The sequence below is a fragment of the Canis lupus genome, chromosome 14 (assembly GCF_048164855.1).
Source record: "Canis lupus baileyi chromosome 14, mCanLup2.hap1, whole genome shotgun sequence".
Lineage (NCBI taxonomy): Eukaryota > Metazoa > Chordata > Mammalia > Carnivora > Canidae > Canis > Canis lupus.
The window spans coordinates 17,803,469-17,875,557 of record NC_132851.1 but is presented as its reverse complement, the minus strand read 5'-3'; the positions used below and the strand labels follow the sequence as shown (position 1 = coordinate 17,875,557).

At 39.5% G+C, this 72,089-nt stretch overlaps 1 long non-coding RNA gene across 3 annotated transcripts; it reads left to right on the top strand.

The window, feature by feature from the left end:
- The first annotated feature begins 19,230 nt into the window (after positions 1-19,230).
- LOC140603382 (uncharacterized) lies at positions 19,231-43,726 on the top strand. Of its 3 annotated transcripts, none has more exons than XR_012006359.1 (6): positions 19,231-19,431; positions 28,200-28,353; positions 29,114-29,299; positions 30,487-30,581; positions 41,624-41,816; positions 43,284-43,726. It is a non-coding gene; the product is annotated as an uncharacterized lncRNA (long non-coding RNA). The 3 variants fall into 3 exon arrangements; XR_012006358.1 differs by having other exon boundaries at positions 28,195-28,445; XR_012006357.1 differs by having other exon boundaries at positions 28,195-28,353; positions 43,284-43,725.
- The last annotated feature ends 28,363 nt before the right edge of the window (positions 43,727-72,089 follow it).

The following is a 72,089-nucleotide window of genomic DNA, read 5'->3' as shown; positions in this document are numbered from 1 at the left end:
AGCTTTCATGGAACCAGAGACTTTGGAATTTATTTGTGGCCACAGATATAATCCTTTTCATAGATAGAATGAAATAGCAAATAATTCCCAGCCTTGAGCATGCTTATCTCTTGCTGAATCCCCCCCACCTCCCTTTTTCTTTTTTTTCTTCTTCTTCAAGTTATATAGTGTTTATTGAGAAATGCACTGGCTTTTCCAGTGACTCTTTTCTTTGTTTTCTTCTTCTTTTTTTTTTTTTTTTTTTTAATTTTGAGGTTTCAAGGTTCTTGTCTGGATGAGGCTTGGGTTATTTCCAAACTCATTCAAGGTATGGAGGGAAGATCGCAGTCCAGGTTAAACTGCATTTGCTTGCCCGCAAATTCACATTTGCATTTGCATCTTAGCCAGTCCTTGTTTCTTGGAAAGCAATTTTCACACATGCTGAGCCTTGGTGGGAAAATATAAACTCCTGGCTTTGAAGGGTGCCATGTATGCAAATGTAAAAATGTGGTAGGATAAAATATATCTTCCTACTGGGCCAAGGTTGGCTTTATAATTTCTCATTTCAGTTGGCATCCATGGCCTTCACTCTTCTAAAAAATGTTAAGCACAGTGCTGGGTGGGGTATATGTGGCTAATCTTACCAGTGTAGATATACAGTCTGCATCATCCAGACCTCTGAACTTCCATTTTAATTCAAAGAGGCTTTGAGCTTCAGCTTTCCTTTCATTTTGCCTGTCAGGGAGCAGCTTGACGGTTACCGATGGGCTACTCTTACCTTGCTACAGGGGTATAAAGGTGCTTTCAAGACGAAAGGAATAGAATCTAGAAGTGAGGTGCAAAGCAGTGGCAATGGTTTTGGGAACCTTCTTTTCTTGTTCGATTTAACTGAACTACTAAATGTGCGGAAAAATGAAAATAGCTATTACTAAATGATATAATCTAGTCAGGTATTTTCAAAAGACAAAAATGACCACTCAGAAACTTTGAGTTCTAGCGAGTGCTCTCAGGAAGTTCTAATAAATGCCTAAAACTCACGAGCATAGCCGTAGAAAATCATGGTGAAATAATGAAGTGTCACCAAAGTTCATTTAAGTAACACAAAGTAAACCAATGAAACCGTTGAGGTAGTTTTGAGGTGAGAGAATATTTTCATTCTGTCGGAATAATTTTTCTGGCTGTTGACTGTGACCCTCTAAAATGTCTATGGATTTCAGGCTTTCTGTATTGCATTTGAATTATTCTCAAAATCAGGCATTACATGTTGATGTAGGCACTGGAGCTCAGAGAATTGTCGTAGCTGTTCATCTTACCAGCACTGTGTGGGCAAAGCAAATGTGTTTTCATGGAATTTATATTCTAGAGTTAGTGACATAACTAAGGGAACACTGTGCCTGGCATATAGCATATGCTCAATGAAGTAGTTATTGGTACATTTTAGAAAAAAAACCCTGGTCGTCCAGGAGTATCTAGTGAGGTAAAGAAGGAAAGAGACATGAAACTCTTACTAGTGGTATGAGGCAGCATTTCATAATGTATCTATACAAACAGTATAGGTGGTCAAAGTGAGTCTTAGTGGCCCAGAGAAGGCAGACAGCAATATGGACTTTGGCAGTAGAAGAGGGCTCGTTCAGCAGAAGGACCTGAAATAAGACTGTGTTTAGGGAGGGGGAGGCGAAGAGAAGAAAAAAGAGAGATCAAGAGTAAGAAATCAATATGGCGATGTTGAGGGGCAAGGAGGCCAAAAGTCTGTTAAGGTAGTGGGCCAGATTTGCTCTAAAAGGAACAATATTTTCCTCCCTTCGTTAGTCATCTTACCTTTTTTTTTTTTTGTAGGAAAATGGGCTTGGGTTTATCGCTGTAGCAGAGGGTGAGGTACCAACTTGCCTGCCAACAACGCTTTAGACGGAGCAGCTTTTCTGGCCACACAAACTACGAAGTAGACTCAGAAGGAGATTCTTTTGTGTAGATTTCCCAGAATATCTGGCCATTGTCTGGGTCATAGAATTGACATTCCAAGAGCAAGTTAGATCATTTCCATTCATGGACATAAGTTAAATGCTACTCCTTTAGGTAATTTATTTGAAAAAATGCTGGTTCCTGAGCATAGATCCTTTCTTTTATAGGGCAAATGTTATGTACCCACAGCATAAGATAGCATAAAAGATATTTGCTCGGAGTGTAATTATTGTACACAAGACTCCAGCAGAGGGATTTCAAAGCCTTTTTGAATGACTGAATATTCAGTTTGCTGTGCCCACAGCTGTCTATTCTTATGCTTTATGGAGGCCTTCCATTCTTCCATTTGTTGAAGATATAAAACCACATCTCAAAACCCATGTAAAAATACTATAAAAAGCATACATGATTAATAGAACATTTTCTACATTAACTGTCTTAACCAATTCTATTAAAAGAAAATTTAAAGAGTATCTCCCCCTCTTTTTTCTCCTTCCAAGTTTTAGGGGGTGTTCCAAATATGGAAGCCTTCTGTCAGAATTCCCTCAGATTGACAGGGTAGCTTTATGATCATGATATAAAAAGACAGAGGTTTCTCCTTTTTTCCTCCCAAATTGTTGTTTTAAGCATTTTTGCAACTAAAAATATGCTTAAAGCTTGGTACACTTATGAAAATAGAAGTAATATACTTTATCTAAGACCATATCCATTTTTAAAAAACTACCGGAAATGATCCTGGTGCCTTTGTTGCTACACTGACTCACTGTTTGGGGTTCTCCCCTTTTAGCCGCTGCACCGTGTCTGAAGATCACCTCCCCTCGTGTAATTTTATCCTCCACTGTCCCTGTGGCTGACCCTTCTGGAGACTTCATTTCGTTTACGATAAATTGAAATGACAACATAACCAAGATAGTGATGGTCAGGTTTCAAGACACAATACAGCACGTTGAGAAGAAATAATCACCAGAATGCAAGTACTTGTAAGAAGCCCAAGATTAAAGAATCTGATTTTTTTTTGGCAAACCCCATAGATGTTCTGCAATGACGAATGATATGACTGTTATCTTGACACCATACTCTCCCATGTTGAAACTGTTTATGAGAAACAAACATCATATGAAAAACAGATTGCCAGACACTAAGTAAATCACTATAAAGAGTGGTGAGTCAAGTATTGCCAGTTTTACCCACATTGTCATTGTTATGATGTAACACATTCCTTGAGACTGATATTGTATCCAAATTTGGGCACAAAATCCTCCTCTTGATCAGTTGGCTGAGATTCTCTGCCCTATAATATGTCACACACACTGTGACACACACACACACACACACACACACACACACACACACACAGATTTGGACACACACCCAACCTGAATTAGGCACAAGGAACAATCCAGAAAGGATGGACTATTAAAAAGGTGTGCAGAGATTATACAAACTGTAAATTTCAGCCCTGGCCCAGGCACTAAACCCAGTAATCCTCTAAGCTTTGCTAGCAATGATTAATAAACAGTGGGTGTGCTAAACATATGGAAAAATCATCCCATCTGGACCATTTAAAACTAGGACATAGACTTTATCTTTGTTTATTTCATCCTTAGCTAAAAGGCTTATTATGAATTGCAATAATCCAAGAAGCCAACCATGGAAGACAGACAAACTCTTTAGATAAAACCAAAAAAGCAAGTTCTGTAACCGAGGACCAGATGTATTTTTGGGTTTAGCCCTTGTACATATTTAGCCGAGCTTTTCAAGTGGTGAAGATTTGCATGTTTGTTTTGCAATACTAATGAATATGTTTTTGATTTACATTTTAGAAAATGGAAACTTTTATCTTCTTGGGGCTTTGTAACTTAATGACTTCCAGAGGGTGGTTTGGTGTCCTCTTTTAACCCTTCACCACGAGAAACGTATCTCTTTCAGAAGCCCAGCACTCTATCTTGCTGAATAAAACCCCTAAGATAATGTGGTTCTGTCTTTTGTTGCCGGAATGGCAAGGGTTGAAGAGCTTTTGACTTTCAATCTAGTGAAAACATATGTAAATGGCAAATTATTTTTAAACTAGCTTTAATGTGAATCTTGGGGGTATAAAGAATGACTCCACAGATGATATTTATATTAGATGAATAAGGACAACTCTTTTGGAAAAAATTGAGAGGTAGGATCTTGAGTATTGGTTCAATTTCCTTGGAGATAAAGATTGTTTTAGGAGGATAAGGAAAATGTCTTACTGAATTTTTTACTTTTGGAAGATATCCTTAGGAGTTCTTTCTTCCTTAAAGTTTCTTTGAAGATGTTACGTGGAAAAATAAGTAAACACATTTCTCCCCCAAGACTTCCTCTGCTTATAATTTGGATTGGACAAGGACCTTATCAGAAATGGAACAATTTATCCTTGAGGGATAACAGAGTATTTTAGAATAAGAGATAACTAGAGCTTTGAACTCTCATTATTTGACAAATTGGTCCAAAGAGATAGCATTTCTTTCAAATTCTTCAGTAGTTTTAAAAAACCGAATGTGATAGAATAATAAGTATGCCCTTAAAATCCTGTGTTGGGGCCATGAAATATTTTAAATGCTTGTTTCTGGGACAAACTGGTAAAGGTGTAATATCACACTGAGCATGAAATGGGGGATGTTTAACATCATTTCTACAGTGGTTAGCTGTGCTGAGGTTCAGTGAAAATGTGCTAGTGAGGACCGAGAAACTGTTTGATAAGGAACCAATGGCATTTTTATTATGTAATATGGCTTATGATCAAGAGTCCCTAAGCCCGAGTCTTCGCATGGGAAATCATGTCACCCCTAGAGAATACTTTTTCCCACCCAGACTCTGTTAATAAGTAGTTTTAACTTTCCAGAACAGTTTTATAGTGTTGTATTAAAATTGGATACATATTTGCTGTGAATTCTTAGTTAGCAGGCATTTTCTAACACAATTTCCTTAAACCAAAAAAGGTTGAAATGTGGCATAAGAATTCCTTATTTTCCCTTAAAAATTCCTCCCAAATTTTTAGTTCTAGTTATTTTAGGCCCTAGAGAAAAACTACCTAAATGCATTTTAGAAATAGATATTTTGTCTTACCATTCAGAATCCAAGTCTAGATATTGGATATTAACTTATTAGATCTTAGTTTTAAATTGTTTATTAATAATTTAGTTCTTAATTTATCTTTATTCTTCATCTATAATAAAGTTGGGGGGGAGCAGGTAACTAATTAATTGTATGAGGACTATGTGCCAGGAAGTTTGTCCTTATTATTTTATCTTCACAAAAGGCCTACAAGTACATCTTATTACAGGGGAGAGCATCAAAGCTTAGAGAAACTAACTAATTTGTGTAAGGTCATAGAATCAGGTAGTTATTGAGCTAGGATTGAAATTGAGGTCTTTCTGCTTCCCCAAATGTTTTTCTTTGCTCAACATTATGCTGCTTTAACCCCCTTTGTCTCTGGGTCATTAATCTTGAATCTGCTTTTGTTGTTGTTGTTGTTGTTCCTTAAAATCAACGTGACCAGCGTAATAGGTACCTTGAGTAATGTAAATCTATTTGGGCATAGAAAAACCAGTTACTGGTGGGATTGCCAGATGAATACTTCAAGAGCACCTAGAGACAGTTGGAGAACAAAAGGAGACATGAGATAGCTAGGAGTTGAACAGTGGTAGCTTTGGCCAGTTGTTCCTAACTTTTGTGCAGGGACCTTTGAGAATCTCTTGGGAATTCTAGATCCTCTCCCTGGAAAATTCCATACATATAAAAATTTTAGTAATTTGCAGACTGGCTAAAGCTGCTCAGATTGATAGATCCTATGCTGAGTCTTTGGCATCTGTCCTTGCTATTCTAGACCATTGTTCATAGACTAGCAGCATCAGTAATCTCTGAAAGCACATCTCAGAACCACCAAATTAGAATCTACATTTCATAAAATCTCCTGATGATTCCTAAACACGTTAAGGTTTGAGAAACATTGGTCAAGGTAAGCAACAGTCAAGTAAGAATGAGGGTAGGATCTTTTTTATGACATGTATTGAAGAGGTAGAGAGTAAGTGTAGGGAATACTGTGGTTGAGTAGGAAGACAGATTTATCAGAAAATGGGGTGATGGCTGGAGACTGGCCATAGGATTGTTAACTGTAGACATGTCTCATTTTCGGTCATGATGTGGGGAATAACTGGCATGGGTTGTCTGATTCTTCTGATCGATAACCTATACTTACTGGGTTTCAAAGGATTTTTTTTTAAATTTTATTTATTCTTGAGAGACAGAGAGAGAGAGAGAGAGAGAGAGAGAAAGAGAGAGAGACAGAGACATAGGCAGAGAGAGAAGCAGGCTCCATGCAGGGAGCCCAATGCGGAACTTGATCCCAGGACCCCAGGATCATGCTCTGGGCTGAAGGCAGATGCTCAACCGCTGAGCCACCCAGGTGTCCCTGGGTTTCAAAGGATTAAAGCAGTTGCACACAGCAGTTGTTACAGAAGTCGTAGTTCAAAAAACGACAGTAGATGGGAAATGATGAAATTATAGATTTGACTGTTACTTAGTCACTTAAACTATTCAATATTCAGTTTGTTTTTTCCCTCTTAAATTATTAAGGTTAATGGATAGGTTTCACATCATGTGGAAAAGTGGTTTGAACTATCTTCTTTTAATTAGGCGTCTTCGATTGATGTCCAAACACTCATCACAGTTTCTGATTTATGCCCATTAGCCCTGGTAGGCAGTTGTAGGAAGTAGCTGAGCAAGATGTCTTGTACATCACAGTCATTCAGTGTTCTCTCACTGGATTGGAACATTCGTAGATTTACTTGTGGGGACTGGCCTAGGCAAGATTCTCCCTGGGACTGGCTTCATCAGAATTCTTAATTAGAACTCAGTTTGCCCCACCCAAAATGAGAATGGTGGCCTTACAGTTTTGCTGTAAGTGGATTTATTCACTTTTTTTAGTAGCTTTTAAACTATTAATCAACTGCTGTATTAATTAACGTATTAATTAACTGCTGTAGCCTGAAGACCGTTTGTGATATGATAGCATATAAGTATCATAAGTTCTCTTAAGATCACTCCTTGGGTAGGAAAAAGATTTGAGACCCATAAAATAGTATAACTAAGCAAGGTAAAGTATCTCTGGTTCAATTATTTCTAGGTGCAATGGATTTCTGGAGGACACAGCATGCTTTTTAATAGCAATGTAATTTAGTCATTTCACATACATTCATTGAAAACTGGCTCTGCTGCAGGTCTTGTGTGGTAAGAGACCTGCAATTATGACAAAGACATGTTCCCTACCCTTAAAGAAATACAGTTGGGTAGAACAAGTGTGATGAGAGGGGAGGTATCGAGTACCCTAAAAGAAAAATACACTGACCCAAATTTGTTGGGACAGCAAAGCCTTCCTAGGAGTAAGTAAAGGAAGAAGGAAGTGACTCAGAGACTCATATTTGAGCTTGGAAGGGTAGAAGGGTGCCCAGGCAGAGGGAATGGGAGGTACAAAGGCTCAGAGGTGAGAAGAAGAATAGCATTTTCAGACAACAGGAACCATACCAACCCCAGTATAGTGCCTTGCCTAGGGGTCTGGAATAAAATATTGGAGCTTGGATAAATCTTTCAGGTCATCTAATCTAAGCCACCCAAGATGCCCTACAACTCATTGTCTCCGGAGCACCTCCTGTGATGGAAAGCTTCCCAAGAAAGCCTATTCTTCTTTTAGCACCTCTAATGTAGTCCTTCCATAGGAGGCAAAGGAATCCACATTCTGCTTCTCATCACTGGTCCTTGTTCTGGCCCTTTTGGTCACCAGGACAATTCAAAGCTTCTCCAGTGGTTAACGGTCACTGGCCAGTGACCCAGCCCCATCCTTTTGGGGACAAAATTCTGAAAGAGACAAGATAGAGTCAAATTGGACAAGCCATACATGCCGCAAATACTTGTACTTCATACATTTAAAAACTTACAATATCCCTAAACTGCAGTTTTATATAAGCTCTCATTCAGTCATATTTCATGGGGGAGGTGTGGAGACCAAATATTTGGCTTAAGGAGCTCACGTTATTAAGATCATATTAAGGATTCAATTTTGTGCAAGCCTTCCTGTAAATTTCCCCTTCTCATCCACTCAGTCTCATACCATGCCACTGTTGAGTTGGCTTGAATTGTCAGCACACCTGTACGTTTTTAATGATTATGGCTAACCCTCAGTGCCAGCTGGAGAGAAAGGTCACATTTCATGGTGGTGTAATTGGAGAACTGTTTCTTAGGAATAGACGAAGCAAAGCCTTGCTGGAAAGTTTGAGAACATAGATGTATTCAGAAGCCACTACCTTTGGTAGTGAATCATTTCTTAAATAACTGATTGGACCTCATTTTTTTTTTTTTATTGTGGCTGCTCCCTTATATAGCTAGAGGATTAAGTTAACAGTCAGAATTAGATATGTATAGAAACCTAAGAAGAACGTGGCTTGTAAGAGAGGAAAGAGTTGAAGGTAATTGGGTCCGGTGTGAAATATGGGATCCATAATACACTTTCACACCTCCACATATGATTGAAAGGATGATTTTCCTCAGCAAGTGGCCCTGAATCATCTCTGTTAGTTAAAGCCATGTTTACTGGTCTAATAATAAAAAGGTAACTTTTATTTATTTCTATAGTCAGTCTGTTCCCTAACATGGTCTGTTGATGGAATGCAGACACGGGTAAGCATTGTTCCAGTGCCTTTTAGACTTAAAGTCCCTAAAAGATTCTATATATTCACATTATAATATTCACATTGCTTAAGTTATAGAAATGAACTTGGTTTGAGAAGAGATGAAATGACATCTACAAGATGAAAAATGAACAGCGTCCGAGTTTAGAAAATTCTGGTTTCATTTGCGGCAACACAGTGAAAAAATCCGAGATCTAATCTTAAAATAAAACTTGGCTCTAAGAGACACGAGTAATAAATCAGCAGATTAAAGTTGTTTACACCTTTGGCGTTTTTAATCTCATATTTCTGCTTTAAATAGCTTTCCTGGCAATTATATACTAGTTTTTTTCACCATGTAATTCTAAAAGTTGCATATTGGACACATTTTTGATATTTATTTTACCATTTCTTTCTCAGTCTCTGACTCTAAGATGATTATTGGTTAATGAAAATTAATAAAATACTGTTTGATTTACTCTTTATATGAATATAGTAGGTGTTTCTTTGATACTTTGAAGTAATAAATATTTAAATTAATTCAACACATTTAAAGAAATATTATTTGGGTCTCCAGTGTGTTAGACATGGTGCTACATCATATAGAGGGTATCAAACCGAAGGGAACATTCTCCAGGCTCTTAGGGGCCTTCCAGTCTTGTAGACAATTTAGGACAGATACTCAGAGGCATGTGATGGAGAAGCCATGAAGGAAATTCAAAGAGAGCACTGTGAATTCAAAGGAGGGAAGGGTAATATCATTATTGCTAAAAATATATTTTTTTCATATTGTGACATCCCCATCAGATACTTTCTTAAAGAGACTTTTTTTTGACCTCTCTTAAAATGGATCTGATTTCCCTGCTGTTAAAGATCCCAATATGCTTCCTTTAAGAGGAAGCTATATTTCACACACCATAACATCCGCCCATGTAAGCGTACACCCATCTCTGTGTTTCCTTGTATGTGTGTATTTGTGTGTGTGCAAGAGGTGTATGTACAGGTATGTGTGCATGTGTGCACCGGACTACCCTACACCTGGACTTCCCTGAGCACCCTGCTCTCCCTGCAGCCCCCTCTGGTGGGAGCTCTACTCCTCCCACACCTCCTGTGCCTGGGGCTAGAGACACAGCTGGTGTCTTCCTAGGTCACCACTTCCATTTCTAGGCCATTCATTCTCCCTTCCTCTTCCCTAAAATCCTGCACCTTTTGCTCTCTTGTCATCAGACAATCCCACCCACCGCTATCTTTGTTGTAGTCTTCTGTAGATGCCCTGGATCATCCCTGTCCACTTGTTGAAGACTTTCACTCTGCCTCACTGTTATTCTCTCTTTTCTTAATCCTCCCTTGTTTTAATATCCAGATGGTACTTCCTGTTTCCTGGCCCCTCAGCTCCCTGAACTCCTTTCCTCCAGGGATCTCATTCCAGCACAATTCCCCTGACCCACTCCCTCAGTCACTCCCTCCCAGGGTTATGGTCTGGAGTCTAGACATGTAACACACCCATAATTTCAGTTTCAAGCATCCCACCATCTGATTCCTACTTCTAATCTTTCTAGTTTTCCTCCTCTAACAGCCTGACACCATCACTCCGAACTCTCTTGGACCTGCAACCTATTGATCCTACTACTTTTTCTCTCCTCCTCCCTTCTATTCCTGACTCATCCTAAAACCCATCCATCCTATCACCTTATTCTTCACCCTTCCTTTTAATCACACACCTCCCTTCCCAACTCAAATACCGCACCCAGTCGTTATAATCATTATCTTCCACATACTCTCAATTCTCTTGCCCTTCTTACTTCCATGTACTGATGGGGCAAAACCCTAATCTTGGTTAAACAGAACTCTCTGCCTATTCTATGCGTGTACCTGTCTGTGCATTGATGTGGCTGGAAAACACACATGCAGACATAATGGCCATGAACCTTATGTGAGTATCTAATACTTTCCAGAATTCATGCTACATTTCTTCATTTATTCATCCTGCTTTTCTGGACAGCTGTATTCTATCTTTCCTTTTCTTTTCAAACCTCTAGCTTGTCTGTATCACCAGAGATGGCTTTGATTCCTTTTTACTGAAAACATAGAAACAGAAGGTAACTTCGCACAGATCACCAGCACATTTACCTGCCTCCCCGCACCTGTAGCGACATTTCTCCCTTTGCTCCTGTTACTGTACAGAGAAAATGCCCATTCTCCCATCTAAGGACAGCTGCTCCATGTGTATGCTGAATTCTGTTTCCTCTCATACTGCTCAAGGACATGCTTCAGCAATGCTATTTCTCATATCAATCATTTCTCTGCTCTCTTGGGTTATTCTCTCCAGCATATAAATATACTGTCAAAGAAACTGTTTTCCTCAAGGATGCCAATGACCTCACATCACGAAATTCATTGGTCAACTTTCAGTGGCTACGCTTGACCCATCAGAAACGTTAGAGCGATCACTTTCTTCTTGAAATTTTTTTTTTCCACTTGGCTTCCAGGATCTTCATATTCTGGGTCTTTTCTTGTCATTACTTTCACCTCCTCCTGTTTCCTTTGCAGATTCCTCTGCATCTTCCCAACATCTAATGGGCTTAGCTCTTGGTTCTCTTATCTCTGTCACCTGCACCCATTCTCTTGGTGCTCTCACCTAGTTTCATGACTCTACATATTGCCAGTATGTTGACATATTGAGATACCCCTACGTCTCTGGACATGCAGTGCTTAAATTTATACTTGCAACTTGAACCCGTTTACAGACTCCAAATTTGTCTATCCACATGCCTCTTGGGCATCTCTCCTTGGATGTCTAATAGGCATCTCAAAGGGAACATCCCTACAAGTGTACTTCTGATCCTTCCTCACCAAAGTGCTGCATGTCCAGTTTCTCTCATCTTGGTTAATGACATTTCTATCCTCCCAGTTGCTCAGGCCAAGATGCTGGGAGTTCTCTTCAACTATCTCATGCCCCACACCCATTTTGTCAGCAAATATCATTGGCTCTTTCTGCAAAATATATTGAGACTCCTGATACCTTTTCCAGCTTCCTCTCTGAAAGTTATGGGCCAGGCCATGACCATCTTTTACAAAGATTGTTGGAATAAACTTCTAAGTGAACTCTCCACTGCCACTTTGGCCTCCCATTAGTCTATGCTTGAAGACATCGTTCAGATCCCTTTAAATTTTAAGTTGATGTTACTCCTGTTCTAAAAGCTTCCAGTGTCTCTGCCTCTGTTGCAGAAGGAAAGCCAAGGTCTTATAGTGGTCACAAGACCCTACACAACCTGTCTGCTCCTGTTACACATTGACCTCTGACTGCTATTTTTCTGCCCTTCAGAAAAAATCTCTCTCTCTTCTTCAACTACACCTCAATGCTCTAGATATCCTTCTGGCTCAAGACCTTTATTCTTGTATTCCATCTGCCTAGGAATATTACTTTCCTTCACTTGCTTCCTCACTTCTTTCAGATTGTTTGAACATAATCTTCTAAATGAAGTCTTCTTTGACTGCTAAGACAAAGCCTACAGGGTCCCTTGGAAGACTTATTATCTTGCAGATGCCCTCTCCAAAGACCTGATTGTCAAAGCTGGCCTCTCCTGTGAAACTTCTCCTTCCCCATCATGTCGCAGGGGATTATTCAAAGGAAACCAGATAGAACTGAAAGACTGACTTGAATTGCGGGAAAGCAGATATGGGGTTCCACGGGAGGAGGACAAAAGGTTAAAGTGACTGAGGTGGGCATAGGGTGAGAGGGGAAGGCAGGTCCAGAAGGAGAGACTCTACTTCCCTAGAGATTGGATAACATATGTGAGTGGGCTCCTGTTCCAAAGATCAACCCAAGTCCTCCTTTCAACTCATAGCATACCCCTACATCTCTGGGCATGCAAGATTTGTCATGCTTTCATGAGCCTTCCCTTGCAGTTATAAAATAAAGCTTCTTCAGGGATGGTGGGGGAAGGGAAGGCAGTGTAATTCATTTTACAAAACACTCTGAAATTCTTGCATGAAAGGTGCTAAGCATGCAAACTGTTAGATTTTATTTTTAAATTGTGCAAGCTATATATTCTCCCCATTAAATGTTCACTTGCCGGTTTTTCCCTTTCTGCCTGAAAATAATTAAACTAAATCTTGCATTATCCAATTACTAAGATAAATTTGAAATGTAAAAATAATTATTTCTTGTTTATATGAAATATTTCCAATCATTTAGAGGATAATATTATTCCTAACGGCTTCCATATCTTTGTTTCTAATGTAAGTATCACTCAGTTATAGACTGCTATTTCTGAATCAATAACAGAACAAAGTTGTAGGGTGCGATGGTGTCCTCTCTCTCCCCCAACCTGTCCTGCTTAGTTGCTCAACATTTATCTAAAGTTAGAATGTCTCTGCCTTTACGTTCTTTGTATCATCTTAATATATTTGAATTAAAAAGGATACTCTTCCATTGGTGGGAAAATTATCTCCCCTTTCCAATACTTCTGATACTTTTTCCCTATTAAGAAGTCCCCATGGAATCCACCCTGTCACTTCTTGACAATTGTCTCTTGCTTAGTCATACATTGGACTATAACCAAAGTGTGATCACTCTTTAAGACCAGGATGAAATTGGGGCATTTATGAACCTGGGCTTTGCAGTGTGGACAAACCTGATTTCAAGCCTATTTTTTTTTCATTTGTTATGTGGAGGATCTTGGGCATGCCATCTAATTGTTTTGAACCTCAGTTTCCTTTGCTGTTGAATAGAGATACAGGCCTTAGAGGGTTGTTTAAGGATTAATGCCCTTCAGCTGAAGATCCTGGGAAAACACCCGTAGTTAAACAGGTTGAATTTATTATTCGTTGCAGTAGAGGAGAACATATAGCAACTGTAGGAATGTCTCATAAGAGGGCATTAGAAAGAACCTGCTAGAGAATTTGGACTTTGGGTGGGTGACTTGGGGAAAGGTTTGCTCTAGATTAGATACTGTCAGAAAGCAGAGGCAGTTCTATGGTTGTGTATCTCAAGAAAACTTATCTATAGAGAGTATAAAGCTGTAACTGGTAAACGCGTAGCAGTCATTCATGTGGGGAGGGAGGAGGTGTGGGGGTTTTAGCGCGGCACAGTGGCTTTGCTTGTGTCTGTGCTTGGACAGGGTTATAAAGTGACTTTGCTTTGTGTCGTTTTATCATGGTCTCAGAGCAAACTTGTCTGAGGTCAGTATTTTGTGAGATGGTTTATGCCTAACAGGAGACTAACAAGGCCTAGCTGGGAGTGCTAGGCTAGCTTCTGAATGTCGGGGGCTGTGTTTTTTGCTTTTTTAAAAACATAAACCCTTGGCATGGCCTCTAGCCCTTGAGGATTCAATACATTGTGGCAATTTTCATCGTAAAAATCTAAATTACACACTCAGCCTTCTCAATTCCAGAATAAATAATTCCAATTCCTTCACCTGCGCCCCAGGGTACTGGAGGGTAGTAAAGATAACTGATATTTCTTTAAACCTTATGCAAACATCATGCTAAACAGTTTAATAGATGATCCTATGTACTTTTTACTGTAGCCTGATGAGAGAGGTATTATTATTTTTCATATTCCACAGATGAAGAGATTGGCGTTTAGGGAAATGAAGAGATTCCCCCAAGGTCGTGCACACATGAGAACACAGAGGGAAGGACAGACCCACTCCCAGAAGTTATTCTTTAGAACTTCGATACTTAAGTATTATGTGACGATACCTTCTATTTTCTGATTCATTGTCAATGCCCTAATCCAGGGCTTCACCAGCACCACTTACACTTCTTATCCCTCATCTGAATGACAATTAATATGTATTCTTTGCACTTATTTTACAACAAACCCTTTCTAGTATCCATTAGCTGATAGCAGCAAAGCATGCAGCTTTAATTCAAGACAGCCGGATTGTGCCTTCAGCATTAATTGCAAGACAAATCTGGTATAGTTTTAAATTGGAAATTTTTTTAATCTTCTCTTTGGACCGGAGGAGAATGGTGATCCTAGATTGTGAATTCAAAACACATTATGGTCCCTGTGCTACTTTTTTTAAAAAACGAGTTTACAGTGTTCCAGCATAATAGTTTTTGGACTTCTAACAAAATGGCAACACAAGGCAATATGTACCAGGCTTAAATTGGCATTTGCTCGGCCTTATTATAATGTTGCTGTATCAACATTCAGTTGATGAGAATTCAAATCTCTGGCATTCCCAGTTACATGCATTATGTCTGTTTCTTAGAGGTCTTTGTGGAAATAGTCTCTGCTACAGAAAATAGTTGAAAGAAGAGAATGAAAATATTTTTAGTTAACATCTCCTCTGTGCAAGGAATTGTCCCAGGTGCATTTATGTTCTCTCATTTATTCTTTGCAGAAACCTAGAGAAGGAAAGAATTGTTTGTGGTTGAAGCCATCATCATCTCACTCTTGGTTACTGAATTATTAGCTTTCTAATTGTGTTTCTTTGCTTTCACTTTTGCCCTCTTCTGGTTAAGTCTAAAGCTTAAATTATCTTTTAAAATTGTGATTCAAAGCTCATCACTTTCCTGCTTCAACACTCCCAAAAGCTTTCCACCACATTTGGAATAAAACCCAAATTCAGTAGCCTACTCCACTGGTCTTCTTTTCTGCTCCTCTGACTTGATCTCAGTCACTGTTTCTCTTGCTCACTTTTCCTGTAGTCACACTGATATTCCTTCCTGTCTTTAACACTACAAGTTTGTTCCTACTGCAGGATATTTGCATTTGCTGTTCTCTCAGGCTTGAACCCTCTGCTTCCAAGGGTTCTTTGGAAGAACTCCTTCTTAGGCTGAATCCTTCTTGCTGTCCAGTTTTCAGCACAAATGCTTATTTTTCTTTCTTTCTTTCTTTCTTTCTTTCTTTCTTTCTTTCTTTCTTTCTTTCTTCTTTCTCTTTCTTTCTTTTCTTTTTCTTTTTTTGTTGTAGTGAAACTGCCTCTGATTATAGAATTTATAGTAGTTTCCAATTCCCAACCAGTCATTCTACAATTCACTGCCATGTTTTTCTTCATAGCACTTCCCTCTCTTTAAAATTATGTTGCTCGTTTACCTGATTATTGTGTTTCTCTACTGTTGGGAGAGTTTCCAAGACAGCAAGAGCCTCATCTGTCTTGTTCACCATTGTATCCCTGGAGTGTAGTTTGGTGTTGATGGAATGATCAAACGTGCAGTTTTACAGATAAGGAAACTGAACAACTACAGTAATAACCATCATAATAGCAACTACAATCACCATTTATTGAATGCCTTCATAGTGCCAGACATTAAGTGAGGAACTTGAAAAATATCATTTTACTTCTTTATTTAATCTTCAGAGCAAACCTCTGAGGTAGTTCCATTTTTGTATACTTCACAGAGAAAAATGCTGCAATGTGGTCAAGCTCATTCATTCCTAGAGGGAAACTTGCTTGTCTAATTTTTACTGTTCTTTACACTGTAGAGAATGAGAGAGCAAGGCTACATCAGAAGAACATGTAATGTAGGAATGGAAAGAGAGGCAAAATCTACTTTTGGTATGACAGAAATGTTGTAGCACATAGAAATGGTAAGTCTCAGAAAGTGTTTCATGCAAAGAGACCAAATGTGCTCCAAGCCAAGTTGGCAGAGGAGCAGGGCCTTGTGTGTGAAGCCTGGAGTGAACAGGTTCTACATCAATGATAGATGAGTTGGTGCAAGACTATGGTGAAACAAAGCCCTGCTGAGCCATGTGTGTGGGTAGTTGAGAGCAATGGAAACCCATCCACTGCTTCATCAAGGGCTAGCCACTATCTCTTGATTAGCAGAACAACATGCTCAGACTCGCGTAGGAGAACTCTTTCCAAAGTTATTCAGGAGCAATTCCCACATGTTCCAGTTTCCTTTCCTCAGGAAAGTGGGATGATTTCAAGGTTCTCAGAAAAAAAGTCAGCTCTTGACCTGTTGGGTCCTGGTGTGGCCTAGCATTCTCACCATGTTGGCTCTTGCCAGATCTTTAGGCACCGTAAACCTCATCCTCAGCCCCGGAACCCAATCCCATCTCTGCTCTTTGGTCTCAGGCTGACCTGGGCTTGACTCTGTCCAGAGAGTTCTGTGCTCATCCTGGTTGTCTTTAGGGCCACTCTGGTGGATCCTTTAAAGATTCAGATCTCCTTGTGGGAGGTTGTTGGGAAGTTTGACCCCTTGGTCGCATAAAGACATGTTGTGTGGCAATGGGAGGAAGGGAAAAGGTAGGAAGGAGAAGGAGAAAGTGTAGGCTTTCAGTGTGCCCATTACAGCTGTCAGGATGTTGCCCACTTTTTAAATCACTGGGGCTTCATGGGATTGTACAACTTAGGAATTGTGTAGTAGTTTAAATAGAGAAGTTAGTGTCCAAGTCTAAATGGTTGGGTGGCTTATCAATAGTTCTGGAAGCTGGAGAGTCAAAGAGCAGGGGACTGGCACATTCAGTGTCTGGTGAAGACCTGCTTCCTGGCTCACAGAGGGCTGTTCCCTCATCTATTCTCATGCAGTGAGAGGGGTTGAAAGAGTTCTCTAGGGTCTCTTATAAGGGCACCAATCCCATTAAGAAGGGCTCCACCCTCATGGCCTAATCACTTACCCACCTCCAAATGCTATACCATTGAGAATTAGGTTTTAAGAAATGAATCTGGGGGAGGGGCCCACAAGCATCCAGTCTATAGCAATTATTTACCAAGAACATGAAGAAGCCAAAGGCATTGGTGAGAAAGCCAGAATCTTGACTCTTATTCTGGGTTTGTCCAAGAATGTAATGGCTTATGCAATAACCAGCTTGTGAGACTAAGTAGTGACTTGTTATGTTATTGAAATAGTTGAAATAACCACATTATAGTAACCCCAGTCCAACTATTTTAGGCACTTCGATACCTGTAACTTCAAAAAGTAAAACCTTTCAGGATGGTTATCACTTCTTTTAGGGCAGCAGGGACAACTTATGCTTCATTTCAATTGTTATAATATTCCTGTAAAGTCAGTATTTTTATTTCCATTTTAAGATGAGGACATTGCAATTCTGCCTCTTATATGATTTGTTAAGGGCAGATTTGGGATTAAGTACTGGTTTGTCCAATGGAAAGCTTGTATTCTAGACCTTGCACTCCAAAGCTTTTCTCTTTGAACCATTCTCCACAATCTCCAACCTTTTTCTTCCTTTCAGTGCCTTAGCATAATTGTACATTATTGATTTTGATTTTAATTTTCTATGGGTTGTCTTATCTATGTCCATGTTTCTTAACATTAGCACTATTGACATCTTGCAGCAGGTAAATCTTTGTTGTGGAGGGACACCCCCTGTATTGCAGGATGTTTACTAGCATCTTTGGATTCAATCTACCAGATCCAAGTAGCATTTCCTCCTACCCCAATTGTGCAAATAAAAATTGGTTTTAGGCATTGCTGAATGTTCCTTTGGAGGCAAGATCTCCCCATTTGGGAACCACTGCTCTACACAATTAAGCCGAAAGCTTCTTGGAGGACAAAATATCTATCCATATCTCAAAAATAACCACACAAAACCCCACAAAAAACCCAAACAAAGAAAACCCCCAAAACCAAACAAAAACAAACCTTGTGTATGTCTCTGTCAGTGAGGTCACTCAGTAAACTCCAGAAAACCCATTCTGACTCAACGTGTCCCAGCTTCCATTACTACATGGTTATGGGACTTGGAGCAAATTACTTAACTTGGTAAGACTCTGTTTCCTCATCTGTAAGCCAGGGGTAATAACAGTTTCAAGCTCCCTGTTTTGAGACTTAAATGAAACGATGTCTGAAAAGCACTTAGCATAGTACCTGGACCCTGGAAGGCACTCAAGTAAGAAAGATATTTTTATTTAAAAAATTAATATTCAGTTTCTTGCTCAGTGCCTGGCACAGAGGAAGTGCTTACCAGTTCCTAATACATGAATGACCGAAATGTTTAGTTGTCATAGCTGCCTGCGAGAGTTATGAAATACAAAGGGTCAAGGAAACACATTGCCAGCAGTGTTACTCATTCATTCAGGAAAACCCAATATCGCGGTGGTACTCTTGCTTTAAAATCACTTATGCCTGTGCTGGCTCCCATGATCAGTAATGAATTTTAAGTATGGTAGCAAATGCCTATTTTATTGGGGCTCACAGGAAGGGAGCACGCACAGAAATCTACCAGATGACTCCATCTTCAAGACTGCCAGGGCTGTTTACTGCGAATTTGATCACAGAAGTGCTCTCTGCAAGTCGGGGGTGCAGGAGGATATGCTGTTGATTCTTCGAGAGGGAGCTCTTCTGAAATGAAACCAAAATGGCCAGGAGAAAAGTGAAAACTTCGGGCAATCCTCTTGTTGCTTCATTTTCTCCCAAATCAAATTTTTAAACATCATGCTTAACACAGGCTGATCAAGTTGACTCCAAAAGTACTGTTGTGTAGACATAGCTTAAATTCCCTGGCAGGGACGTCAGACTTCTGGAAAATGTGCCTTGAGTCTTTTATGAATCAGAGATGGAGTTTCATATTCTGAAAGGAAAAGAAGGACATCAATTAGGGCCTCTGGAACAATATGAGAGCAGGACTTCAGTTGATGGAATGGGGAATCATGTTGCCTGGGTTACAAATCAGAAGGGTAATAGAGCTAAAGCTTTGAAATCATACAAACCTGGTTAAAATCCACTTGCACTTACTGGCATTAAGACTTTGGCCAATTTATTTAATCTGTGCATGTGTGTATAATGGTAATGATAACAATGCTTAATTCAGGAGGCTATTGAGAAGATTAAGGTAATATAGGTAAACTGCTCAGCATGGTACCTGCTGTATAGTTAGTGCTCAGTAAGTACTGGCTATTCTTTTTGGATATTCCATACACATCAGACAAATACCTTCTTTATTCTGGACCTGTTTATGCTGTTGACATGTGAGAAAATTAGACTTTATAAATCTTTTCCAAAGAGTTTTAGAGTCTTGCTGGGTGATTGTAAGAGAAATTAAGACATAGGGTGCTTGTTGGGCTAGCATAGTGTGTGCATGCATATGTGTGTGCATGCATGCTTGCAGGTGTGGGCACATGCACATGTGTGTGGGTGAGGGAAAATGGGCTTTCTAACCTTTAGATTTAGCCAGAGAACCCATACTTTGGGATTTTCCCATGTATTGGAATAAGGAATTCTGCTGCTAATAAACACGTTAGAATCACAGGATTATATGATTTTTTATATCTTAGTTTAAACATTTTAATAAACATATATGTATACACATATTCATTTAGTGTGTGTATAGTGTATATATTTGATTTTTTTATACTTCAGTTTAAAAATTATATTAAACATATATGTACACATATATCCACTTACTGAGTACATATATAGTATATATGTATATATAGCATGTGTGTATTTATATATGTACACATAAAGTGTGTGTATATGCAGCTAACATTTACTGAATGCTCTCTATGTGCCTCAAATTGTATAGGAACTTTCTATAGAATATCTTATTTTATCTACACAATACCCCATGACACCATAAATACTGTTACTGTCTTCATTTTACAACTGGACTGAGGCTTAGCAAGATTAAGTCAGTTGTCGTCCAATGTTACACAGCTAATAAGGAATTTCAGGCCAAATTTGACAGACTTCAGAGTCTTACTTTCCTCTCTTAACTAATTGTTCATCTGCTGTAACATTGCCTCTCATCTTAAAATTCTGAGTGGACTTGGTCATTTAAAAAAATAAATGAAATCTACTAAATCCTTATCCTTAGCTATCTTATCTATTCTGGTACAATATTTAAATCCAGAGCGGCTTGTACCGGTTCAGTTTGGATGGAGCTGATTTCCTCATTAGCTATGTTTGTGCGCTTACCCCAGTTTTCCGGTGTAATCCAGCTACCTAGCAAATAGTCATGGAGTAAGTACCATGGAGCAGGTATTGAGCTGGATACTGAAAGTATGGGAGTATGGAAACCATGTGCTAGTTATAAAAAAATGGTTTTCAGAGATTTCAAACTTTTTTTTTTAAGCAGTAGGACTTTAAAAAAATAATAAATTCTGACCTGGGTTCCGGCATATAAAAATCAACAAAAGTGGAGGTGCAGAGGTAGTCAGAGCACAGGCAGGATTCTGGAGGACTGCTCTCAGCGCCTGGGCCAGTTAGAGTCCCCAGGCTTCCCTGTGAAACCCTGGGGCAATCTGGAACAGAACTTGAAACCACAGACCTACAGCTAAGCTTTGGCTTGCCATGCTCAGATACCGGCTGTCATCAGACACTTCCTGGGTCTCCTCATACTTGTCTGGTGAGCACTGCTCTGGTGACCAGGGATATGCAGATGATGGCCATATGCAGCCCTTACTGTTGATGGGTTTGCTCCTTTTTTTTTTTTTTTTTTTTTAACTAACGAAAAATAATCACCTCCACGGTTATACCTGTGTCCCAATGCATAGTATTTTTCAACATGCTGATCTGAGGTCAGTTAGGCTTTAAGATGATTATGAAATTGCCTTCAAAACTCTTTTTAAAGAAACTCTGCCTTTTTATTTTATGTTCACACCTTAAATTAAAAACATTTCCATAGTGCTGGATATTTGCCACATGAGATCCATACTCACATCAGTGTTCTTTTAAAGCAATAGGATTGTATGGGTAGCGTTACTGCTTTATTTTTAAGGAATATGTCATCAAGAGTAATGTCTCTTACATTAATTAACACTTGTACATGTACATTACATGTATAAGTGACATAGCAGACTCCCATCTGAGTAGAGACTCATCAGGATTGCTCTCATGTAACCCCCATAGCAGTCCTACGTGGTGAGTGGCCATAATGTCTCTAGCTTAATGGACCAAAAAGTTGTGTAACATGCTGAAAGTTACAAGCTGGTAGCGGAGCCATCAGAACATGACTGTAGAAAGGGTGAGACACAAATTCATGTTTGTCCACTCTGCATTCTCTGCAATGGCCAAGAATTATCCAAACCACAACCCAAGAACCCAAGTTTTTGGTCATTAGATGTGTCATAAGTCACCAGCTAGGGCAAAATTAATATGCAAATAATAGGACAGTTGATGAATACTATCAAGTTGATTCTGACGGTGTATCTCCCAGAAATGAAATGATGTGATTCCTTACAACAATCCTGAAAGGCAAATATCAATGAAATAATCAAACGCAACTGAAATACCAAAGAAATATTTTAAGTTTCCGTCTCAGCGAGGCCTTCTCTGTCCATGCTGCTGAAAATTTGCCCCCCTTCCAACTTGTGGCATTTCATCCCTCTTCCCTAATTCATGTTTTATGTTTTCTCCTTAGTACTTAATGCACACTAACATCTCTACACTTGACTTTTCGCATCTTGTTTGTTGACTGTAACTGACAGTAGATATAAACTCTTCGAGGGCAGGGAATTTTGTTTCTTTTAATCCCAGCTGGATCTTTGGCACCTAAAAGAAGTCCTGGTGCACAGTAGTTTCTCAATTAATATTTGTTGAAAGAATGAGTAAGTGAGTCACGACAGTTCCATATAGGGCTCAGCCATAGCATGTTTCATTTTAGCCTAACCTCTATAGATGTCTGATCAGATTTATGGTGAGATGCTGTGACATAGAATGGGACATCGAGTAGAGAATTGCAGGAGCCAAGTGCAAATTCTGCTTCTGTCCCTTAGGCTGTGTGACCTTCAGGGACCAGTCAGTCCCTCAGGTTCAGTTTCCACCAATGTGAGGTGAAGACGATTAATAGATGATTGCTATGGGAACGAAGTTATTTAAGAGTCTTGCCAAAAGTATGTGTTTAATTAATATAAGCTGGATCTGAAGCAATATTCTTATAAGAGTATTAAAAGCTTCTCTCCTTTAGAAAACATTGATTTTAGCTGAGGGATAAAAGCTAAAGGCAGTGTGACATTTTTATTCTCCTGAGGGGGCCCTAAAACATTTTAGCAATTTCCCTTCTGGCAAATGCCGGAATAAAAACCGGCTGCTTGGCACACCCGCCTGCCCGGTTTACTCAGGCCCACATGAGCCTGGAGAGCCCTGGGGAATCAGGGTAGTTTCGCAGATGCTAGGCAAGTGCAGGTGCCCTGTGGGGGCTTCCATAGCCAGTGGAGGCCAGAAGGACACGGAGCTGAATGTCAGGTAATGCCCTAGATTGAGTCAGCTGTGAGTGGGTTGGGCACTTAGCAAGTGCAGATTAATGCTGCATTTAACGGCAGATTTTTATGCCTCTGGTACATGCAATGCTAGTATTAAAAATGGAAACCCAAGTGAAATCAATCCAGAATGTTGATGATGTTCAAGGTACAGAAATATAATGGTTCATATTATCCGTGTTTTCAAATGAATCTTTATATTTCATTCCTTTGTACAATGCCAGTGATTAGTTACGAGTTGTGGAGAATAATTAAAGAGTACTGTTCTTGGTGAAAGACTCTATGAACCAAGAAACGACAGTGGTAGGGAGCTGGATCAGGGCTGAGGTGAAGTTGAGAGAGTGGTTTTGTTGTCTGTGCTGGGGGGACCCATCATGAGTCTTTCCAGTTGTGATAAGATGAATGAGGGGACTCCATTAACCCCCACAGGCTGGATTAATAGAATAAATTCGATTTCCTTTGGTTCTAGAGGAATAGATGGCTTTAAACTGTCTCTCAGGATTGTTTGTTACATTACTTTGAGGAGGGTCTTTCAAAGGTGACAATGGGAAGGCTGACATAATTATGGATGATGTAAAGAAGTGTTCTATTTTAAAGAAAATGCTTATAAAGACATTTAAGAATAAACTTAGCAGCATGTCTTTAAGATGTCTTTACATAACGTGATGTAAAGGAGCCAGGAGTGAAATTGCAAATGAACTGAGACAGTTTTTCAAAGATTGTTTTGCCCCATAGCATTTCTCTTGTAAATGTTGTAAGAACAATAGCTGAATGAGGAAGGCACAGTTCCAAACCTCCATGAGAGGGCTGTAGGTTGATGACTATCACCGGTTTGTTGATACGGGCCTGGAGCAGGTAGAGAAGAGGGTAGAAAGAAAAAGAATTCTACAGGAGTTGGAAAGTCTAGATCCTACCTACTCTTGTCACCATGTGACCTTGGTCAAATGTCTTCACCGCCCTGAGCTTTGGTTTTGTCTCCTATAAAATGCCTACATTGTTCACATCCATGTGTCACAAAGACCTTTGTGAACCTCAAATAATGTACTGAAAAGTTGTAAAGTGAGATTCAAATACAGAGGAGAACAATATTGTTCATAAGGCTTTTAAAAAAAGATTTTATTTATTTATACATGAGAGACAGAGAGAGAGAGAGGCAGAGACATAGGCAGAGGGAGAAGCAGGCTCCATGCAGGAGCCTGATGTGGGACTTGATCCTGGGACCCTGGGATCATGCCCTGAGTCAAAGGCAGACACTCAACTGATGAGCCACCCATGTGTCCCTGTTCATATGGTTTAAGTTGCTGTCAGCTCTTGCCTCTTGCTACAAGTCTCAGGTACTATTTATCCAAGTAGAACCATAGACAGAAAGAGAGACAAGAGAGGACAGACAGACACCCAAGCCGCTGGAGCCTCAGATGGCCACTGGAGCCTGGCCAGGACTGAGCTGACAGTGTCCAAGAAGAAAAGAACTAGGATGAAGAGTGGTGTGGTATCACTCCATAGTGGATTATTCTTTCTTTAAACATTTGTTTATATCATTTGGAACACTTCTGCTTTTGCAGGTGATCGGTTATTATATTTTTAAATTGTAAGATTCAATACTAGTATGCATGGAGGCACCTTTCTAGAGCAGTAATATAAAAAGGGGGCAGGGAGGAAGTAATATGGACTGAGTATGACACTATAGACCAAGCATTTGCATGGCATATATAAGTTTATTTAGCCCTCATTAACAGTCATCCACCTGAGGGGTGCCTGGCTGGCTCAGTTGGAAGAGGATGTAACTCTTGATCTCAGGGTCATGAGTTTGAGCCTCACATTGGGTGCAGAGATTACTTAAATAAATAAACTTAAAAAAAAGTCATCCACCTAAGAGGACTAGCAATGACAAAACAAAGGGAAGTGTGCTTTTTGCGAGAGATGCAGGCTCCCATCATGCTCCTGGGCATGTGAAGCTGTGGCATCGGGACAAGGGGCCAGCCAAAATGCAGACTGGTTTTATTCTCCCCAGGCTTGAAGCCTTCACCCAGAGATTGCTGAACCATGCCTATGCGCCATGCATACATCGACTAAAGCTCCTATGTATCTCTTTAAAACAAAATCACTGCTATTTTATGACATGGAAACATTAATAGAAGTACTTTTGAGTAGATAACAATGAAGATATTCTTTAGAATGCATAAATTGTGATAAAACTAAAAAAAATAAGAGGTTAATAAATTCTGGGTAATTTCCTCACATGGGAGAGAAGGGAAACAAAATAGGGAGGGAATACTTAGATAGAAGTCATTGTCAATATTCTAGTTCTGTAGTTGGGTGTTAGGATCAAGGGAATTCGTGTATTGTTAGAACAAACCAACAATTAAAGGAGATGAAATAGAGCCTTGCATGAAACACAGGTGATGACGTGTGAACTGAAGATTAGGATTACTGCAATTCTGTGTATCTGATTATTAGAAAAATAAATTAGGAAACAAAGAAAGGAACAAATAAAAGAATAATCAACAGAATGAATGAGTGAGCAGATGGATATGCACCGTACGTTGCACTTTCTTGTAGCATAGTTTTTTATAGGTTGATCTCACGACAAGGCTCTTTCCTGGTGTAATTTACTTAGGTAGGTAAAACTGAATTTATGGAGATAGTAGGATGAGGAAGGATGTTGCAATTAACTAATAGGGGAGTTTCTACTCTTCCAAAAATGTGTTAATCAGTGTTGAAATGATGACCAACCCTCGGTGTGCCTTTCAGTGTCCTAGGACTGCAACTACTAACGGCAATGGCTGATGGCAGTGAACTATGCCATCTGAAGACATAGATGTCAGCTGTATTTCCGGTTTTTTTCCAGTATGAATTTCTGAATGCTCTGGCAAAGGAGGCAGGCACTCTTTTAAGTCTTTTTATAAAGCTGACCTGATTCAGATTTTACCTATACTCTTAGTCCCGTTGGAGTAGCATATGCACAAACAATTTACATCTGTGAAGATGCGCAACATAGTAAACCAGCTGAAAGTGTGTGATGAAAGTCTGGAGAGGAAAGATGAGCAGCAGGGGCCGGGCAAGTTTTCAAGGGATGTTGTGTGGGGATGAATGACTTTTCTGGGGATTTAATTGATCTAGTCTCATTTTCAAGATTTATATTACCAGCTGGGTATTAGTTCCTTCAGATAAGATTTGTGTAAGGAAGTTGGGAGAACTTTAGAGAAACAGAAAAATCTGGTCCCCACTTCTCTGATCAAAGAGGAGAATCATGATTATTTAGGAGTGATTTCCTTCTACTGTAAATTGGCACTGATTAGGGGCGCCTGGGTGGCTTAGTTGGTTAAGTGGCTGCCTTCAGCTCAGGTCATGATCCCTGGGGTCCTGGGATCCAGCCCTGCATTGGCAGGCTCCTTGCTCAGTGGGGAATCTGCTTTTCCCTCATCCTCTGTGCCTTCCCCCACCTCTTGTGTGCTCTCTCTCCCTCTCCCTCTCTATCTGAAATGAATAAAATCTTTTAACAAATTGGCACTGATTAGTTTCTACTTCTTTCTTCTGTGGCTCATTTTCCTCTCCTCCCCACCCGCTTTCTTTTCTTTTTTTTTTTTTTTTAATTTATTTATGATAGAGAGAGAGAGGCAGAGACACAGGCAGAGGGAGAAGCAGGCTCCATGCACCAGGAGCCCGACGTGGGATTCGATCCCGGGTCTCCAGGATCGCGCCCTGGGCCAAAGGCAGGCGCCAAACCGCTGCGCCACCCAGGGATCCCCCCACCCGCTTTCTTTTCCTCCACCTCCAACTCTTCCTCCTCCACCTCTTTTTCTTCTTGTATTCTTGAGGATCAAATAGATTATTTTTGAAACTGAGACTGACCCATAATTCTTCTGAAAGTCTCAAGAAAGTGTATCAACTTTACATGAATTTTAAAAGGTATTTTCAAGCAAAACCATGAAGAACTTGGCTGAATTATCTAATTTTAATATTTTGGCACATTACACAAGCAAATAAAGGTCTCATTTTCATATACACAGAGTCTCTCTATATAAAATTCCACTTGTCTGTATATAGACACACATATGTGTATATCTATAAATGTACATGCAATAACTGAAACTTTATTCTGGCAAGTAGTAGTATGCATAATATACTATGAAAGCTGTATTACCAGCTAATGTTTATTCTTGAACAAATCTGTACAAAAGCAGCTAGTTATCTCTTTGGGTTAAAAAACACTGAAATGCATTCAAGACAACGGAAACAATCATGCCTTAGAGAAGAAAAGAGCCCAAAGAACAAGTACAGAAAAGATAGAAATAGTCACTTTATTTAGTTCCTTAGTTTACAGTTTTGAAATACCCAGTAGGTTATAGTTTATTAACTTTGGGAAAAGTTGGGGAGTATTTGGCAGTTATCTGATAGAGCAGCTTTTGTGACTTCTCTATAAAGTGAAGAAACTTTCATTTGATATATTACTCATTGTTGATTTTACTGAAACTGTTATTTATCTAATTATCTAATCTTCACAGAATAGTTTCCATTTAAATGGTAAAAAAAAAAAATTGGAAGGGTTTTACTCATGATTTAATCTTGCTCTTTCTTGTAAATGTTACCTTATTTAAAAATCACCAACTTCATCGATTCTTTTTGTTCAAAGGGTGACCAGTGAAACAAACATTATTAGAATTAGCAATCATACCAAAAACACTAGCTAGAATAATTCTACCTTAGGTGATAAATGGTAACTTTAATTATGATTTCTTTAGAACATGTCTGTCAGATAACATAGAGTATGATCAACATGATACTTGATAAATCTGAAGTAAAATTTTTCTCCACATGGGGAGAAATCACTCTATTTTGAGGATTAAAGGGTTATGAATTCAGGGGCACTTTATCAATATTTGTGAGAATTGAAGAATGGGGAGGACTGTTCTAGAAACAGGTTTGTGAGGAGTTCCTGACTAAGCAAGATTTAGGAATTAGCCATTCTCAGAGCCCCACTTGAGTTTAGATCAATCCTTGCCCAGTTTTAGAGTCATCTGGTCAGGGGCAATGGTCAGACTGGCAGTGGAGGGGAGTCTCAGAGATGAGCACTTGCCTATTCACTGTACTGACATGACTAGTTCCCCTACGCCATTCCTTCCCTGGCCTATGAACCTATGAGGAGGAGTTTCTTCATATGGATGAGTTCCTCCTCTGCACAGATGTTTTGCATGCTGCACTTTGCCCTGAGAGCTGATTATAAGAAGAAAAATACTTAGCTTGAGTGTTTTCCCACACATGACTAGTGCATCTTTAAAAATCCTCTGAATGATAGGGATCTTGCAGAAGGAAATTACTTTTCTACAGAGTAAAGCCAGTAGGTAATGTGCATCTCCATTATGGGAAACAAATTGGATTGTCCTCAGTTATGGAGTGCGGAGAGAACATGGCAGTTTCACTAACACTCTTGTATTATAATGTGCAAGCCTAGAATTGTGGTGAAGACAGAAGATGATCTGAGTATGAACAAGGCTCACCACAACTTGGAGCTTGCCGATGATAGCTTCATTTAGGTTTCAAAGCCAGAGATGAGTTCCAGCCACAGCTCCCTGGCTCTGCTCCTGAGTCCCACGAAGTGAAACCAGGTCAGCCACTATTTGCACCAGTGAGCAGATGGCTCAGAACTAGGAAGGAGGTTTGACAGTGATGAAATGTGCAAGGAGAAACTAGCAAAAGAGTGAGTTGGTGATCCACACAGATTGGTGAAGGGTGGAAAAAAGATGTGGGTAGCTCATTTACTCATTCAGCAAACATTCATTAAGCTATTTGTAATGTATCAGACACAGGTAAGTGCTAGGGGGTCAGAGACAAAGGACGCGGATCTAGCCCTTTTGGAGATCCATCTGAGAACTGTGATTGTAGAAGCAAGAAGGATGAAGGGAGATGGAGAAATATCAAAGATGACAATGTAATGTGGATAGAAGCTATTCTAGGGCTTTTTAGGGTGGTATAGAAGATTAAAGCTAGAGGGTAGATCAAAACTGGTTTTCAGAGTGGGTGATGTCAAAGCTGACTTCAGCTAAAGTCAGAGGAAGGGTGATGGTGGCAGAGTCCGGGGAAGGAAAAAATGGGAAGAGCATTTCAGAAGGACTATCATGAAAAAACAGGGAGGCGTATGCAGGGGAGAGGTGTGTGGTGGAGAAAAGACATGTTCAAGCTAGGTGACTGGAGAAAGAGACCTTGAGTGGGAGCATTTAGAGGAAGGGATTTCAAAAGAAGAGGGGACTGTACAGGTATAGTTATTAGGGAGTTAGTCTCCTAATTATATAGGAAATAAATAGTTTTGTGAATTGATTCTTAAAAAGAATGACTAGAGCTTTGTTTCTAACCATTGGCGGCATACAGGTGTTACCTGGGGGAGCTCTGAAAGCACAGATGCCTGGGTCCTCTCCTTCCCCCTTGGAAACTGCCCCAGAGATCCTGATGCAAGGAACCTTGGAGGCAGTGAGGGAATCAAGGCTTTTAAAAATTCCCCAAGTGATTCTACTGTATAACCAAGATCAAGAATGAGCTTTGCGCCCGTGTTTTGTCGTGAGTAAAATAGTAAAATATTACCTAACTCACAGCAGAATAACCTTTAGAATAATAAAAGGTTTGGTTGGTGTGGGGCATGGTTATCAACTAGGAGTGATTTTGCCCTCAAGGGGACAGTTGGCAGTGTCTAAAGAGATTTTTGATTGTCCTGACTGAGGAGAGAGTGCTAATGGCATCTAATGGGCAGAAGGTGAGGATCCTACAATGCACAGCACAGCCCCCCTCAAAAATAGTGAATTAATCAGCCCAAATGACAATAATGCTAAGGTTGAGAAAGCCTTTGGTTGCCGGTAAATAAATCTCTGGACCTGGATTGCCTGGGTCCAGATACCAGCTCCACCACAAAGCAGCTATGCAACCTTAAGTAGGGTACTACTCAACTTCCTCGTGTTTGAGTTTTGTCATAAGTTAAATGAAAATATTACTTAACTCGTAGGGATTGAACAGTTAACTCATGTGAAAGCAGAACTGTCCCTGGCAAGTCCCCTACTCTTATTTGGGAAGTAAGGAATTACTACCCTATAAATCTCAAGCTAAAATTTTGGAATTCCCCTTGCTTAGAGCTATGGGCTCAGGGGGCTTTAATGTAGGGAACAAGTAGAAGTAATAGTAGCCACTGTTTATTGAGAGATCACTACGTGTTAAGCACCATGTGGAGTATTTTATATACATGATCTCATTTAGTCTTTAGAATACCTTATATGATGTAAGTACCACAAATCCCATTTTACAGAAACAAAATTGAGGTGTAAAAAGTTGTGGAACTTGCCCAAGTTTACAGAGAACGTAGAAGGGGTCTGTCTGGTTGCAGAGCCTGGTCCCTTAACAGGGTTCTACAGAAAGCAAAAAATATGGTATATGGGAAACACCAAAAAGGAAGCGATCAGCCTGTCAGGTGTTTGGGCTCATTCCTGCCTGGGTTTTCACTTCTGATCTGCTCTAGCTCCACCTGATTTTCCCCAGATCCTGAGTTGCCATGGAAGCTGTCATTACAGTATTAATCTTTGTGGCCAGTGGTCTTCAAACTGACACGTGGGCATTTATTTAAACATTATATACATATTCCACCGGACTTCGTATTACATATGTTTTGTAACTGAAGGAAAAGCTAAGAAAATATTTAAAAAGGATAAGATAAAATAAACATACAAGTTCTAATGTTTTCTTACTGCGTCACTCCGTAGGGTGAATGGATCCATTTTGGAGACCACCACTCTAGACAGTTCCTACTGCTCCTGTTATCTGTACCAAGAGCTCTTTTCTCCTTTATTTCACAAAGGTAAGGTTATATCTATTTTCCAAGTAGTATTGACTTGGAAACTAAGTGAAAACAAACAAACAAACAAAAAAAAACAAAGGAAAACACACAATCTCTTAAACTGACTTGACCAAAGCCCAGCCACAGTTAGCATGGTTGGGGTTGTTTACAAGATTCCAGCACCCTATTTTTTTTCTGCATCTCAAACTCCTTGAGAGATAGAGCGGAGGTGGGGAAAAAATACAGGTGGTGGTAGGGAATCTTATTGGCTGTACCTGTGTATAGCAGACTTACTTTTGGATAACACTCATGGACTCTGCAAATGTTTTGAGGTCTATACTTTTGTATTTGTTTTCTTTATTTTTGGTTTCCTGTTAAGATGCCCTTTTGAAAGATTCCAGTACAGTCTTACTAAAACTAATAGGAAAGGGGATTTCTTCTACCATGATTGGTTGGGGATAAGCAGAGGTTCAGGGATGTCAGCTGTGCTGGTGCTGCAGCCTTTTGACTTAGGGTACCAGGAACCGTAGCTGGGATTGGAGCCAACCCGAACAGGAAAAACCCAAGCGAAGGAGTGAAGCAAGCAGAGGTGGCAACAAGATTTCCTCTTTCAGGCTCCTACTACTTTGTCAGAAATCCTCAATTCACCCTTGCTCATCTATTTTCATTTGAAACTTTCAAATATTAGTCCCCATAATTCCTGGAAAGCAAATACTGGAAAGATAGAAGTTTGGATTTCAGTTCCTCTTAAGAAGGCAGTTTTGTTGTTGTTGATATGGTAATTGAAAAAACTTGATAGTTTTTCATTCTTGGGAAGTTAAGAATATATAAACAAAGCTGAGGATCAGAAAATTCTGAGGCAATAGTTATTAAAATGAACTGTATAAAGATATTTATGAAATCAGACAAGCAATGAGAGGGAGCAAAATGATTAGTTCTCTGCACGTGTAGTCATCTTTTATATCAGGATGAAGAAGCAGATGGTCTTGTTATCAGTTTGCATATTTGTCTGAAAAAAGCAAACACCACAGGTGTAAGACCCACATTCCTTTCCACATGGCACGCAAGTAAGAGTCTGGCTCTGAGTTTGTGATTATGGATGCTTCTTTAGAGCCTGATATCATTTCACAACATTCCAGAGTGCGCTGAGTCTCTGAGCAAGAGACTACCTCCTTTTACTAACCACACACCACATCCATTTGTCCAGGAGCTTGATGTTGCCCTTGGAGGGAGTTCTCTAAGGATTCTTTGACTTTATTCACTTAGAAATAATTATAGAATGATTACCATTGCCAGGCACTGTGCAAGGCACCTGTTTATGAAAAACTTGATCATGAACCCAGATCCAAGGTGAAGAAGACATCATAATTATTGCAATTCCTGCCTTATGGAAATGTTGTCATGGCAGTGTTGACATCCTATAGAGGTACTTGGAATGGATACTGCATAGCTGCCTGGTGTGTGTCTGTTTCTTGAGAGATTCAGCTTGCTTCCTCAATTTTAAAAAATATGGTTACATGTAACTGGGAAAATCCTTGTCTATAATTACAGCTTTTTTTTGTGGAGACAAAAAAGCATATAAACCTTGATTATTATACCTGTATACCTGCAAATTGGCCTGGATTTCTTATATATCATGTGTGAATGCTTTCAGAAGGGAATTTTATCAGAAAACTACTCAAAGTTAAAACTCAAATTCAGGTGTCAGCAGCACCTGAGATTTGGGAACAGTGACTGGCTATCGACCCCTTTGGAAGGCCAGTATACAAAATGGCTGCTGGAGAGCCAAATCCAACATACTGGTGTATTTTGCTTGGCAAATTGTGTGTGTGTGTGTGTGTGTGTGTGTGTGTGTTGTGTTTGAGTGTTTGTAGACAGAACAAACGTTCTCTAGTTTTCTACAATATTTATCACTCACTTTTATCTTATTACTCCTTAATTCACATGTTTATATTGGTTGACTGTCTTATGGATCTTTCACTTAGCTCTGACAGACATAGGAAGGAAAAAAGAGGAATAGGAACAAACAGAGATAGTAAAAGAGAAGGCTGGAACTGCCTACGATGCAAAGAATTGGAACCATTGAGTGGACGGCTTGGCCTGGAGCAGAAGTCCACTAAAAACAACATGGGGTTCCAAGAGGGAGGGAGAGTAAGGAGCCAGAGGAAAAAGTTACTGATTGCTGTTAGATATTCCAGGCATTTTACTCTCCTTATCCCATTTAATAAACATAAAGATCTCCCACAAAGGGGTATTCTTACAATTAGGTTAGAGTTATGAAGGGGAGGTTTGGAGGTTAAATAATTTGCCCAAGATGATAAGTACTAGCTATAGACTGGGGTCTCAAGCCCAGGGCTATGTGACTCCAAAGCCAAACTCTTCCCACTTTCCTACCACACTGATTGTCATCATAATGGTTTCTGTTTTTGTTTTTGTACCAAGTCCAATCCTGGAGAAAATTAAAATACTTCTTGATCACATTCTTTTTAATGTAGATTTAAAATAGTTTTATCATGTACTATAGAATAAATGTGTATTATTGCAACTTAAATTATCCCTTTTATTGAATAAAGGATTTCCAGTGAAGAAGTTGGAATTAGTTTTAGTCACTAAGAATATCAACCCCTCAAATGTAGAAATACAGGCCAAAGAGCAGATCCAGGTGAGTTTGAGCAAGGGCTGCTCAACATATACAACATGAACCTTCTGGGCTAAAACTACAGTTAGAATCGATAGTATATTCCTGATCTTTTAGAGCAAAGCCATAGCTAATGCTGCATAGGAAGAAGAGATATGTCAGTGCTTCAACTGCAGAAATATCTTCTCAGTAAAGCCACTGAAGAGATGTTAAGAGTAGAAAGAAAATGGTCTATGATAGATCTAACATAGGTTGCCAAGGAAAGAGAGAGAATGAGAGAGTTAGTTAATCATAAGAAAAGTATCAGTGTAGGGGAGAGGGTGTCTTATGAACAAAGCAAGAGAGAAATAAAAAAGAAAGGGGGAACAAATAAGTCCCATTAATAAATCCGTAGGATGATGGAATTAATTATGTCTGAAATCACCAAGATAGAGAACTTTCTTTTAATGTGTGATTAACAAGGCACTGTCATAAAGGAAAATGTAAATAATTAGGAAATAATTAAGAGCCTGTAAAAGGAGCTCTTGATAAAAGGTAGTTAAAAGACCACTTAGTGTGTTTGGACATATGTAAAACAGGAATGTGTGTTTCTATTAAGATGTTGGTGACAACAGTAGTTAACAGTATTTGTTAGTCTCTGAGGACTATTATGAAAATCCATAAGAAGTGAGAAGTGGTAACAAATTTGTTTTACTGGTGGGCTTTATAGTAGTATAGGAACTCATGAGAAGCCTGTTTTACATCAAGCATTTCTTCTGATAAGTTAAATGACCCGAGCAACCCATTCGTGCTGGGTAGTCCTAGTTTGCCCCTCTAGATTAGCTTCTACCTTCTATACCCTGCTACATGCTCTGGATTGCTGACCTGTATAAATGGCATCAACAAGATTCCCCTGCTCTCTGTCTTCTACTTGAGCTTGGGTAATGGAGGCAGTAGCAGGAGAGAAGAGGGCAGAAGAAGAGTGTAGTCGGGAAGTTAATTCTTCTGGCCACCTCCCTACTGGTTTGTCAGTGTCTTTAGTTCTCTACCAAGGGCCACAGTTATCAGTGTTGTACTTTTTACAGCTCTGGATGAGTTCATGCGACCATCCAAGGATGGCAAGACCTCCTAGTGCTTGATAGCTCCAGTGGGCTTCATTTTGATTCTTCCTGCATCTTTGTATCTTGTCCCTTTATAAAAGCCCTCCTTAAATTCCCTATTTGAATGTACCCTCTGTTTCCTGACTGCTAACTCACTGAACTTCAACTTTGACCTTGTGTAGCAGATCAGGTCAGGCTACTTTGCAGAGCCCTTCTAAGAGCCTACAGAAAGGATTTTAAGTAATTTTTCAAATTATTATAAATTATTCTAATAAAATAGTATAAAAGATACTATTGGCCAAAATGCAAATATGGAAACTACCTTGAATGAGATGAAAGCAAAGCCATGTGGGTGTTTACATTAGAGAGTCTATAGAAGAGGCAGACACAGGACACCCAGCAGGTGTTTGATGGCAGACTTTGCCTTGTCCCTTTGGTTAATGTTGGGTTGGCCAAAAAAAAAAGACTTGGTGTTAGGCTTCTAGGACATGCCATGGCACAAGGTAGAAGGTAAGATTCCAGATGAAAAAAGCACAAGCTACTGAAAATGGTTCATGCTGCTTCTTGTAAATTGTGCTAAGTCCCGGTGCACACAGAGAAAGTCTTACTTTGGAAACATCTTTCACCTGAATGCATCCCTAGAAAAGACCTTAAAATTACATATCAGCATCAGGTCAACACAAGTTAACTCCTTGTTGAAGCTTGGTTGGAGAAGAGAGTTCATTTTCACATGGTATGGACAATCGTGACTTCCAGTTGTCTTTAGTTGCTTTCATTTGGCAAGATTCCAGACTACTTTCCACACATAGGGAGAGAGGAAGAGGAATCACAGGTCTTTGGAGTGGAAACAACTTCAGAAACAAGGATAGCTCCTTCAAGGGAACCTCACAGCATGGCTCAACAGGGAAGGAATGGGGTCTGAGAAGAAAGGATCCTCCTCCCCCAAATGTTTGAAAGCCATAGAAGGAATCAGAGGCAGCATCTTGTAAATACTTAACTGGTCCTTAGCCAGAGCAGCAGGGACAAGACCTCTGTTCAGTGTTTTTGGCCACTTGAGGTAAACCATGTAAATTGCTGCTTCTTGCCCTTCCCCGGTTCCCTTGGCCTCAGGGCATTCCTCCATTCTGTCCATTCCTCTTACATTATAGGGCAGCTTAGATTTTGTTTACATACTGGCCCCATGTTTAATACGCTGAGCTTGGTGCAAAGTTATCTCTAGGAATCATTAAATATAAAATATCAATTTCCCAAGTTAAAAGGCATCCATGAAAAGGAAAATCCAGTTGTGTTTTGAATGTGCTGAGTGAAGTTGCTTCCCCAGGCAAAGAATTTCAAAGTTGCAAGACTTCCAATCTATATGCTTTAATTATTGCAACATGTAGAAAGGCTCTTGGAGGACCAATACATCAGTGTTATGAGATGGGCCAAGTCATTCAAGGCCTCATTAGCTCCCACCATTTTTCACACCGCAGGCAGGCCAATGGGCACACATTAAAATCCTTGGGCTCTTTCTGAAAAAAATCATAGTAAGATATATCCCATGGGATCCTTGAATTCAGTGCTTTCCTAAGGAAATGGTAGATAGAAAACTGAGAGAAAATTTGCAAAGGCTTTTATATCTTATAAACACAAAACTACATGAATAAAAGCATTGCCGCTGTGAACAACACAACCACAAATATCTGTATATCCATATATCTACATCTCCCCTCCCCTATTCCCCCCCTTTTTTTTCTCTTCTAGAGAAACAAGGGCATAAAAAGGCAGAGAGATTGCTAGTTACTGAACAGAAATAGTGTTAGATCCAGCATTCCCTTCTCTGAGGCAGTGTTATCTTCATGTCTTTCCAAGTATAGCAGCCTCGACAGAATGCTGCTCAAAAATGAACAGTCTGTATGCAGGCAACACTTTTGCTATAATCCTCTATTTAGTAGGAAAATAAGAAATTGCTTTTGCATGATTTGGTAGCCTCTGCCATAATATCGTATTACTGAAAAACATGCTATAGTTTCCTTTCCATAGCCCCAAATTGTCTTGTTTAACAATTTAAGGAGGAATTTAAACTAGGTCTTAACTCAAACTTAAAACAAATATTAACCTAGTTATGATTTAAAGCCAAATAATCTGTCCTAATGCATTTCCCTTGTGGGGAGGTACGGGGCAATTTAAAGAGATTTTACAAAAATAATAAATTCTACCTAAGGGAAACGGAAATCTACAATTCTTTTAACAGTGATTCACATTTCCAAGGAGCTGAAGTAGGGAGTCTCTGTTGGCAGACTCCATCGGCTGCATGACCTGACATGGGTAGAAGCAACCCCACAGGATATATTTCTAATTTTGATGTAATCTGAGATTTTTTTTTTTTTTGTCTTTAAACAATAAGCGAATCAAGTCACGGCCGAATGGATGTAATGCTCTGGTATTTTAATGTATTACAATTTATGGCAGTGTTTACTTCAGTCCTTGGCTTGCTGACACTAAAATTATCTTAAACAGGAATTATAACATAAAATTAGATTAGATATACTTCAACAAGTTTATCTCTAACAATAAATATATACAAATTCTGAAATGAAGTACCCTGCAATTTTCAGCCAGTGCTTAAAGTAATTACACATTCTGTGGTGATAACACATTTCGTTTTTTATTGTGCCACAAGCTGGTGAGATACCTCTACCACGCATGTTAATGCTAATTAGCAGATAAAGTGTAAATCTGAGGGAGCCTCAAATTCTGTTGCTTTGCCAGTTTTCTCTTGATTGGAAGTTGCAGGCCGAATTTCCTCTCATTCCGACTTGGCCTATTCAGGCATCGCCTGAGATGTCTTTCTTCGGTGCATTTTAATCCATCAGATCTGTTCGTCATTGAATGCCTTTCTGTTTGTTTTTCATCCAGCAGACTCAAACAGTTTCCTCTATAACTGCCTTTTATAATCAGTCATAGGAGAATTTCAACTCTGCAGAACAATAGGTGGGGATGACATGTTTACACCACGCTCCCTCATCCCTGTCGAAGAGGTGTTTTTGTTTAGCTGCTAATAAAGTGGCATTTTGAAATGTGTTCCTGAAATGAGCGGGAGGGAGGTATGCTCTGTAGCAAGCTTTGTTTCCACTGATGCATCCGGAGTCTTTGGACTGGGGAGCACACCCAGTGACGCTCACTCCAACAAACCTTCAGAGGGATGCTTATGTGGGGGGGGGGTTGTTAAGGAAGGGGACTGTCTACTCTGTTCTCTGGGGTCACAACCTCCAGGATTTCACAACTTTAATTCTACTCTGTTGACTCTAAGCACAGCTTCAAGCACATTTTGTAACCTCTCTGCTACAGCTCCAGTCTACCTTTCAGGTTGGTGAGGGATCACGTAGGAGGAGTTTTTGCTTTGAGCAACTGGGCTTAATTTAACTTGAATTTATATTCTGGCCCTACAGCAAATATCTTTGGGTTCATAAATTAAGATGTACTCAGCAAGACCCTTCCACATTCCTTTCTTTATTTCTACCTGCTTTTTTGATTTCTACCTTGACATCAGGTACATAACAAAAAAATCCCTCTTGCCACCACCATCATCTGTGTGTCCTCAGTTCTGTCCATGCTTGCTAAATTCATTGCCTCCTGAGTTCTTGAGTGACCATGTGTGAACCACTAGGACCCCAAGGATGTCATAAGTTGTGTATAGAGAAGAACCAAAAAGTCTGGAAAGAAAAATAGTTCAGGAACATTTGTAATTCATGTGTTTGTGGAAGAATATTTCTGCTTCAACATCTTGATAACAATGGATGAGGATTATCTAAGTGTTGTGATTGCTCAAGAAATTACCTATGAGGTTAAATACTTATGCATGATGATAAAAAAGAATTGGTTGCACTGTGGTGTTTGTATTAGCTCAGGCTATCATAACAAAATGCCATATAGACTGAGTGGCTTGAACAATAGAAATTTATTTTCTCACAGTTCTGGAGGCCGAGAAGTCCAAGATCCAAGTGCCTATAGATTTGGTGTCTGGTGAGGACTCTCTTCCTGGCTTGCAGCCAGCCACCTTCTTGCTGTGTCCTCACAGGATGAAGGGAGGAAGGGGAAAGAGAAAGGGAGAAGGGGAGGGGAAAAGAGAGGGAGAGAGTGCTCTTTCTTGTCTCTTTCTTTCAGGACACTAATCCTATCAGATCAGGGTGCCACCCTTAAGATCTCATTTAACCCTAGTTACCTCTGTAAAGGCCCTACTGCAAATATAGTCACATTGAGGGTTGGGGCAGAGGACACAAACATTTAGTCCAAAACAGTGTTTCTTAAGACACCAAAGATGTGGATTCTGAATATAAAAAAAATCATTTTTCTGGACATGTGGTATGGTATTTAATTGTTTAGAGTTATGTTTCTACCTTTATGAAGCTTTAAAGAAATAAGTAACCTTAAATTTTGTCGTTAATAAAGTTCCAATGTCATTATAGAAGATTTCAATAATAGGGCTAAGGAAAAAGAAATTATTTTGAAAACTCACCACCCAAAGAATATCTGTTAATACTTTGGTGAATATCCTTCTAGAATTTTCTGATGCAAGCATAGGCGTGCATGTGCACACACACACACACACATATTCTGTTTTTCAAATATGGATTCATATTGTGTTTGCATTTTAGAAATCTGCTTTTTTCGTCTACCAATATATCTTGAATATTTTTCCATGTCATTAAATGTTGTTCTTTTATAACATGTGTTTCCATTTTTTTTTTTTAATGAAAAAAAAGTGGTTTCTGCTGCAGAATTTCATGGTCAACTTGTTTAAATTTATGGCAAGAACATTTTTAATTGAAAGTGTATCAGAATGACATGCCCAGTCCTGGAGAGGAAGTAGAACAGCAGGGAGCAAAGCCCTGTAATCCGAAGACCTGCAAACACACAGAGGACAAATCACAGAACAAATCAATACTCAAAGATGTGGAAAAGTAACTGTACCCCAGTTTCAAGCAAAATTCATTCTTTCTCTTAGAGACATTATTTGCAACAAGCCTGGAACTCGAATAAAGTTTGTGTTCACTGATGTGATATGAAGTTGATTTAATAACCAAGGACCTTGCAATTTACTCAGCTGGCAGAAAAAAAGCTGGTTCTGTGGTATAACAAATGTGTGAATCTATTGGATTATGTGGGAAAGTGGCAATCAGCTGCTGTTTAAATACTTGTAGGGATTAGTTGCCTTCTCTTAAAATCAGTTTCATAAAAACACCTTGTAAATTCACTTTCTGAGCAGCCCTTGTGTGTTTGATGCAAGAATGCTAATTTGGTGATGGGCCAGAAAGTGACCAGCAGGAATTTAAATGACAATGGGAACAGACAAATTGAAGCTAAAGATAGCCACCAGTTAAATAACTGTGACTCGAGAAATTAAAATGTGGGAGAAAGAAGAAACCAAAGGTGAAGGAAGAACTATGACTCTGGTTAGTATAATTTAGAAAAGATGATTCCAAATGGGATATCCAGTCATGTGTCTGGAATATTGTATGCATCTGGCAGGGGTCAAATACTTTTGGGACCATGACAAATGGTGCACTTTCAATTGAGAGAAGAAGACATGATGGTGAAGAGTCTGAAAACCATGGTATATTAAGAACATTTGAAGAGCTATGGGCATTTACTGGGGAAAAAGAACCAAATAGTCAGCTACATTTATTTCATTTGAGGTCTGGTGAAGTACGTGCTTATTCTGTTACACCAGATGGTTCAATGGGGACCATGAAAAGAAAGAAAAACTTTTCTTTTTTTCTTTTTAAGATTTTATTTATTTATTCATGATAGATAGATAGAGAGAGAGACAGAGAGAGAGAGGCAGAGACACAGGCAGAGGGAGAAGCAGGCTCCATGCTGGGAGCCCGACGTGGGACTCAATCTGGGGACTCCAGGATCACACCCTGGGCCAAAGGCAGGCGCTGAACCACTGAGCCAACCAGGGAACCCCAAGGAAAACTTTTCTAATCAAAGTTTCTCACAATGATCTTGTGCTGCCTGGGTGACCATTCTGAGGTGTTTGAGGCACATCTGCATTTGTTGCACCTGCAGGAGAAGATCTCTAACTTTCCTTTCAATTTAGGTTTCCAGGGCCCGACCTTCATGCAAATTAAATAAAAGCTCTTCAGTAGACATGGGTGATGACCCACCAAACGTTTGTGTTCTTGCAGGATGTGGAGTGGTTGGTCTGGGCAGCTGCTCAGCCAACAGCTCTGTTTGGTTTTTGTTTTTGTTTTTGTTTTTTAAGATTTTATTTATTTATTCATGTCAGAGAGAGAGAGAGAGAGAGAGAGAGGCAGAGGGAGAAGCAGGCTCCATGCAGGGATCCTGATGTAGGAGTCGATCCCGGGGCTCCAGGATCACATCCCAGGCTGAAGGCAGCGCTAAACCGCTGAGCCACCGGGGCTGCCCCAGCTCTGTTTTCTATTTCCCTTCTAGGTGTGGCCATATGACACTTCTCACCCATGGAACTGGCCTGGCAGGGAGGGGACTCACTTCTGGGAAGGGCTTTTAAGATACAGGTTGAGATTCTTCTTTTTTCATTTCCCTGTCTGCCAGTTGGGTGCAGAATCCTTTGAAGCCTTGGGAATGGTGAGCTACAGATGAAGGGAGCAGGTCCCTTAGTCACCAGTCATCGAGTAGAACTACATACCAAACAGGAACACCAGTTTTGGACTGCTATTTGAGAAATCAGCATTTAAGGTGTTAAGCTGTTAAAATTGGGGGGTTTATTTGTTACAGAAGCTAATCTAAAGCTTTCGTTTGGGCTGATTCTGGGTGGTCCTCTGTGCAAAGAGGGAGAGAGAAAATAAATCAAAGCATCAAATAAAATAATATAGGGTAAGCACAGATATTGCACCTGGACAACTGGGCATGAAGAACTTCACTTTGCCTAGAACAAGAGGGAGGCAAGGAAGACAAATAATAATAATGATAATAATTATTATTATCAGCTAACATGTGTCAGCACTGTATATGGTACATTACATTTGATCCTCACAATAACTCTGTGAGGTAACCAATAGTTTCCCTGTGATAAAAATGAGTAAACCAAGATTCAGAGAGGCTAAGTAATTTATCCAAGGTCAAACACCAAATATATAGGTAGACTGGCATTGGAATGGAGTCCTTATAAAGGCATCATTAAGTTCTAAGCCGGTGACTTAAAGAAGATAAAACTTTAAATCCTGGACCATATTAACTCTAGAGGGAGAACTGTAAGCAGGAACCTTTCTGTTTTGCAACAATATTAGAACTTTATGCCACAGTGTATTTTGCCCAATCTCTTCTGATAACATAAGATTACTTGATTTCTTGATTTTCCTGTAACTTGGCTCTTGCAGAACTTCTTAAGATCCTAAGAAATGCAGCCTCAATTAGAGCTCCGCAATGCACTCTAGAAGGGAACTCATCTGGATTCCCTTCACCGGGTAGAAAGTGCAGCCCTCAGCCAGAAACACTACCTCTGATGCCAAGGATCCCACACAGCATCCAGACTATTCAGTCCACCGACTCTCTACTATTTATCTTAAATCGGTAAGAGCAGCTTTCTCTGTGTGTTGAGTTGTCTTGAGCTACACAATTCATTTATGTCCTTGGTACCTTTACTTCTGATAATAATGATGCATAGATCGTACCATTTTGTTGTTTTATTCCTGGGTTGTCCTAGGCACTAGAGGAATTCATATGAAATTATTGCTGAAACGAACTGAATTTTCTTGGTCTGACATTACTTTCTGAGGGAGGCGTAGAAACTACGTATTTAATAAGATTCTCATGCACACTAAAACTTGAAAATAAATGCTTTAGAGGATGGTAGAAAACACGTTTCTATAAAGTCTTAGTCTTTCTGTTTAAACACACAATGTACTATTTTCTGAGCACCTGTCCAACGATTGGGCAAATGCTTCTATTCCATTTACTATGTCTAGAGATCTCTCCCAGGAGCTAGAGATACAACACCCTCCTGAAGCCTCCAGTCTAGTTCAGGAGGCAAAGTCAACATATATAGTGCAATGTAGTAAATTATTGCTTTGTTTTGTTCTGATAGATCTAGTAAATTACTGTGCCGTGATCCACTGACTTCCCAGTTAGATTTTCCATTAAGGCAGTAAGGATTATCTAAGGAATCTTTGTAGGGTTTCTCAACTTTGGCTGCCATTAGTGTCACCTGGTGAATAAAGACAGTCTTGACGCCCGGGCTGTATCCGGACCAATTAAATCCAAGTGTCTGGATCGGGATCAGTGCTTTCCCCCAGGTTTTAGTTTCAATTTCAATCTTAGCAGGATGTTTCTCTCCTACGCCTTCCCAAGTATCTGTACTTTGGGTGCGAGGAGGGTGCGTATTTCCCAGAGACATCCATCATCAGTGGGGCAGAGTTTCCATTCAGATCTGATAGAAGTCCACGTACTTGGCTTTCCATCTGGGATTCGAGGTCCAACTCTTTAATTAGCGTCCCCCACGTCCGCTATTGTAGCTCACTGTAATTATAACAAGTTGGCATGGCTTGCGTTTGAGCAAACCTTTGAGTGATGTAGGCCTGCCTTCTGACATTAAATTAGAAAAATAAATTTGCCGAGAGCAGAATGGAGGGGCTGCCACAGAGCCCTCAACCAAATAGTCTGTCTTTAGAAGCATCACCTCCTATCTGTTTGTATAAAGCATTTCAGGAAGCACTGGGGCTGGGATGATGAGAGAGGTGTAAAGCTATTCCACCGGCCGCCCACAGGTAAGACGTTAATTACACTGGGTGAGAGCCCAACACCAGTTGAAAACTAGATCCATGAACACCAATACGGGTGATTTTCCACTGAAAAAATATTTTTCCATCCTGGGGGTTATGCTGCCGACCCGAGACAGTGATTTAATAGTAGAGCCATTTAGCATATACTAGATTTCTTCTTTGCCGAGGACTTCTCAAAGACCAGGCTCAGCCCAGGACAGAATCTCTGGCTCGGAAATGCAAGGCTCTAACGTTCTCCATTGTTTGTGTGTTTCTCCAGATGCCAGTCCACTGCGGCCTGGGTGGTCCAAGCTTGCGTTGCAGGCAGCTGCAGAGGTTCCAGCAGGCTGGAAGCCTCTGACGCAACCTTCCTTGTGAGGACTGATTGGCCAAGAGCTGGCAGCCAGCCACGGGTGGTGTTTTTTTTTTTTTTTTCTTTGCAGTGTTTGCACTTTTATGTTTAAGCTGCTACCTTTGCTGAGCTGAACGGAGGCAAAGTGTTTGAGCTTTATTTTCAAAACCGAGGAAGGTTAGTGAGAAGAAAGTGGTGTCTCAGGTCTCATGTAGGTCTCTAGTAGAAGACGATGGAAGTTTACTTTCTTTGGTGAGCATTTATAGATTCAGGCATCTCGGAATTTTGTGACTTCCTAATTTCTACTTTAAGCTTCTTAAAGCGTCAGTGGTTAAAATAAAGAATGATGCAAGGAAGCGGTGTGCTCCTCTTCTTTTGCACTCTTCCACATGGCTCATAGAAGACTCAAACCTAAACAGTACCTGATCTAAGGTGAGCCCCACTTTGATTTCAGAGACAACCCAAAGTTACTACATCAAATGTTTTGTCTTTATGTGTTTCCACTATCCGTTGAGGCTAATTGGGCTTGAACGAGGGCATGGAAGAAATAGTGTTTTGTTTAGTGTTGTCTATGTTCTAGGCACTTTAAACAGTCCGAACCAGCTGGTCCTCACAATAGTCCTATGAGGCAGGCATGCTCGCTATCCTGATTTTTACAACAGAAGACACTCAAACTCAGAGATGTTAAGCAACTTGGCCAAGGTTACAATAAAGGGATGCCAGGAACTGAACCCTGACCATCGAGACTTCATGTCCAAAGTTCACCACTGCCATTATTTGCCTTCCTGGCCCAGTCTGATCTTGCAGCTGCTGATTCACAAGGCCAGTGCTCCAACGGCGAAGCCATTTTAAATAGAAGGAGAGCACTTATTGTCTGTCTCCTTCACTGGCACACTCCCAGAGTGGGGACTAGAGTCTGATATTTATTCACTAGATGCTCAGTAAATATTTTCTAAACGAGTGAACACTTTTCTTTTAACCTGAACACTTAACAGTATGTTCTTGAAACATATAAGCTTTGATCTCAGTTATAGTACTCTTTTGTTTTTTTGTTTTATGTGTGTGTGTGTGTGTGTGTTTTGTTTTGTTTTTGGTGGATTTTTTTCTTCTTCTTTTCTTTTTTTTTTTTCTTTCTTTTTTTCTTTTTTTGGTGTGGAGTTTAGAATCCTCTTCTATACTTTCTGAATGATGCTTGGAAGGAAATGAGAGACTTCATTGTTTTGTTCTAACTGGTGTGGTGAATGTCAGTTACTTAAAGCCTTTTCTGTTGCCCTGAGGAAACCAACTACTGGACAAATACCTACTGAGATGGGTTGTGCGGGGTGTTGGGGGAAGGAATACAGTTTGTGTCTTATCTGATTTGGAAACTCTTGTCTTGATATTCAGAGGCAAACTGGTAAAGTCCTGGCTTCATGCTAGTTGGTGAAAATGTTTAAATGTAAGACTTATTTAAAGAGACATTGCTTGTACTAGAAATGCCCAATGCATATGATACCAGGTTTGTCAGCATGCAACATTTCCTTTTTTATTCTGTGGAAATACAGTATACCATAGGTCTCAAGGGTTGAGAAATGTGTGATAGCCCTGGATACCTAAGTTATTTCAAACCACTCTGGCATAATGGTGCTTACTTGTGCCCGGGTAGATTTATGTAGGGGAAAATGGAAGGTAGGAGAACAGTTTAAATTATTTGTGGCTTTTTAAAAAATATTTTATTTATTCATTAGAGACACACAGAGAGAGGCCAAGACATAGGCAGAGGGAGAAGCAGGCTCCCTACGAGCAGCCCAGTACAGGACTGGATCCCAGAACCCTGGGAACATGCCCTGGGCCAAAGGCAGAGATTCAACCACTGAGCCATCCAGACATCCCAAATTATTCATGTTTTTTAAGAAGGGAAATAATCTCTTTGAAGAGTATTTTCCTTCAGACTCTTCTCATACAATATGAAAACGTCGTTATGGTAAAGATACTTCTAGCAATTCATTAGGACTACTTAATCTAATCTCTTTTTATGAACTATTTTTTGAAAGAATATTTAAGAGATTACATAGAAAGAGCACATTAATAATAATACCAAACAACAGATCTTTTTTTTTTTATACCAGTCTTTGGTACGAAAAAAGGCTTTATCTGTATTATCTCAGAGATGGGTATTATTAATCTTCAGTGTGAAGACTGAAATTCTGAGAGGCTGAAGATAACACAGCCAGCAAGTGGTAGAAATTGGCTTTTCATCCAGGTTTATCTGAGACCTAAGTTCATGGTAGGCCCTTATCTGGTAGTGACACTATTTCCTGGTGATACAGTGAAAGCTTTTTGATTACTGTGGTTTCTCTACTACTGTCCTTTCTCAAGTATAATAATGCATCTAGTGGATATTCTCTAAATATTAGTTTGTGTAGTTACTAATTAAATTACTTGGTCTCTGTATAGTGAAGGAGGCCATTTAGATGAGGATGCCCTATTGTATTTTGGTAGAGGACCACCAGATCCAGGAATCGAAATATTGCTTTGTTAAAGTAGGATTAGATTTGGGGCCAATGAGGCAATGCACGTGTTATGGTTAGGCAGGAAAGCATATAGGAGGATGTCCTAATTTATAACAAAAGATGTGACTTGAGAATGTTCCACAGAGGATATTCTCTCTCTATGTTTGGTCCAATTTGGAAAAAAATTTCAGTATGAGACAAAAAGATAACATGGTGAAGAAGAGCGAGAAGTCCCTTCTGACGCCAGATGTGTAGGGTTTTCTCCCACACCGGGCAATTCTCTGTGATACCAGCTTGGTGCCCTGCAAATCTGTTCAATCCCGACGCTAACTGGAGTTAGCACAGACCCCACAGGCTAAGGGCTCAGTCACACAAAACTGACTCTCTGCTTCAGATGACAATCCCAACTGCAGTGTGGCCCCACTTACCTGTGATTTCGATTTCCGCAGTCTCAACTGCCCACCATCACTCAGGCCAGGAGGCAGATGAGCCTCCTTCTGTCGAATCCTCAGGAGGGCAATTGTAGGCTAACTCTAGTCACAGGGCCTGCGTCGTTCCCTCACTTCATCTCATCACCCCAACATTTTATCACCTCATTGAGTCACAAGAAGGGGGGAGTACAGTATAAAAAGGTACTTCGAGAGAGAGAGATCACGTTTACACAACTTTTATTATTGTACGGGCATACCTTGTTTTATTACACTTTGCAGGTACTGTGTTCTTCACCAATCAGAGACTTAACAGCCACCGGGTGTGGACAAGTCTACTGGCTCCGGTTTTTTTCCAACAGTGTTTGCTCACTTTGTGTCCTCTGTGTCACATTTTGGCAATTCTCACAACATTTCAAATTTTTTCATTATGACTGTGTTCGTTTATGGTTGTCTGTGATCAGTGATTATGACTCGCAGAAAGTTCAGATGATGGTTCAGCATTTTTTAGCCACAAAGTATTTTTGAATTAAGGTATGTAAAAACATTTTTTAGAGACGTAATGCCATTGCACACTGATTAGACTATAGAATAGTGTAAACATAACTTTCACATGCACTGAGAAACCAAAAAATCCATTTGCCTTGCCTTCTTGTGATATTTGCTTTATTGTGATGATCTAGAACCAGACCTGCAGAATTGCTGTGGTGTGCCTTTATATTGTTACAATTGTTCTATTTTATTATTGCTGATCTCTTACTGTGCCTAATTTATAAATTAAACTTTATCTTAGGTATATACGTGCAGGAAAAAAACATCATATGTGTAGGGTTCAAAACTGTCTGAAGTTTTAGGCACCCACTGGAGGTCTTGGGACTTATCCCCTGTAGGTAAGAGGGGACTATTGTAGTAGAGTCCCAGGTCACCCACAACATCTGTCCTACTTAGCTACAAAACGGAGGTTCCCATGACGCCTCTCCTTGAATCTGATTATTTGCTAGGACACTCAGAAACAGTTTTCTTACATGTCAGCTTATTGTATAATATAGGATACAGATGAACAGCCTGATGACGAGATACATAGGGTGAGATCTGGAAGGGTCCCAAGCCCGGGAACCTCTGTCCCTGTGGGATGGGGTGGGCCATTTTTCAGTACACGGACGTGTTCACCAGTTCAGGAGCTCCTTGAATCCCATATTATTGGGATTTTTATAGAGGCTTCGTTGTATAGGCATGATCGCTTATTAACTCCATTTTCATCTCCTCTCCCCTCTCTGAGAATGGGATGTGGGGCTGAAAGCTCAAGTTCCTAATCATGGCTTGGCCTTTCTAGTGACCAGCTCATATCCAGAAGCTATCCAGGAGCCCAGCAAAAGCCACCTCAATAGGACAAAACACACTACTGTCACTGAGGAAATCACACCCCTGTTTACAGGGGTTTTACGAGCTCTGTGTCAGGAAATGGAGGGTGGCAGAGACCGATATATATTTCCTATTACTTCACTTTGGGCCAGACCTTTTTTTTGTTTTGTTTTGTTTTTAATGTCAGTTACAGATTGAAATTCAGCCTCTCTTTTCCTATTCTCCATTGTCCACCACGTGTCACATTCCAGTTGGCTGCTACTGTTCCCCCAGTTTATCTTCTATGTATATTCATTTTCAGTGGTGTCAGGTATTTGTTCCTTTCTGACACCTACTTTGGCGCACATCTTACTTTGGGACTGTGATGACTATAGATCATGCATTATAAAAGGCGTGTTGAGCAGTTAGAGAAGCTGCTTTAGTAACTTCATTGTTTCCTGTGTGTTTTATAACCTAATTTAATACAATATTAAGGATACTTTATTTATTTTACTATGCCAAGATGTATTATTTACTCCATACTCAAATATCCATTTTAGGGTTACTTTATGCATTTGGAGGGCCATAAATTTAAAACTGTTCAATAGAATTTCATTAATTTTGGTTCTTTGAAAATTGAATAACAGTAATTCTTCTGTAGTTCCCAGACTTAAAGTAGTATTTAAAACTAATAAGTTAATTTTTCCAAATGTGCTTTATAATTTGGACGTTTTCTAGTTCCTACATGATTCTTTTCCTCCCCTCCCCTTCATTTAAGTTAATGTAATTTATTTTATATGTGTTTTGATGACAGATAAACATATGTTAAAAGAAATTATTGTTGTGTTATTACTCCATGTATTTTATTAGTGTTCACAGTTATTAATAATAATCATCAATACTTATAATAGAAGATATAGTTGGTGAGTGCTTTTGACTCACCAAAATGGGAAATGATTGGAAAATGACACTAAGTGAGAGATGATTGGTAAATAGCAGGGTAGTAATGTCAAGATGGGCCTTATAACTCCAGAATATTTTTTTCCAATATACCACAATGCTTTTTTTGAGAGTTAGATTATATTTATGTATAGGTAAAAATAGGTGAATCTTATGGAGAACTACGAGATCAAGATCACTCATTTATCTGAGACTCCCTCTTTAGTAAAAATGTAACATTTAGTTTCGGGCTCACTTGCATATGGTGCTAAGTAGACATAACCTTGTCTCTCTAGTCCTTTTTGTTTTTTAAGATTTTATTTATTTTATTTTGAGAGGGAGAGAGAGAGTGAGCACGAGTGGGTGGGGTGGGGCAGAGGGAGTGGGAGAAGCAGACTCCACAAGGAGCAAGGAGCCTGATGTGGGGCTCCATCCCAGGGCCCTGGGATTATGACCTGAGCCCAAGGCAGATGCCCAACTGACTGAGCCACCCAGGTGCTCCTTGCCTGTCTAGTCTTAAGATTAAGCACTTCTTAATTTCTCTTCCCACCTCCTTTAGTTTTGATATAGTAAAAATCAGAGAAATTGTAGTCTGTGCCTTCCTGTGATTTTGAACAATTTTCATAACCTTTTTTGAACTTGTTTTCCTCATTTAATATCATACTACAGTGAGTGGCTGTGAGGATTTGATGCAACATATAAAATGCAATCACATGTGATATTATTATTGCATTCAGACTGTATATTATTTATGAGGTAGATTTATAAGAGTTATGGGATTAACAGTTTTTATGTTCATCACAGAGCACTTAATTGTGTCACTTCAAGATCAAACAGCACTCCAGAGCTTTTGGCCATTGGCTTAAGGGAATCAGAGGTCATTCAATGAGCTTTTCAGTTAGTTCATTGATATCTTAAAAACTGCCAACCTTATTTTGGTTCAGATGAGGAAATCAAGCTCAGAGTAGTAGTAAGTGATTTGAAGTCACAGAACAAGTTAAGTTAGAGAAAAAAAACTTAGGTTTCTGTTTCCAAATTGACGGGCAACATCCTTAGTGAAATGAGCAAGGATCTGGAAATCACATGGTACTAAGTATATCCTAGTTCAGAGATAACTCAATTAACATGTTTATTTTCAGGGCTTTCACACCTATTCCCAGGGTGAGGACTCACAAGTGTCCCACATGAAACAATGTAAGGTTGTTTCTTTAGGGTAAAACAAGTTTCCAATTGTCTTAACCTAGACATTCTGGTCCACTCTTAGCTGATGTAACTACTGCCAGGTTACTGCCTCAGTGACAGGGTTTCCGTTATTCCCTCCTTTCCAGGAAGAGAATTAATTCCTGTTACAAAGGACTTCCCTAAACCCAACCACCAACCATCTGAAGAAAGTGTAACCAATGTTAGCACCTTTCTCTTCATATTTAGTATAAAAAAGTGGTTTCACATAGAATTCATAAAATTAGCATGAAATAAATGTTTGGATTCATCCATCAGCATTTGCCCATGCATTGAAACTATTTACATGGGTGACTGAGGGATTTGACGCAAACAGCTTTAGGAATCTCGATACAGAAACTCTCATGCATGATTAGCAGTCCTCGATGTTTTAGAAGAATAAATAGAAAATAATGCTAATTTGTTTCTGTTTACTTTGAGGCCAAATTGATAAAGTTCATGAGTAAGAAGGAGTGATTCATTTAACAGTATTCAGAAATTGGTACTATTTCATTAAAGTGTGTAGAAGTTTTTCCTTGTAGCAGTGTCTGTATTTGGGGAGGCCTCTTTTCAGCAATCTTGGAAGCTGGTTCTCAGTTCTTGCTGCACTTACCTCCTTTAATAATGGCGATGAATGTTCCTTCACTATGTGTCTTTAACAGGATTGAATGCAAGAGGCATTCAGGGTAAAGGTAATAGACTTTAAGATCATGATTATTATGAATGGCTTCAGTCTTTTAGATAGTTCTATAAAAGGTTTTTCTGTGACAGGTGAAATTCCAGTCAACTGAAAAGGTGATCTTTTAACTCAGGTACTATGGGACATATCTTAAAGGTTTTTTTTTTTTTTTTTTTTTCTTCCATGAATCTTTGCAAAGCATGTGAGTCTGTATAGGGGAGAAACATCTCTATAGAAAACACGTTCAAGTGACAGGTTTTATGGTCTAGACATTCCAGAATTTCATAAGATTTACAAGGCTCCAGTAAAATGTGGTAGAAAAACTCATAAAACTCCAGTGGCTTGAAATGAAACATTTCCACGAAGTGGAAATCAACCTGCTTTGATTAAAACACAGTTCGAAAGGAAGTAAACCAATGTGATGCAACAGATTTAGTTAAAATGGTGCTTTTTTTTCTTGACATCATCTCTGCCACTGTCCTCCATTTCCTCATCAGTAAAAATGGCATACAAGGAAGTTATTTATTTATTAGAATAATTAGAAGTTATTTATTTATTATTGTGATGATCCTGAGACTGTTTGTTCTTATTTGGTATATTAGGAAAGAACATTGCTTCCCTGTAATGGTAACTTGTTATACATACAAACACACACACACACACACACACACACACACACACACACACACACACTTTAGACCATGGGCATGTTTAAGTCAAGCTGAATCCTTTCCCATTGAATTTATCATGTGCAGTGAATTTGGAAACAGGTGTAGGGGATACAGTTAGTTTTGGTTCTTCTTATCAGCACCATATATAATTTCTTTCGGGGGGTGGGTATGTGTGTATGGATGGTGGCAGTTATGGCGAGATACCCATCTTTTACTCTTTATGCATGTTACCTTAGTTGACTTTTTTCTTATTTTAATTTCAACAGAAAGGATCACTATATAAGGTTGACCAAAGAGAGAGATGCCATCAGAAGATTTAGTAGGTTGAGAAGGAAGCTTGTCAATATATTTAGGATTGTCAGGCTCTTGGAATTTTTTGCACACTAAAAAGTTTCAGGGATTATTGTGCACCAGAATGCCAATTACTTAAGGAGCGAAATACAGTTTTCTAGTAAGTAGAGTCCTCTTAAACTAGCTTGTCAAATCAACTCCTTCATCTCCAGGTTTCTTATGAGCACAGAATCAGAGCACATATGCATGGTCTATAGTGTGGTTCTTAAATTTTAGTATGTCTTAGAATCACCTAGTGGCCCTGTAAAACATATATTGCTGGGTCTTATCCCCAGAGTTTCTGATGTAGTAGGTCAGGAGAGGAGCCTGAGAATTTGCCTTTCTAACAAATTCCCACATGATGCTGATGCTGTGGCTTGGAGGTCCACTTTAAGGACTATTATTCTATAATAGTAACATGTTGCTTAAATTGTATTAAAGTTTAGTGAATTATTTCGCCTTTGTCATAGAGTATAATTTTCCAATGATGAGGATACTTGTGTCCACCAAATGTAATTATTTTTCACCCCAACTTTGCTAAACACAAAGTTTTATTAATACCCTTTCTACCTCAGACATAAGACAATATTATTGTGATGTGCTACTTGCTAGGTACATTATAGCATCATTGAGATGATCATAACTCTCTCTAATAATTATGAGATCCCAGTTATGCTCTTCTGAGCACATTCCTCAGGTGCTATGCTTTGGTTGGTAACTGGATTTCCTAGGTAGAAGTTTGAGAATCTGCATTTTCTCATTGACAAATAGCTTACAAGCCACATCCTTAAGATGAGGTTATTTCTCTGATAGGCAATGTCTTTTACTACAGGTTCTTGCACTTGCTTCAGTTCCAGAAGGTGGCATTTTCCCTGACCTTATCCCCCAAATCAAGTAGGGTGGACCTTTTATAGTTTTTCATGTGCAGTTATGAAAAAGTTATGACAAGTAATGGTATCTCACATTTATTTAGAAGTTATTATGTATCAGAAGTTACCCTAGGCACCTTGCATGTATTAACTTATTTCATCCTCACCACAACCATTTGAGGAATGTACTTTTATTATCCCTACATTAACGATGGAAAAATGAAGCCAAAGAGAGGTGAAGTAGTTCACCTGGGGTCATGATAATACACCGGTAATCCAGGATTTGAACCCCAGAGTCAGATATTTGTCTATTGCTTGTTGTTGGCTGCCTCAATATGGGTGGTGGGGAGGGGGGCTTATCCCCAGTCATGTTTCTATAGGGTAAGGCCTTCATTGCCACTGTGCAAGTTGGTCCTCCAAAGGAGCCAGGATAGGAGGCTGAGAGCAGATGAAATTGTGGTGTTCTCCATTCATCAAGCCGCCTCTACACTGTGGCCTCTACCATCTGACATGTGCCTCTCTGATGTCATACAAAGGCTCTGGATAGGTTAGTGCTAGTTACAAGGGAATTCTTGCTCTGCTTTCCTGGGAGAGAAAAGTAACATTTTAGGTCTCTTCCTGGCCTCCCTTTCTCTGTAGAAGCCATTTTAGTACATCCCTACTGGTGTCCAGCTATTCCTGTGACTGGGGTGGTGATGATAAAGTTAAATTCAGGGTGTGTGCATGAATGGTGGAATTAGAAAGCCTAATTGTGGACACACGTCTAAGCAAAGCATCTTTGGTTGGGTTCACTAAGTAGAAGAGCCTGAGGCAGGGATTTGAGTAAATATGGTTTATTGAGAGAGTGTTCTTTAGGAAACCCTGTAAGGGAGGAGAGAAGCAGAACAGGGAAAGAGAAAGACATGGCCTCAGATCAGGTTCAGGTGCAGGCCCCTGCACTGTAGGGAAGTGCCCAGCACACAAAAACCACACAAAGTTACTTCTCCTTGACACAAGATGGTTAGGATGGGGTGGAGGAGGGGGGTGATGGGCTTCTCACTTCTCAGGTGAAGTGATTCCATCAGCTGAGGACAACTCGTTGGGGGGAGGTGGTCATCTGTGAGTTGTTTAGCAGTCAACTCTCACAGCAGCTGAGGGCATGTGCCCTGAGCCCTAAAGGGCATCTTGTTGTGGTACCAAGCTCTGTTTTCACATTGAGTTTTAACAGAAATAAATATTTATATCTTCCATTTGACCCCTATATTTACTCTTGACTTGTGAGAAAAGAGATATGATTATCACTCTAAAACTTCAGCAGTAGGCAACCAAGTTTTATTCTGCATTAATACCAGCTTGAGATAGTTTATTTATAGAATAATCACACGTTTACTTAAGTTTTTCATTATAGCACTGTAGGACTGAGTTTGTCTGGAAGAAGGAAATGAAAATAATAATTGTATGCTTTGGTTATTTTTTTCTTTCTAATAAATGAAGGGTATGACTCCTGGTTGAGTATTGTAAAAAAAGAGTATAAGAGAAGTCAAAGTAAACATATAAATGGTACTTTTGGCTAATGTTGAGATTGCTCCAGCCATGAAGCCTCCATGAAGCCTTCGTAACATATTGGAGGATATCCAGGCTTTGGCGAAGGACAGAAATAGGTTCAAATGGAGATTGTGCCTCAATAAACTATTCAGTTTAAGTAAATTACTTAATCTCCCTGAGCTTCATTCTATTCATTTGTTAGATTTTCGAGAGACTCAAGATGTATCTAAAGCTTCGCTAACACGTACCTGATGCATAGTAGGTGCACAAAACATCGAAATCACTCATTCAGTAAAGATTTATTGCCTGTGCTATTTTAATATGTGCTGAACGATGCACTAGGCACTGGGGCTATCAGTGTGAATATGATCCAGTTCTTTGCCCCCAAGAACTGTTAGTCTAGCGAGAGAGAGACACATGAGTAAATAATTACAGTGTTAAGTGAGACAAAAGAGGTGTAGCTTTGGGAGACCAGATGAGGAAATAATTGCCTGAGGGACAGACCAGAAAGCCTTTGCAGGGGAGAAGAAAATGGAGTTGGATTTCACAAGATGGGAACAAGCTTTCTAAAGGGTAGAAGAAACTGCCAGGCATGGATGCATGGAAAGGTTTATGGCATTTAAACACTTTGTGAAGAGTTATCAGCAAAGTAACGTACAATGAGGAGTGTCTCAAACCCTGCTCTTGACCAATCTGATGTTCGTACCTGTTGCTACAAATCAATACCCACACTCCATTTTAGTCCTATAAACTTTTGAACTAAATGATTATGTATGACCCCTCTTTCCTATCCCTAAACATGATTTCTGTAGGTATCCATAAATCCTCAGTAAATGAGGAAGATTATGATGATACATTAATGCGAGTATATTGGAAGCAGCCCAGGTGTGTCAAAAATTGATTATGCATATATTTTTAAAAAAGATTTCATTTATTTATTCATGAGAGACACAGAGACAGAGAAAGAGAGAGAGAGAGGCAGAGACACAAGCAGAGGGAGAAGCAGGCTCCATGCAGGGAGCCCGAAGCGGAACTCAATCCCAGGACTCCAGGATCATGCCCTGGGATGAAGGCAGGCGCTAAACAGCTGAGCCACCCAGGGATCCCCTGATTATGTATATTTTGTTTAATTGGCATTTACTAGGATACAGCTTAAATGTAATGGAGACCTAACAGTTCCATGAATACGATGTTGAATCTTTTTAAGTAAAAGATATTTTTTGGATATATTGAATAGTGATTCCTATATAGCTATGCAAGTCAGTACTTTTAGTTTGGGGATAATTTAATCTGTGAGGATTATGGCTTTAAGATATTTTATTTATTTATTTATTTATTTATTTATTTATTTATTTATTTCTTGAAGATATTTTAATTACTAAGGAGGAACAAATATGTATTGAGTACTTGCCATGTGCTAGAGACATTATAGTATCATTCAAGCTTTTCAACATGCTTGGGAGGTACAAGGAGCAGTCACTACTACTCACCTCCCTACCCTATACACTCTTCCTTACTAACAAAACTCTGATTTGTTCAGATGTGTGGTGGTGTAGACCCCTTTCCTAGCCATGGGTGATGAATGATGATTCATTCCTACCATTCCTACCATGATACTGGTAGTATCATGTCCTACCAGTAATTGATTTACCCTGGATGTGTGACCCCATCTGGCCAATGGGACCTAAGGAAATATCTACTGGTGGCTTCTTGATAAGATATTCCTCTTGGTGAAAAGGCAAATTTGTTGCATAAGAGAAAGGGCTTTTCAGCTCTTTCATGTGAGATTTTAAGTCTTGGATTCATTGTAGCCATGTTGAGATCATAGTAGGGAACCAAGACAGTTGCAGAGAAACCAACTTAGTTTCTGAACAGTTGAGCTGCAGAATCAACTCTGGAACTCACTGTGTCTGAACCACAGGATATATTAGAAAAATAAGCCACAATTGTTTAAGCCAGTTGTAGTCAGGCATTCAGTTACTTACAGCCACAAGCACCCTAATTATGCATTGCCATCTTATAGGTTAGATTACTGAAGTGTAGGTAGTCCAAATCTTTATTCAAACTCTTTCTGATATTGAACAGGGAGGCAAAACCAGGTCTTGGAATCCAAATCCCAGTCTCTGTGTCTTATAAAAAACAAGATGAAGAACGTATCTTTTCTCTTTCTCACATATTGGACATTATTTCATTCATTCCTCCTCCCTCCAGGAATGTTCAGAAACTGCCAGGTCAAGTACCAGGGTAACACAGAAGCCCAAAAACACATGGAGGTTCCATCAACCAACTTTACTGTATATTAGTTAGTTTACCATTTATTGACAATTTGATACATGCATGCTCTGTGCTAAGTACTTCACATGCATTATTTTATTCTCTCAATGACCTTGTGAGGTAAGTGTTTTGAATGAAGAAAATGCATTTCTGAAAGGTTAAACAACATGCCCAAACTCACACAACTCATAAGTGGCAGAGCCAGGAATCAAACCCACTTTTACTGGTGTTTTTAACCACTGTGCTATACTTTGTGTATCCCTTGAATCCTGTTCTACTATAAGCCATTTCTGAAAATCCTGAGAAGAAAATAAAGTTTTCCCAGTTTCTTTTCTACTTTTACAAGGCAACCACACTGCCAATAGAAGTTTCTGTAAGAATACATTTTACTTTTGCCAAGACAAAAAAGGAATTAACTTAATGTGGTGCCCAGCTGTTTGCCAATAAATTATAATATCTTAGGTTGGAAGAGATTGTAGAAACCATCTTGTCCAGATTTTCCTTCCCAGATTGGCCTCCTTAAGCAGAGGTTATTCAACCTTTGTGTAGAAATTCCACTGATCCTGCGATGGCTTGCTTTGACATAGGTCCAGTTGTTAGAGAATTTTTACTTTTTGTTGATTTTTCTTTTCTCTCTCTCTTTTTTGGTAATACTTATTTTAGAGTTTCTAGGTCAGTCATCTGTACGAGTATAAGCTTTGACATCACAAAGATCTAACATGGAATATTGTTTATTCTTGCTTAGTTCCAGTTTTGCTCATTATTAAAATGGGGGAAAGAATCTCTAATAGTGTAGGGGTAAAAATAAAGTTTAAAGGAGAGGCTCTTACTTCCAAGAGAATCTAAGTAGTTTGGTTAATTGGTACTTTAAGGGTAAAACATTTGAATCAGTGACCTCCGAGGCTTTTGGGCAGGAGGTAGCTTGCCTTACTTTGTCTCAGGTGCCCATTTGTGCCCAAGGGCCAGGAGTTAGATGTCCTATTTTAAGAGTATGCTATAGGTGTACCTCATTAGAGACTACATGTGTGGGAGTTACCTTCAGAAGAGGGCTGCAGACATGGCAGTAGCAGGGAGTAAAAGAGCCCCGTCTGGTATCCACACCTAGTTTGGAATATATGTGCCCAATAAATGTTAGTTCATTTGACTTTTTTCTTATTCCAGTTGCAAACCTTTCAAGTTCTTACAGACAGTTGTCACTCAATTCACTTCAGCAAATACCCTCTGAATGCGTACTGCTTTTGTATCATTCTCCTAACTGCACAGCTACCCCAACGTAGGGATTGCATTTCCAGTTCTTTTAGTCTTGTCTTATAGCCCTTAGAAGAGGACACACCTTTAAAGTTTGATAGTCACCTCAATGGATTCTAATACACTACTATACTGAAATTTTTGTTCTATGATGAGGGAAGCAGAATTATTTTTGGTCCCCACAGTTTCTAATGACTTTCATTGGGTGGTGAATATTAATAATTAATATTAATATCAATGAATATTAAATTTAATAAAGGTTGCATTGGGGGAATTTGGAGGATAAGATCATACAAACAATTATTGACTGGCTCCCTGTCCTACATCTTTTGTTGCCCCAGTTGAGACCAGTGCTCTAAGCTAGCTTAACCTCTAGTCTAGTTGTCCTCAAGTTTAGTGTGCATAAGAATCTCCTGGGCAACATTTTGCTGTCCTAGATCTCATCCCCCCGGGATTCTGATTCATATGGAGCCTCAGAACTGACTTTTAAAAATGACAGTCCCGGGGATCCCTGGGTGGCGCAGGGGTTTAGCGCCTGCCTTTGGCCCAGGTCGCGATCCTGGAGACACGGGATCGAATCCCACGTTGGGCTCCCGGTGCATGGAGCCTGCTTCTCCCTCTGCCTATGTCTCTGCCTCTCTCTCTCTCTCTCTGTGACTATCATGAATTAAAAAAAGAAAAATGACAGTCCCCACATAAGATCATCATTTTGAGAAGTATGCAAGTAGGGAAAATTTAAGAAGGCTTTTGGTTATCACCATGAAAGTAACCTTACTATGGGGTCAGCAATGGCCACCTTCTTGGAATTAGACTCTGGACTTTTATTTCTTCTTTGTGAGAAAATATTTGCCTTTTACTCCGATGTTGTCCCTTGTCTTATAACCACTCCCTCCCCACATTTCTTAGAAATTGGGGTCTTGGTACTGAATCCCAGTCTATTACAACTGGGTTCATTTTCTCCATACTCATTTAAGATAGAAATTTCTGGACTTGGAATAAGTAATGGCCAGTAATTGATTAAATAAAGATGATAAGGGAAGAATATCTGATTTGGTGGGACATCTCTACTATGACAAAGTAATTCAACTATTGGCACCTTTCCTAAAGTTGTCATCCTTGAATTTTTCTTCATTTCTCATATGGCCTTTTGGGGTCCTAACTTGTTTTATCCTTATTTTTGGTTTCCTGACTTTGGTTTTTGAATCTGTAAACTGCCAGTTCTGACTCCTAGGCTTGACTCTGCACCACTTCTAGATTATGACCTAAGTCTAATATTCTATCACGTTTTTCTCCTTATAACTGATGTAATGATAATTAGGGTGATAATAACAATATTACTAAATAGCTATAGAGTATGTATTACCCACTTTACACTTAGTATGTCATTTAATCCTAATAGCAAACATAGAAAGTAGGTGCTATTCTTATCCCATGTTTTAAATAGAGAAACTAAGGTACAAATAGGTTAGAGTTATACAAATGTTAAGTGGCAGAGCCAGAATTGAGATGTAGGCTGTCTGACTTCTAGACCTGTGCTCTCATCAGATACATTTCATTGTTCAATTGCATCTCTACCATGCCCTCCACTGCTGACCAAGTGACAAAAAAGTCTCTGAAAAAGCCTCCTTTTCTTTTAATGTATGATAACATATGGAGATGGGGGACTAAAGTTCCCCGAAATTCCTCTGTGGAACTCTGGGAATATTTAATTTCAACAATATTTTCTCCCCCCAAAGAGGATTTTTGAAACCATGACATTCCCTGTTATCTCTCTTAACTAATGAGATCATCCCAATGATTCTGGGGGGCTAGCTGCATTTATCAGTGGCGCCTTTGTTGCACAATTTCCATTTTTGCTCTTGAAGATACAATAATAGATTTATGCCTGATGGACTGTGATGTGGTTTGCATCTAAGAGAAAAACAATTCTTTCCAAAAAAATACCATATCCCCAAATGATTTCATAATTGCAAACAGTGTTGACGAGCTCTTTGGCTTAAATAAGTTTATAACATATTTGCTGTGTTTTTGTGTAGATATGTTTTGATGTGCTTGCTAAGGAAAAATAATTAAAACCCCTCTGCCATTTCTAATTGAGAAGAAAGAAATGCAACCCATTAGTTGATGTCTACCATAATAAGATTTTTTTTCTCCCTCATTTCATTCCAGATTTGTTTCAAGGATTAACTTGCGTTAAATAGTTTCAGGTCTGAACGTCAGCCATGTTTCTCATTATTGGAGATCAAAATGGCTTAATTCCCTTTGTGTGTTGGTGCCACTAAAACACAAGGGAATCTTAAAACTACAAACTTCTGATAGAAGCACCACATTTTCCTAGTCAATCTGCCCAGCAGAGCTTGTGTTTTTTCTGCATTAATGGCTGGAACAATGCTTTGTACTGACAAGTCTCAGGGTTTTGGTGTCATGCACAGGCTAGGCAAGACACTCTGTATCTTCAAGTATGTTGCTGTGAACCGTACTTTTTAATGTTCCTTGATTCAACTATTGTGTTTGATCTTTAAGCAGAATGTGGCCATCCATTTGATGGGATGGTAAGTACTATCATCTAGGTTAATCCAGAGGCCTCTGGATTTGACAGATGTGACTTTAAATCTGATTCCACCACTGGTTATATAATGGGGCTGGTTTTGAAAACTTTCCTCATCTGTAAAATGGACTGATGGTTTACCTATTTATTGGCTGTAGAAAGGTGTACAAGAGATAGGGCATATTAACCCGTTGATGAGGACATGTTAAGTACTCAGTTCTATTGTATGTTACCCTGTTGTGTTGGAAGATTGGTTTCAAAGGCTTTGAGATTCTTTGAGCTCTAGCATTTCATTGTGACATTGCTAGATTGGGTATCTGGTTGATTCAGGCTAAACAATTAGACACTAAAAGAGATTTGTTGGGTTATAATGCAGAAGGACAGTAAATAGCAAACCTCTTTTCTACTCAAGATCTGAACCAATTAAGAGACCAAAATGTCACTCTCATGACAACTGAAACTGAAAGTGAAGACTGGGGCCTATGTCTATGGCTTCTTCACGGAGAATCCCTGCAGGAGCCAGGTTGACCCTTCCAGCTGGCTGGGGGCACTGGCCTCATTCTAGAGGAGCAAAGGACATGTATTGCCTCCTGACAGCTTGCTCTCAAGAGGACATGACAGAGCTCAACTCCATTGCCAGTGAAGGATGAGGGAGGGGAGTGAAGGAGTAGAGAGGAGCCAGGAGCATCATGCCACTGGTCACCCTCCACACAGAAGGAAACATCAGGAATGGGGATGAGTGCTCCTCCGACAGGACTGTCTACTTTGATGTCTATAGAGATCAGGAAACACATAGCCCAGGTTTTACTCTATGAAGACAAGTTTGTGGAAATAGATTCAGACATTTTAGAGACATTTTACTTGCAAGTTAAACTGGTTCATATCAGTGAGTTCAGTCTTCTCTTTTGAATCCACGGAGTCCTGGGAACTTAATGTCTGTGCACAAAGATAAAAGTTGAGTAAAGGATCTTCCCTCAAGTATGCTCTCCTCCATCCTTCCACAACTACTCATACTATTTATGACTCCAACAGTGAATCTTAAACAAATGGCTTCAAAGTCTTCATACTAAAGTACGTGATGCGATGGTATTAGCAGCCATACCATTGATAATGAAGTGAAGGAGGAAGGTTCAATTTCAATAGGCTTTAGCTTTAAATAGAGGTAAATTGTTTTATTACAAGACTTGGCACCCTTGCCCTTGTCCAGCTGTTTAACAAATGTTTGTCCCTGGTCACCAATGGAACCAGACTAGAGGGTGTAGATAGCTGAGTGTGAGCCATAATTACTACTGTTAAAACAACTCAAAGCACATGTCCTACTGACAGGGGTGTGGAGATGGCAGGCAGTATTTGCACAATGCAGACGGTCTGAGGTATGTTTTCAAGTTGTGCTTCGCAGGAGGTCTTAGCCACACACACACATTTTTAGAATTTTAGAATCCTAGTTTATGCATGAGGAGAGGGGTCCCACATGCACCAATTCCTCCTTTATTATGCCATCACTTAGAGGGTCTTCTCAAGATCAGGAGCCTTTGCTTCTGTGCTGAAGCTCTCCTTTAATTACTTTTATCACAGCACTGATATCAATGCTTTTTAATTTTTTAACCTGTTTTGACTTTTTCACTAAGCTGAGAAGTCTGCAGGAGCAGGGCTGAGGTTATCTTATTTGTAGTTGTATCAGAGCCCGAAGCGCAATGTCTGACCCATGGGAGAGGCTCAGCAAATACCGTATTGAATTGAACTGAGTCTGATTCCTAAGGCAGGCAAGGGAGAGCAGGCATTCTGGGTTGAGTTCTGGTTCAGTTCAGATGACACCTTCTAAGTCATGTTACCTTGCTTTTCTTGTAGATACAATTTGCAGACTCAAATGGAGTTTTCAAGGGCCTCCAAGATCCCTAAGAAATTAGTCACGCTAACCTTTCTGGCCTAACTCCATTGCCAATGGAGAGGAACACCCAGACTCACGGCTCTTAATTCCCCGATGTAAAGAGTCTGATTACACCCACTCCTTGAACCCTCTGCTGTGTCAGTCTCTGTGACTGGTTCCTGGTCTTTCAAGGAGGACCAAAACTGGGACTCTGGCACAAAATTTAAGGGGGCACCAAAACACATAGTAATCAAGATAAATAATATTTTAACACAATATGCTGAAAAATCAAAATTAATGCAAGTGTATCATGGTGAACAAAATATCAGAAGTCTAAATAAAGATATTTTTGGTGTTCTCAATTTTTCTTTTGTATTCAGATAATACTTTATTGCTTCACTCTCCTCACCTAATCTTGGCCCTGGAAAAGAGAACCATTGGGAAGTGTCTTTGGCCATGGCTTTCTGGATTTTCACCATTTGATTTTTTTTTTTTTTCCCTTTTCTACATTGAGGGGAAGATGGTATGGGCTTCAGGTAGTACTGAAAGGTAAATGTGTAAACATAATCATAAAAAAGGGAAGCAGTTGTCAAATTTGAAGTGACTATATGAGAAAAGATTTAGCAGGGAAAATGCTGCATATTTAATAACTGAAGAACAAAAGGTTGAAATAAATAAAATTAGTACCATTCAGCAGTATGGCTACAATATTTATTTCTTAGATGAATCTGTATGGCTCCACTTTAATTTGCTTTGTCCTTAATTGGAATTGATTTTTAAAAGGGCTTTTTCTTAAATTGTTCTGGATTTCCGTTAAGCAGTACAGAATGCTGCTATATGCAAAGTTACTTTAAATGAGAGCAAATATGTATGGAAATCAGCAAACTCTCCAACAGTGCATTTCTTCCCTACTGGAAGAGCTTTCTTCATTTACATAGAAGAACGTGGAGCCAGAAAAGGGGAAAATACAAACATGAAATCTCCAAGAGCCTTTTGGAAATGCAGCAGAAAAACACAGCACTTGAGTGGAGAAGCCAAGTGGTTTTGAGTTTGCTGTGAAGCGGCAGCTTTAGGGGGAGAATGACCTTCTGGGGAACGTCCTGTGGCTCTGGCTGGAAGATTAGGGGCTGCCGTTTTGCAGGCTGTGGATGAGAGAGGGAAGGGGAAAAGATTGTGTAATTGTAGCAAAGCATCTTGAAACTTTTCAGTTTCATTTGTTTCCAAACAGGAAAACAAAGTGCTGAAGAAGCCTCCCTGAGAAGAGGAAGCCTCAGGCAGTTTTTTTTTTTTCTTTTCCCCCTCTGGAGGCACAGCTGTGGCTGTATCACAGCCTTTCCCAAGTGTTTTCTTTGGATCTTTTTACCTGGTGGCAACCATATACCATAAAAATAGAAGAGAGCTGCTTGACTAGAGCCAAATTGCAGTCAAAATGCTGACTTTTATAGCACAGGGTGTGTCTGATAGGCTTATATGTGACCCTCCCTCCCCACCTTCAATCAAACAAGTTCTGGACATTCAGAATGCAAGCAAGCTTTCCTGCTGTGCTGATTGTTGGAAGGTGTAAAATCTTGCCTCACAGAGTCTGAAATGTGATACAAGTGGACCCAGTACCAGAAACCGAATTTCTAATCCCACCCCCTGCAATGCACCAGTCACAGAAATCACAGATGTGCTTGAGTTCCCTTTTGTTTGGAGGAGTCACCTCAGGGCCGGCTGCACATTAAAAACATCTAGGGAGCTTTAAAAAATCCCAATGCCAAGGCCCCACTTCAATCCTATTAAATTAGATGCCCTAAAGGTGGGATCCATGTATCCAAATTTTTCTTAGAGCTCCCCAGGTGATGGTAATGTATAGCCAGGGTCGAGAAGTCCTGACCCAGAGCTCTTGATCCCACAAACAGTCCTTTTCTTTCCTCTGGGTCGACTTTCCACCCAAACAGCTTCCTGATCCCATCACTGGAAGCGAAGACTGCCTTTCAGTTTAATTCAGTTCAATTACACACAGTTCAATTCAGTAAATGTTTACTCAACGGCTTCTCCACCTTTCATTTCTGATTGTGTTTCCATGAGAGTGGTGAGAACCATGTCTCCCAAATAGGAGGGCAGAGATACTTGAATTTATCTCATTTTTTGAGAAGCATATTTTTTTTAAAAGCTGTTAAATGCAGATAAATTTCTAAAAATAATGTATTGAATCGGCACATCACATTTTTCTGACACTCAAAGCTCTGAACAGGTATATATTTGTATGTATGCAAAACATCCATCTTTTAATATGTTCGTTTATTCAGTGCATGTTATTAAGCATTGATGAGCTGGGATAAATAAGAGTACTTCGGTCTTGAGGAGTTCCCAGGCTAGTGGGAGACATGAAATGTGATCAAGAAATTAAAGAACTGTGAACTGCTAAAGTGGCATGTATGAAAGGACGTTTCAGATGAATTCAGAAGAAGAAATTGTGCCTGGCAAGGCGAAAAGGCTTACAGAGGAAATATAGAAGAGTAGCCATTCTCCCTGAAGGATTTCAGGCAATGGGAGGAGCACATGTAGTTTTTGAAGGTGAGAATTAAATGTTTGGCTGAAGCCAGGAAGCATAGGAGGAACTTGAAGAAGGCTCTTCACTGTCTTCAGAGCTTTATTTGTTGGACCAGTGTTTCTTTTTCTTTCTTTCTTTCTTTCTTTCTTTCTTTCTTTCTTTCTTTCTTTCTTTCTTTCTTCTTTTTTTTTAAATTAAGATCTTATTTATTTATGAGAGAGAGAGAGAGAGAGCAGAGAGGGACAAGCAGGATCCCTGCTTAGCAGGGAGCCCCATGTGAGGCTCCATACCAGGAACTTAGAATCATGACTTGAGCCGAAGGCAATGCTTAACCTGACTGATGCTTAACCTGACTGAGCCACGGAGGGCCCCTGGACCAGTTTAGAAACACTTTTCTAAAGCACTCTTGACTCATGACTGACTCAGATTCATGATTTTACAGCTAACTCTTGGGCATGCGAAAGTTGAGAGAACCTGCTGGGTGGGATGAGACAACAGCTGCCCTGCTTCTGGAAAGCAATGGAGAAGCCTGTGAGGAGGAGCTATGAAAATAAGCTCTAGAATTAGATCAACCTGGGATTTCATAGACTAACTGTGGATTATTGGGCAAGTTCCTGAACCCTGTTCCCCAACTGTGAAAGTGCAGGTAATCTGTGCTTACCTCATAGGGTTCTTTGTTTCACTTTGTTTTGTTTTTAATGAAGGCTCATTGTAATAGGTACTGTAGAAAGTGCTTGACAAATTGCCTGAACTTGGGAAGTGTTAATAAAATGTAGCTCTTCTAGTTGAGATACTGAATTTTTTCCTTGTAGTTTCCTTAATTTTTATTTGCGTATGTTTGTGTTTCCCATTGTACCTGGCATTCTTCCCAGTATATACTCAAAGACCATCACACTGGCTGATTATAAGAAGTGCATGATTTTGGTCATACAGTATAAAATGATTTCTAGGAAGTGGTCAACTAAATCACCATCAAGGAACAACACAGTTCTAGAAAGTTCTCTGATAGGCTTATCAAGTCTTTTACCTATAGGTTAAGTCTGAAGTCCTCTGCATCTCTGCTTTCAAAATTAAAACCACCAAAAAAAAAAAAAAAAAAAATTATCAGGTGGAGTCCATCTGCAATATCTAATCTGATCTCTCCATGTCTTGCTCATTATCTTTACATTTTAAGACTTGGTGAGGAGGGTGATATTTGAGAAAAATGTTGAAGAATGCATGGATTTTTTTTTTTTATAGCTGAGAATAGGTGTTCAGGCGGTGAGATTAATAGAAGTTATGGTATATAAATATACAAATATATTTAGGAACAAAAAGTAGTAAAATTGTTGTTTTGTTAGAACACAGGTTGTATGTACAAGAAATAAACCTCAAAATTTAGGCTGAAGCTACAAAGCTCCTTACAGATTCTGTTTTGAGAATGAAAACTTGGAAAATTTATGTATATAAAATAGCTGACCTGTCTTTGAAAACTTGGTTCCTGATTTCTTTTAAAATAATTTTACCGGGCAGCCCGGGTGCCTCAGCGGTGTAGTGCTGCCTTCAGCCCAGGGCGTGATCCTGAGACCCAGGATCGATTCCCGCATCGGGCTCCCTGCATAGAGCCTGCTTCTGTCTCTGCCTGTGTCTCTGCCTCTCTCTCTCTCCTCTCTGTGTATTCTCATAAATAAATAAATAAAATCTTTTAAAAAGATAATTTTACCTCATCTTTTATTCTGTGATTTTTATTTCTCTTTGTGTTTATTTATTTTTTCCCCTTGTGTCTTATTGAGGACATTTGTGGTAAGGTCCCAGTCTTGGCTAGCTAAGAGTTCATCTGCTTCCGATGCCTGTTCTTGCACCACCTAAAGTTACAATCTGTTCCTGGAAGAATATACTCATTTGCACAATAATCAATTGTGATGTAAAAAAGGAGGGTTATAACATCGGTTGGGGTATGAGTGGCTGGCATGGAAGAAGTCTGACAAGGAACAGATCCTGTTTCTGTACATATGTCCTTAATAATAATGAAGGGGTAGGGGGTAAATTATGCTAGAAGGGAGCAGAGTCATTTTTGAATAGCTAGTTTTCCGAGGGAGTACATATGATGTCAGCAATTAATTAAGGCCCTAAATTCTGTTTTTCTATAAAAATCCTATTTTAGTTGCGGTATCTTTGACGCATCTGCTGGCATAAGCAGGAAATATGCCACAAATAAAAACTCAAAAATATCTCTTTCTTGTAGAACTTGGAAACAGAAATTCTGAAATTGAAGGAAACCTACATAACATCAGAAGGATCCCCAGATCCTTTCTAAGATGGAAGGCAGTAAAGTCCATGCTAAATCCAGATACCCCTAAATGCAGGCCCTGAGGAGTTTGATACAGGAGGGAAGACAACTCCAACAAGAATCAGGTCCAGGATTTATAACTGGACAGTTTCAAATCTATGTTGGATGATCCTTCAGTGGTAAGGACATATCTGGAAGAAATGGTAAACAATGCCAAAAGTGAAGAATTTATCCAAGCCCAAATAATGACAGTAAGAACTTCAAAGTTTTAAGATACTGGAACAGAGGGGGGAAGGTTGATAGGACCAGACATCGCAAAGTCTTATTTTCCAACTTTTACCTAAAATGAGGACAAATGGGTTATAATTAGATCTTAGGTGGCCTCTTTCCAAATAATCTAAGGTATATCTAGAATGATAGATAATTTGAACTGAGAGGGACTTGATTGCACATGGAGGCCCACCTCCTAATTTTTATGAGGAAATTGAAGTCCAGTGAGTGATCTCTTAGCCAAAATCACAATTATGGTCTGGTAAGAGCTTTGTCTGGGTTATTTTGATGCCCAGCCCTTTCTTTATACATAAATCCAAAAAGCATCCTAAAACTTAGCTGGGTGAGTCCCAAGGTAGGAGTAAGGAGGAATGGGCATGTTACATGACCACTGTGGAAAAGTTGACATGTCAGTGTAAACTACCAGGAAGAGCAACTAGCCAAAAATCACAAAAGAGAATCCAAATAGTACTGTGGCCAATTAGGTCCAGTTTTTCTGGTCAGCTTCAAGATCTGGGGGAAACAAAACAAGGATTTTTGTTTGGAAATGTAGAGTGGCATTGAGAGTTTCCTCAAAAGCAGAGGAGGAAGATCCTTCTAAGTCAAGGCAGTAGGAATGAAGGGAAAAGAGCTCAGATGTCCAGGAAGCAAGACACCAGAAGAAAAACAGGGAAGCAAGTCCCAGGCCGGCCAGTTGCTATGGAAGGTCTGGTGGTTGTGATGATGGTGGTGGTGGTAAGACAGGATTTGAGACCCTCAGGAAGAATGGAAACAGACAGAGCCATCAGGGGGTGGAGTGAGTTGCAGAAGCAAGAAGCTGTCTCAGAATACTGACAAAGCATCTTAAATTCATCCCTCTGTCATGTGTACTGGTGGGATATCAACTCACTAATGGGATATGAACCCAATGATTTCTTATTGGTTCCACAAGCAAGAAAAAAAATCAAAGTTTCACAGGTCAGAGTTCATTTTTAAAAGTAACCCCCAAAATGCCCATAAAAGGCTTCTGTTTAGTGAGAGAGACATATCAAGGAAATATAAAACTGGAAGCCTTTTTCCCCTTCACTATTAAAAATGGCGTTTAAAACATTTGTCTCCTGATCTCCTCGCTTCATGATTATAACATACAGTTAAAAATGATCTTCAGACATCTTCATTATCAAAAAATGTCTCAGGGTATATGCCGATGGGCAGGATCTCTGCAGAAAATATTAAAAACAAAGAGCCAGGTTTCTAGAATGGTGGCTTTTATGAAGACACTGTCTATTGAAGTTCTAACCTCTGCATGGTTGCAGAGAGACTGAGACTTCTCAGTGGTTGCCAGCACTGTAAGTGATACGAGGCAGTAGTAAATGTAGTATGGGTCAGCATGGAATGTAGATTAAGTATGGGGCATAGACGGTGATCACTAAACACTATAGACTAAGGATACATAGAGAAAAATATGACCTGGGTTCAAAGAATTGCCTTTACTTCATGCTAAGTTTCATTAGATACTTTGGTTAAGGCTAATTTAAGATAAAAACATACCTATAACTGTATTGTTTCTCTAAAGGACTTGTTAGTATCACTAAACACACACACCCATATACCATAGTTAGTTGGTTAATAAATAATAGTTTATTTCTTAAATAGGTTCATTTTCCTCCTCCCTCAGTGAACATTTTTGGTTGTCTACACAGAACCTTGAATTATAAGACCCCCATCAAAGGCCTGTTGGAAAGTTCCTTGAAACCAGGTGGATTAAACTGGTCCTGGATGTTTAGTTGCAGATGCCCACTGTGGGCAGACTGAGGAAGCAGCCCTCTACCACAGATGTGCTAGAACAAGGTCAGGACATTTGAAAAAAAAAAAAAAAATCTTGCAATTACACTTTTCTACCACTAGATGATATGCATGTATAAGCAAGATAAAAAAATCTTCCTACTTTCCTTGTCTTTGTCAATGGCCACAGTGGTAATAGGTAAGTTAAGGTATTTAGAATTCAATTACAGACATTATTAGGGAAGGTAAACAGGATGTGAAAAGGAAGAACTGTCATTAGTGATTAGGATAATACATATGAGAATAACAAATTTATTGAACACTTACCCTTTAAGTCTGGGGCCATCAAACTACTGCCTGTGTGCCATATCCAGCTTACGAACTCTTTTGTAAATAAAGTTTTATTGAAACACAGCCACACTCATTGGTCTGTGCCTGATTTTGCTCAACAATGGCAGCTGAGTAGAGACAGAGGCTGTACGACCTACAAAGCTTAAAATATTTCTGCCTGGTTTTTTAACAGAAAAGTTTTCTAATGCCTGGTCTAAATACGTACGGTTACACTAACTCATTTAATCCTTACGGCTCTATGGTTGTGGGTATGGATATTATTATTTATTTTACAGGTAAAGAAAGTGACTAAGGACACAGTGAATCCTGGCACATACATTAGATGACTATAACAGGCATCCATGACAAAGGCTATAACTATTGATGTACCAAGTGCTTGATACTGTGGGTTTGTGTACCAAGATGAATGATAGTTGGCTTCAAAGTTGTGGGGAACCTAGAAAGAAGAAATTAACATTATTGCAAGGTCAGGCTGGACTCTGTGATCTATATGTAGAAATATAGCTGGGATAGAGTAGCTGTCCATGAATACTTTTTCCAAAGTGACACTTATTCAGAACATATTTTAAGAGACTATTTTGACACAATAATTCATAAGACTGAAGATGATTCATCAGATGAAACAGTGTCTAAATTGTGATTGAAACATCAGTGGTCAGGTGGAGAGAAACAGAAAGGAGTCAAAGGAAGGCTTCTTTTTAAACTGTCCTAGTTTTCCACAATCAAAGGAAGTCATTGCTCCTCCTGTGTTAGAACCTGGGTCTACCGCAGGATATCTGTTGAAGGTGATGGAAACTGGGGTGGGGGGCTGGGGAGCAGAGTGGCATTCAGCTTTAGAGTTTCCTAGACTCTTAGTCACTGTCAGGGATGTCTTTTCTAGTAATTTATAATGAGCAGTGATGTACAGGGATAGCCCTTGGTCGTTTATTCCACACTTGTAACTATTGGTCTTTTTCCTTTTTTTACTGAGAAGTTTGGAAAACTACCTTCCTTAGAGTCTTAGATTGTGAGGAGGAGAGGGGAGGATCTGGAACCAGGCCACTAGACAGTAAGTTTAATCCTCTTCCCACATGAAGTGATGGGGCCATATTGCCTAGGTCTTTCAAGGGTTTTCCACATGGGCATTCCTATTCTCATTTTCCTTTGCCCCAGGGAGACCTCTCCTCTTTGATTCTTCCACATTGATGTTTTCCTTCTGAGATTTGCTCCCTGTCCTTACCAAAAATGAAGCCTTGGTAGACTGTTCCTTCCTTTGTTGACTCTAAGAAACATGAAAGTGTTATGTTTGCTGTCTCCTTGGAGTGATGTCAAGATATGAGTGGTAGAGGATCAGAGTGAAGGAGCAGGAAGGAGAAACCCTGAGGCCTTGCCGAGGGATGTTACTGTTTTCTCACAAAGAATCTGAAATAAGCAAAGCTTCCTATGGTAAGAATTCATTTTCTTCTAAACATCATCCTATCTGGGTTACATAAGAAATGTGTATTCTTTCTAATAAAATGGCTTGGGAAACCCCCTCTTTGTGGGTTTTTTTGGGGCGGGGGTGAAATAAAAATCCCAGTTTTATGACACCAATGGAACACTTGGTCCATATTTCGATATGGAATGAATGTCCCAAATCCAGCTCCCTTTTCTTTCACACACAGGTATGTATGTATGTATATATGTATGCATGTATTGTATTGTATCGTATTTATGCATCTAAGCTGAATTTTGGTTGAGACAGGGTATGTGTGATGGTGTCAAGCTGAAAAATTGGTAAAGATAATCTGGGTATTGGAATTTAGGAAGGGGAATCAGAAATAGCTTTGTTAAAGGTAAGTGATTTAGGTTCTAAGGGAAGTTGGATATGCAAAGGAAGGGGCATTTGAGGCTATGAGATGGAGAGTCAGAAGTGTGAGCTTGACAGTAGGCACTTGGAGAGGAGATACTTCTAGTAAAGACTAAATTTAGGAGTTTAGGTTAAACTTCAAACTGGATCTCATAGTCCCAGAGAGAACCAGAAGCCTTGACTAGAGAAGCATCACTGACCATAAACTCTTCAAGTGCAAGACCATCATGTTTATCTTTTCTTTTCTGTGCTTAGCTAAGTGACCGTCAACATGTGGTCAGGGTCCGACCAATTTCAAGTCAATAAATGCACAGAAGTTATATTTTAGGAAAAGTTCTGGGGTCTAGTTGTGGGATGAATTGGAGAGGAAGACAAAATTGTGAAAAAATAGGGGGTAAGTCCAAAGATGCACACATCGGTTTCCTTTACTAAACACTCCTTGTGAAATGATCAAATTTTAAGTCTCATTGCTAGCACCACAACTATAGTTGAAAATAGCTGAACATGAACCAGTCATTGCACGAGTAGTAGTTGTAACCAGAAGTAGGAAATGTTTCATAAAAAGTCTATTTGTTTCACTTTGGCTACCTGGCTATGTCTTACTGTGCCTAGTTTAGAATATTCCACAAATGCAACATGATGAAAAAAAAATTATCAGGAAAGTAGATTTTGTGCTCTCCTCAGTCACAATCTTTTTCTGATTGGTATGAGGAATAGTTTATTTAATAAATATTTCTCTTTAATCATAGCATCTTCAGATCTGTTTTTGAGAGTTAAAGAATTTTTTAAATTTACTTTTTATTAAGCAAAAGCCAAGTAAAAACAAAAGGTTTAATATGAGTTATCAAAACAGATTTTCTTCAATTCTTTATTCTGACCTGATACTTGGTTGATGTGTTTAGCTAGAAGGACTCTCAAAATCTCAGTGTTATTGGGGTTGAGAAATAAGGGCTGAAGTCTATCCCCAGTTACGTCAAGTGGTGTCAAATTTGGCTTGCCATTCTTACTTCCTGTTGACTCCAAGAGAAAGGCTGCAGTTGGCGTCCCACAGTGAAAAACATGAAGCTCTGAGACCAGTCTGAATTACTAATCACTACATGTCCTGTTCAGTCTAACCACTTTCCAAGCGATTAAATGAACCGCCAGGTCAGTGACTCAGCTTCCGAGGGGGTAGCCAGCAGCCCAAGCTCATCTGCACATCCTGGTTTTAATTCCCAAGGTTTGATCCAGAGCTGCCTCGGAAAAATGATTTCCCCTTGGAACTTGTCTCTTTAGAGATAGAAAGATG